The sequence below is a fragment of the Manihot esculenta genome, chromosome 7 (genome assembly GCF_001659605.2).
Source record: "Manihot esculenta cultivar AM560-2 chromosome 7, M.esculenta_v8, whole genome shotgun sequence".
Taxonomy (NCBI): Eukaryota; Viridiplantae; Streptophyta; class Magnoliopsida; order Malpighiales; family Euphorbiaceae; genus Manihot; species Manihot esculenta.
This window is the reverse complement of record NC_035167.2, coordinates 28,266,156-28,338,244: the sequence shown is the minus strand read 5'-3', so window position 1 is coordinate 28,338,244 and position 72,089 is coordinate 28,266,156. Positions and strand designations below refer to the sequence as shown.

Here is a 72,089-nt window from a genome sequence, read left to right as displayed (position 1 = left end):
GGTTTTCAGAGAATACCTGGATCGCTTTGTGATTGTCTTCATAGATGATATTTTGGTGTATTCCAGGGATGCGGAGGAACATGCCCAGCATCTGAGAATAGTTTTACAAACCTTGAGGGAACATGGCTTGTATGCCAAGTTCTCCAAGTGTGAGTTCTGGCTGAGGAGTATTTCTTTCTTAGGGCATGTGGTGTCAGATGAAGGAATAGCAGTGGACCCTAAGAAAGTAGAGGCGGTAGCCAACTGGCCTAAACCCACCACAGTAACAGAGGTAAAGAGTTTTCTGGGTTTGGCAGGTTACTATAGGAGGTTCGTTCAGGACTTCTCGAAGATAGCTGCTCCTCTGACCAGACTGACCAGGAAGAGCCAGAGATTTGTGTGGTCAGATGAATGTGAAGAAAGCTTCGAAGAGTTGAAGAGACGGTTAACTTCAGCACCGGTGTTAGCTCTGCCTTTCAGTGATGAGGACTTCACAGTGTTCTGTGATGCATCTCGGGTGGGGTTAGGTTGTGTGTTGATGCAAAATGATAGAGTGATAGCCTATGCTTCTAGACAGCTGAAGAAGCACGAGCTGAACTACCCCACACATGACTTGGAAATGGCAGCAGTTATCTTTGCACTCAAGATGTGGAGGCATTACCTCTACGGGGTTAAATGTGAGATCTTCACGGATCATAAGAGCCTGCAACACATCTTGAGTCAGAGAGAGCTAAACTTGAGGCAGCGACGCTGGGTAGAGTTGCTTAGTGATTATGATTGTAAGATCCAGTATCATCCGGGAAAGGCTAATGTGGTAGCTGATGCCTTAAGCCGGAAATCACTAGGCAGTTTGTCCCATATATCAGCAGTGAGAAGGCCGGTGGTGAAGGAGTTTTACAGGCTCATAGATGAAGGGCTACAGTTGGAGTTATCTGGTACAGGTGCATTGATTGCACAGATGAGAGTTACACCCGTGTTTCTAGAGCAAGTGGCTTTGAAACAGCACGAAGACCCTGAATTAGTGAAGATTGCCAGGACTGTTCAGTCTGAAAATAGTACGGAGTTCAGATTTGACAGTGAGGGGATTCTTCAGCACGGGAAGAGGCTATGCGTACCAGATGACAGCAGTCTGAAGGAAGACATTATGAGGGAAGCTCATAATGCGAGGTATAGCATTCACCCTGGAGCCACCAAGATGTATCAGGATTTGAGAAGAGTGTATTGGTGCCCAGCGATGAAGAGAGAAGTGGCACAGTTTGTGTCAGCCTGCGAGGCATGTCAAAGGGTGAAGCTAGAGCATCAGAAGCCGGCTGGAATGCTGAACCCACTGCCGATTCCAGAGTGGAAATGGGAGAATATAGCTATGGATTTTGTAGTGGGATTACCGGCGACGTCCAACAGACTAGACTCCATCTGAGTGATTGTGGATAGACTTACTAAATCTGCCCACTTCATTCCAGTCAGGAGCAACTACTCTGTGGATAAGCTAGCACAGGTATATGTGGAAGAGATAGTGAAGTTGCATGGAGTTCCAGTGTCAATAGTATCAGATAGAGGACCACAGTTCACCTCCAGGTTTTGGCGGAGTCTGCAAGAGGCTATGGGTACAAGATTAGACTTTAGCACTGCTTTCCATCCACAGACGGACGGACAGTCAGAAAGGACCATCCAAACTATAGAGGATATGTTGAGGATGTGTGTGTTAGACTTTGGCGGTTCTTGGAGGCAGCATCTACCTCTGGTAGAGTTTGCCTACAATAACAGCCATCATGCTAGCATAGGGATGGCCCCTTATGAAGCTCTGTATGGAAGGAAGTGCAGAACGCCTGTTTGCTGGGAAGAGGTAGGAGAGAAGGCTCTTGCAGGGCCAGAGTTAGTAGAGATTACCAGCAGACTGGTACCTGTCATCAGAGAGAGAATCAGAACAGCTGTGAGCAGACAAAAGAGCTATGCAGACATCCGTAGGAAGCAGATAGAATTCCAGGAGGGGGATATGGTATTGCTGAAGGTGTCTCCAATGAAAAGAGTGGTTCGTTTTGGGAAGAAGGGTAAACTAGCTCCACGGTACATTAGTCCCTTTGAAATCTTACAGAAGATCGGGAATGTGTCGTACAAGCTAGATTTACCAGCTTCTATGGAAAGGATCCATCCGGTTTTCCATGTTTCTATGCTACGGAAGTTTGTGTCAGATCCAAGTAAGGTTCTCAATGAAACAGATGTGGAGATCCTAGGAGATCTCACATATGTAGAGCAGCCAGTGCGGATCATTGACACCCAGATTAGAAAGTTGAGAAACAAGGAGATCCCGATGGTGAAAGTCCTCTGGAACCACCATAATCTAGAAGAGTGCACCTGGGAGACACGAGAGTCCATGCTCTAGCAATACCCATATCTGTTTTGAGGTTAGTTTTCCCCTTTTCTATGTCTTTATGTGTTGTTTTGTTTGAGGACATTCGGGGACGAATGTTCTTAAGGGGGGGAGAATGTAATACCCGGCTAGAGTCTGGCATCGAAATTCTTGCCGTCCGGTGGAATTCCGGGTGTCGGAACCCTCTAGAAGGGTAGGGGTTATGTTTTTATAAGTGTTTTTAAGAGTTTTAATGTTTTAAAGCTTAAAGGAAATGTGTTTTTGAAAGGAAATCATGAAGGGGGAAAATGGCAAGTTCGGCCGCCGAAGGTGACTTTCGGCCGCCGAACCTTGCATGGTTTCGGATTCACGTTTGGCCGCAGAAGGTAGTCTGGCCAGCCACCTATAAAAGGCCCAAGGTCGGTGGGAGGATGATATTTTGCTTCCTTCCTCAGCCATAGGTGAGTCCAAAATCTTCCCAAGTTGACTTTCATGATCTCCTTCAAATCTTTCAAGGTTTTAAGAGTTTTGAAGAGTTTTGTGGTTGTTTTGAAGGTTTTTGAGCAAAGAAGCTAAGATTTGAAGTTTGGAGCTTTGAGGAGTGTTTTCTCCATAACTCCACGTTAAGATCCTTCATTCTCTTGTTTTCTAGAGGTAAGTAAAGTTTCTTGACATCTTTTAATGTTTTAAGTAAGTTTTATGGAAGTTTTATGGGTAGTATGCATGTTTAGGTTTGGTTGTGTTTTTAAGGGTTTTTGGGTGAAGATATGTATATGTGATGTGTTGAGATGTTTGTTGGGGTTTTAAGTTAGTTTTAGACCTCTTTGTGCATATACATGAGTATATGCTTGTTGATGTGTTGAGGTTTGCATGATAGAGGGGTGTTTGGTAAGGTTGTGCATGAGTTGAGCTGGGTTCTGCCCTGTTGCAGAAACCAGGTTCGGCCGCCGAAAGTAGGTTCGGCCGCCGAACGTGCTAAGGAGGTGGTTTCGGCTGCCTAAGCTTGCCTCCGAAAGTTGGGACTTTCGTCTCTGGAGGGAAGGTTCGGCCGCCGAAAGTACCCGAGTTTCGTCTCTGGACGAGACTTTCGGCCGCCGAAGGTGCCGCCGAACATGCATGAGTTTCGTCTCTGGAGGGGGTTTCAGCCGCCGAACCTGCCACCGAAAGTGCCCTGTCCAACCTTCTTTTGCATGTTTAATGTGATTGTTTTAGGATGTTTTAGAGGGGTTTTGGGGAGTTTCTTAGGGTTGTCTTTGAGTTAGTTTGGTCCCTCATTTGAGTCCACCTGTGTAGGAACGGACCAGGGGAACCCCAGAGATCAGCAGTGAGCACTGCTCCTGAGCCTGCAGAGTCAGAGTCAGCCAGAGGTGAGTGGAACTAAACCTAACTATTTTAATATGAAAAATGAAATGTTTTTAGCATGTTTCATGCATCATGACAATGTATAGGTTGTATTGCATTAGAGGCCACGAATATGTTGCATTGCATATTTCTTTGTGGATGTGGGTGAAAGCTGAATGATCCAATAGTCCCTAACCCAGGAGCTTACCTCTACGCCCTGGGACAGGAAAGGTGTTATATACACGTATACATATAAATGGTAGGCCGGGAGCCTTTGACTACGCCCTGGCCCAATGGTAAGTGAAAGGTGTTATATACACAATATAGATATACGAGACAGGAAGTCCAGGAGCCTCTGACTACGCCCTGGCACGGACATGATGTTGGGACTAGTTGGTGACAGGTTTACCCTTGATGTGGCTTGTCTGTGATGTGATGCATTCCATGAGATCATGTTTTAATATCATGTTTTACGGTTCTACTCACTGGGCTTGTATAGCTCATCCCTCTCCCTTAACCCCAGTCTTGCAGGATCAGGGTCCAGAGGAAGTCTAGCAGGGTATGGAACGAAGAGAAGAGTTATGTAATAGTTAGTCTGGACATGTATATATAAAGAGATAGCTTATGTTGTATAGTGTATAGACTTGTGCTTGATCTATAGAAGTTGTAACCCTTGTGTACATGATCTTTTTATGTAAATGTTTTATGATATGTAAATGAAAATCCAGGCTTAACACAGTATGAGTTTGACCCGCCTAGAGGATCGATGTGAACTCTAGCAGGGGTTTTTATGGCACGGAGTTGATATATGTACAGGTTAAGCCTTGGAACAGGGAAAAGTTTTATGTTTTACTGAAAATGTGTGATCATGTATGGGTTTTCACAGGAATACAGACAGCATAGCAGGCTTGCTACGGGTCCCGGCAGCCTTAAGCCGATCTGGATCCTAGCGCTGGTAGCAGTTCGGTTTTCGGGCTGTTACAACTAGATCCCCTTCCTCAAACTCTATGTGCTTCCTGCGAACGTCTGCATAGCTCTTCTGCCGACTAATAGCAGTCTTGAGCCTCTCTCTGATGATGGGCACTACTCTGTTGGTGATCTCTACCAACTCAGGCCCTGCTAGGGACCTTTCTCCAACCTCTTCCCAACAAACTGGTGACCTGCACTTCCTCCCATACAGAGCTTCATATGGAGCCATCCCTATGCTAGCATGATGGCTGTTATTGTAGGCAAACTCCACTAAGGGTAGATGCTGCCTCCAAGAACTGCCAAAATCCAGCACACACATTTTGAGCATATCCTCTATGGTCTGGATGGTCCTCTCTGACTGTCCATCAGTCTGTGGATGGAAAGCAGTGTTGAAGTCCAACCTTGTGCCCATAGCCTCTTGCAGACTTCGCCAAAACCTAGAGGTGAACTGGGGTCCTCTGTCAGACACTATTGAAACAGGAGCCCCATGCAACCTCACAACTTCCTCAACATACACCTGCGCTAGCTTGTCCACAGAATAGCTGCTCCTGACAGGGATGAAATGAGCGGATTTAGTCAATCTGTCCACTATCACCCATATGGAGTCTAGTCTGTTGGACGTCGCCGGTAACCCTACTACAAAATCCATGGCTATGTTCTCCCATTTCCATTCTGGAATCGACAGTGGGTTAAGCATTCCAGCCGGCTTCTGATGTTCTAGCTTCACCCTTTGACATATCTCGCAGGCTGACACAAACTGTGCCACTTCTCTCTTCATCGCTGACCACCAATACACTTTCTTCAGATCTTGATACATCTTGGTGGCTCTAGGGTGAATGCTATATCTCGCATTATGAGCTTCTCTCATAATGTCTCCTTTCAAACTGATGTCATCTGGTACACATAGTCTGTTCCCGTAGCGGAGAATCCCTTGGTCGTCGAATCTGAACTCTTCGCTCTTGTCTGACTGAACAGTCCTGGCAATCTTGACCAACTCTGGATCCTCATGCTGTTTCTGAGCCACCTGCTCTAGAAACACGGGTGTAACTCTCATCTGTGCAATCAAAGCACCTGTACCAGCTAACTCTAACTGTAGCCCTCCATTCACTAACCTGTAGAAGTCCTTCACCACCGGCCTCCTCTCTGCTATAATGTGGGATAAACTGCCTAGTGATTTCCAGCTCAAGGCATCAGCTACAACATTTGCCTTTCCCGGATGATACTGGATCTTGCAATCATAGTCACTGAGCAGTTCTACCCACCGTCTCTGCCTCAAGTTTAACTCTCTCTGACTCAGGATGTGCTGTAGGCTCTTATGATCTGTAAAGATCTCACATTTCACCCCATAGAGGTAATGCCTCCACATCTTGAGTGCAAAGATAACAGCTGCCATCTCAAGATCGTGTGTAGGATAGTTCAGCTCGTGCTTCTTCAGCTGTCTAGAAGCATAAGCTATTACTCTGTCATTCTGCATTAACACACAACCTAATCCCACTCGGGATGCATCACAGAACACTGTTAAGTCTTCATCACTAGTAGGCAGAGCTAACACCGGTGCTGAAGTTAATCTTCTCTTTAACTCTTCAAAGCTCTCTTCACATTGGTCAGACCATGTGAATCTCTGGTTCTTTCTGGTTAATCTGGTCATAGGAGCCGCTATCTTAGAGAAGTCTTGAACGAACCTCCTATAGTAGCCTGCCAAACCCAAGAAACTCTTGACCTCTGTCACTGTGGTGGGTCTAGGCCAGTTGGCTACAGCTTCTATCTTCTTGAGGTCTACTGCTATACCTTGATCTGTCACTACATGCCCCAAGAATGAAATGCTCCTTAGCCAGAACTCACACTTGGAGAACTTGGCATACAAGCCATGCTCTCTCAAGGTTTGCAGAACTATCCTCAGATGCTGGGCATGCTCCTCTGCATTCCTGGAATACACCAAGATATCATCTATGAAGACAATAACAAAGTGATCCAGATACTCTCTGAAAACTCTGTTCATGAGATCCATGAATGCTGCAGGGGCGTTAGTCAACCCGAACGGTATCACTAAGAACTCATAATGCCCATATCTGGTCCTGAAAACTGTCTTAGGTACATCCTCTTCCCTGATTCTCAGCTGGTGATAACCCGATCTCATATCTATCTTAGAAAAACAACCTGCTCCTGCTAGCTGGTCGAATAGATCATCGATCCTGGGTAGAGGATACTTATTCTTGGTAGTGACTTTGTTCAACTGCCTGTAGTCGATACAAAGTCTAAGGGATCCATCTTTCTTTCTGACAAACAGCACTGGAGCACCCCAGGGTGAAGTACTCGGACGGATGAAACCCTTATCTACCAACTCCTGTAGCTGCTCTTTCAACTCCTTAAGCTCTGCTGGTGCCATCCTGTAGGGAGGAATAGAGATCGGTCTAGTACCAGGCACTAACTCTATCTCGAACTCTATTTCCCTATCAGGTGGTAGTCCTGGAAGCTCATCTGGAAACACATCTGGGAACTCTCTGACTACAGGCACTGAACTGGGGTCCCTAACCTGACTGTCTAGCTCTCTCACATGAGCCAGATACCCCTGACATCCCCTCCTGAGCAACCTACGAGCCTGTAGGGCTGATATCAGACCTCTAGGCGTGCCCCTCCTGTCTCCTCTGAAGACAAACTCATATCCATCCTCATCTCTGAATCTGACTACCTTGTCTCTGCAGTCCAAGGTAGCACCATATGCAGATAGCCAATCCATCCCTAGAATGACATCAAAATCTGTCAACTCTAGAACCACAAGGTCAGCTGGAAGGCATCTGCCATCTATAAACACTGGACTATGTCGACAGACTGTCTCTGCCAACGATGGAGCACACTTAGGTCCACTGACCCATAGGGGACACTCTAACCCAGACGTCATCAAACCCACTCTCTCTATGGCTCTGGGAGAAACAAAGGAATGCGAAGCACCAGGGTCTAACAAAGCATACACCTCGGAACACCCAATGAGGAGATTACCTGACACCACGGTGTTAGAAGTGTTTGCCTCCTGCTGTGTCATCGTGAAAATCCGCGCTGGAGCTGACGGACCTCCACCTCGGGGACCTGTTGATGAAGAGGCTGACCCTCTCCCTCTACCTCTGCCCTGTGTCATAACTGAAACTGGTGGCTGTGGCATACTAGCTGGAGCTGTCTGATGGGATGGTGCCGTGAAAGATGCCTGAGGGCTTTCACGAGCCATGTATCCCTCCTGGCCGCACCTGTAACATCCTGTAATCCCAAAGCGACAAACTCCTCTGTGCGCCTTACCGCACCTACTACACACTGGAACCTCTGAACCTGAACTCATGCCACTGCCTAATCCCAGACCTGCTTTAATCTTGTTCCAGAACTTATTCTTCCTCGACTTCTGAGTGGAACCACTCCACTTCTTACCACTGGAAGCTGTTGCACCCTGTGAAGAGGGATCTGACTTACCCCGGCCTGGGGTCTGTTTCACTGTACCCTGTATAATGGCACTAGCCTCCATTCTCGGCTGCATGGATCAAGGAGGAATACCTAGAATGAAGTTTCATAGCATACCTCCTAGCCTTTTTCTGATCAGTATCATAGGCCTGTCCTGCATACCGCAGCAACTCCATAAATCTGTCAGTAAACTCATCTATACTCATATCCTCTGTCTGCTTGAGCTGCTCAAACTCTATCATCTTTAGCTCTCTCGAGCTATCTGGAAACGCCCATCCGGCAAACTCGTTTGCAAACTCCTCCCATGACATGTTATCCAACCGGGGGTCCACATATCTCTAAACCATTCCTTTACCTTCTTACATTTTAAAGTGAACCCTGCCATCTGAATGGCTCTGGTATCATCTGCCCCTAGCTCATCTGCTATCATCTTTACTGCTTTGATGTACTCAAACGGATCATCTCCTGTTTGGTACTTAGGAGCATCTAGCTTTAGGTAATCAGTCATCTTTACCTTGCTCCTCTTAGATGGGCCAGGTTGAGGTGTTTGAATAACTGGGGCTACTGGTTCTTCCACTGGTGGTGGTGGAGGAGGTGCAGAACTCCCTGGTGTAGGGTGTGCTGGACTGGGGGTAAAAAGGTGAGGGTGGATACATGGGATATGGTGGATATGGTGGGTAATAAGGTGGATAAGGCATATATGTGGGATATGGGTGAAAACTAGGATACTCCGATGTGCCTCCCATCAAATATCCTGGGCCCTGTGGGTAGGGCTGATAATGGGGTGGATAACCATACCCCGAGGCCTGACCGCCTCCCTGTGATGATCCCACATCCTCCTCTGTAGTGCCAACACCTAACCCTCCATCCCTTCTTGGATCCACATCCATCTCTTTCCTTGTATCACTAGATCTTCTTCTCTGTTCTGTTTCCCTCCTGCCTTCATCAAAAGACCTTCTAGGGTCCCTTGATGATCTTTCTCTGCCTGCCCTTTGGGACATAGCTCTTGGCAAAGCAGGGGAACGCCCTTCCATACCCTCATTCTTGGGCGGAGCTCCAGTCAATCTAGCTGATCGACGGGTTCCTCTCATCTTAACTTCTGGAAACATAACATAAACTTTAGTATCATATGATCCATGTAAAACATGAACCCTCAACTCATAGCATAGCATATCATAACATATCATTAAATGCACATGCATAAAATCATGGCATTACACATCATCAAGACAGGACTCAACATCCTATCCTAGTGGACATGATCTTTCCTATTGTGCTTGCCCTCTAAGACAACCTCTTTCCGATGTGAGATATCTCTAATCCCTGAGCATCTTAGCTCAGCACACCGTACTCTAGAGGCCCTATGCTCTGATACCAATCTGTAACAGCCCGCTTACCGGACCGCCACCGGCACTAGGATCCAGATCGGCTTAAGGCCGCCGGGACCCGTAGTAAGCCTACTGTAAACTCTGTGTACCTGATAAACCCCATACATGATCATACTTAAGCATAAAACTGATACTTACTTTTTTTTTCTTACTTTCTTTGCTTTTCTAATCTTTTCTTTCTATAAAACTTTGAAACTTTTTTCTGGTATACTAAGCTTGGACTATGCATGCCCTGTCTGTATGCACTCAGAGAGTGATACCGGCTGTGGTACCATACAGAACTACAGAGATAGCAACCCCTCACTAGAGTCCTCATAAATGCTCTAGATGGCTATACTACCATGCACCAAGCCTAGCTCTCATCATAACAACATCATCTCAAACATAAAACTCAAACATAAAATGATCATGGGCAAAGGGATAAACATACACTAGGGCCAAGCACAATTCTATAACTCAGTACATAACTTGCTATTACATCATTTCTATACATAACATAAACTCTGTACTGTACATCATCATCATGTCCACTATTCTATGCTATTACATATACTTTTACCCTTGCTTTCTCTTTCTCTTTCTCTTCTCTGAGGCCCTGAAAAATGGGGTTAAGGAGGGGGATGAGCTACTAGAGCCCAGTGAGCGGAAACCATAAAAACATTTAAAATATGCTATCATGAAATGCGTCACAGCACAAACATTTCACACCTCAGATTGGACATGACCCCAAAACTCCCTCTGTCGGTGCCCGGCCCCCAAAGGAGCTCACACAGGTCTTTCACTAATCTACTCATGGTGCCCGACCCTAGAAGGGCTCTCACAGGACTTATCCAAGTTAAATGCCCGGCCCCAAAGGAGCTCACACAGGACTTACAATAATGACAGACTTATGGGCTATTGGAGTCGCCTCGGTCCAATCCATATAGACAAGTAATAATGCAATGCATCAACTTCGTGTATACTAGTGCAATGCAAAGCATCCTATATATCATGGCATTAATGATGCATGAATCATGCTAAACCATTCATTAACTTAAAAATAAAGTTATGTTCCACTCACCTCAGTCAACTGCTGAGCAGTCTCTGTAACTCTAACTCTGTGGGCCTTCTGGGTTCCTCAGGTCCGCACCTACATAGGTGGACTCAAATGAGGACCAAACTTACTTAAACATAACTCTTAACATCTCCCCGAAACCCCCTTAAAACATCATAAGCATGCATGGAAAAATGGGCAAAAGAAGGCTGGACAGGGCACCTTCGGCGGCACTTTCGGCGGCCGAAAGTCGGCTCCAGAGACGCAACTCAGGCACTTTCGGCAGCACCTTCGGCTGCCGAAAGTCCTTCTCCAGAGACGAAACTCACCCTCCTTCGGCGGCATGTTCGGCGGCCGAACCCCCCTCCAGAGACGAAAGTCCAATCTTTCGGGGGCAAGGTTTGGCAGCCGAAACTGCCTCCACAAGGGGTTCGGCGGCCGAACCTGGGTTCTCCAGAAAGGTGGAACCCGAGCACAACTCATGCTCACAGCCTCCAAAAACCTATAAAATACCCATAACATGCATACCAACACTTCTCAACTAGCACATAACATATCTCATGCATATAGGGGCCTATAAACTAGCTCAAACCCCATAAACAACCTCAAAACTCATCAAAGCTCATATGATCAACATATGCTCAAACTCATGGTTACACCCCAAACCATGCTATAAAACTCTCTAAAAACTCTTAAAACATACTTTAAACATAAGGGGAGGTGAGGATCCATGCTTACCTCTTGAAGAACGAGAGGATTGATGGTCCAAGCTTGGAGATGGGTGTAAAACTCAATCCAAGTCTCCAAGTTGCTGAACTTGCTTCTTTTTGCTCAAAACTCTAAAACAAAGCTCAAAACATGTTAAAACATGCAAGATTTGATGAAAACATGAGAAATCATGCCAAGGAGAACTTGAACATACCTTTGACCCAAAAACAGAGTATCCAACACCCCTATTTTCGGTCAAAGGCCTTTTGTAGTGGCCAACCGCCTCTCCTTCGGCGGCCTAACGTGCATGCGAAACCATGCAACTTTCGGCGGCCGAACTTCACCTTCGGTGGCCGAACCTGGCTTTTGTCCCCTTGGCCTTTTCATTTCAAAACTCAATTCTCTTAACTCAAAAACATTCAAACATGATAAAAACATCTCTAAAAACATCTTAAAAACCTTTCTTATACCCTTAGGGCAAACTCCCACATCCTCGAATCCCGGATTCCAACGGAAAAACCGCCGGAACGTAGAAATTCTGATACCGGGGTCTAGCCGGGTATTACAGACGGCCGAACCTGGATTCTCCTGAATGGCAAAATCCAAGCCTCACATGCACATCCAGCCACCGTAAAACTTCTCAACACACACCAACTCACACAAAAGCATGCATAAACACATTTTCAAGCATATGGGGCTTAAAACTAGCCTATACCCCAACAAACAACAACATAGTATCACATTTAACATACATTTATCATTAACCCTAACATTTTAGATCTATCTTAAACATGCATTAACTCTCTTAAAACCCCTCAAAACTTACTTAAAACATAAGAGGAGGTGAGGATCCATGCTTATCTCTTGAAAATTGAGAGAAGAAGCGATCCAAACTCGGAGATTGGGAGAAATCGAGCTCCGGGGTCTCCAAGCTTCAAAACTTGCTCTTAACTCAAAAATCTTCAAAACCAAGGTAAAAACTTATTAAAAACTTGAAGAGATTGAAGAAAAATACAAAATCAACCGACAGAGGGCGAAATCTCACCTATGCCCGAAAAGAGAGAGAAAACTCGTCCATTTTCGAACAAGGGACCTTTTATAGGTGGCTGGTCAGACCACCTTCGGCGGCCAAATGAGCTTTCGCAAGCTCCCCATGTTCGGCTGCCGAACTTGAGGTTCGACGGCCGAACCTGGGTTTTCCTTCCTTGGTTTTTTCTTTCAAAACTCAATTTCTTTCTTCATTAAAACCATAAAAACATAGAAAAACATTTTAGAAAACCTTTATTTTACCCTTCTAGAAGGTTCCGACATCCGAGGATTTCAGATTCCAACGGAGATTCCGCCGGAAGGTAGGAATTCCGATGCCGGGGTCTAGCCGGGTATTACAAAGATGGTTTTGAGGCTTGGTTCCTCAAGTTCACTTGTTTTCTCAAACTCTTGGCAGTATGTTTCAATTTCTAGATCGTAAAGAAGAGTCTCTTTACGGCCAACCCTGGTCATGAAAGGAAAATTCATTAGTTAAATCAAATCTCTGGCAAAGGCGTCAATTTTTGATAGCGGTTGTCGAAACCGTAAAAAATAAACCTATTAGTCATCAACAATTAAGAATTGCAGATAGTGACAATAGGGTCAAATCCACAGTGATTTGATACTAAGGACTTTCCTAACAATGACTTGAGCAAATCAACAATAAAAGTAAAATAAAAAGAATATGGTTTTTGATGTTGATAAACTTAAGATTAAAGCTAAAGTAGTAAAAGAAAGCAATGATTAAAAGATAAGTAAATCAATAATAAAAAGACTCTAGTTGAAACTTAGGATCCATTTCAGTTTGGAATTGATTAGTGATACTTTGATTTTTCTATTTATTTCAATAAATTAGTTTAGGTTGTGGAAGACGCTCCTTACAACCAAATTCCTCCTTAAGTTTAGTTTGATTGGAAAACATTTGCTAATCTAATACTAGTTAACAAGTTGCTAAGGAACATCATTGGGATTCTTCACTTTTCAACTGTTAACTATTTTAAGAAATAGAGAAACATAATTCTAACTTTGCCAACCGTGTGGTTTAGTTAGATCATGCAACCAGTTGTTACTTATGTTCAAATAATCCAAGCAATTACAGACCTAGATCATTCAAAATAACAATATATTACTATGCAATTAAAAGCAATGGGCCCTTATTAATTCTAAAAGTAAGGCAATAATAACATGAAGAACAAGTTGCATAAATATTGAAAAATAGAAGTTTGACAATGGAGTTTCAGATCTCTCAATTCATAATCAAACTGAAATTTCTCATACTTCAACTAGAAGAAAAAGTTTTTAGCCATTCATGATGGATAAAGAATACATAAAAGAGAAAAGGAAGAAGAAAGGGAGAGAGAAGCGCTGCTGGTGTTGCTACCGAAAAGTGATGCCCTCTATTGCTGATTGTTGCGCTTTTTATAAGTGAAAACCCTAGATTAATCCTTCTTGGAGTTGAAATCTTAATTTGACTTGATCTTTTATTTATTCTTTGCTTGTATTTTATCATAAATAGATCTCCTTGGGTGAAAGACCTCTTTTTGCATGGTTTGAAAGTATCTTGGATGAGTTTTGGCGTGTTTGAGGTTGAATAGAACTCTTAAACTCTTAGAATTTTAAATTTCTACAATTTTCCGTGCTTCAATACTTTCTTGCTGGAGACAGTTTGATTTGGGCAGTGATTTGGGCAAATCACTTGCCCCAATCATTTCTTCCAGACACTTCCGGATTTCAGTTGCCACTGTCTTCAGGTGATTTGGCCAGCGATCCGGACAAATCAACTTGGGCATATCAAGGCTTGAATTTTGGCTTTTTCTTCCTGTAGCTTCCTTAGTCATTCTTTGAGACTGATTTGGCCAAATCACTTCGACCAAATTAATTCTTTAGCATTTTAAGCTACTTTTCACCAAGTTTTCATTTTTCACCTATTCTGCAAAAAGTATCATAAAAACATAAATTAAGGTATGAAAATACATAATCTAATAGTAATTATAATAATGAAAATGTGGCTAAATTATGCTTGATTAGCTGTAATTAACATAAACCTGCAAGAAAGAAGACATGAGACAGTGGTGGGTGTTCACGGCAGCTACTCCTACACTCAAGTTAATACTTTGAAGAAAAAAGAGAATACAATAGATGATTTAGAGCTTTAGTAGTATTAGAGATAACATATCTTTACCTCTGTGATCGTACCTCTTTTATATTGTAAGAAGAGAGAGATGAATATAGCATTTTCTGAAAATCTGACAATGATGTGGCCGGTTGCTTGATAAGGGATATCAACGGTATATTGGAGTGTGTCTGATAATGGTAATTCTGTGTCAAGACTTGACCTATCAAAGGAGGGCGAGTCTTGTCAATAAACTAATTATTAAATTGTCTAGGTCTCTATGTTTTAAGTGGAACCGCTTTTTCCGCTTGTTAAATCCTTAACGTGGCTCCTATTTTGTATTGCTAACTCATAATTTATTATTTTGTAATGCTAACTTATAATTTATTTTGAATGTATGTTATATAACATTCAATGTTAAATTTTTATTAATATATTATTTATTAATTAATTTATAGTGTGGTATTATAATCTATATATATTTATATTATATATTAAATTTTATAATAACATATTAATTTTATTTTAATTAATAAAAACTAATATATAACATATTTTTATTGTCAAAAGGAAAAATTTATTATATTATAATATATAATATAATTATAATATTTTTTCTCATATATATATATATAATTTTTTATCTATTTAATTTTTATTTTAATTAAAGTTAGATCACATTTTTTTACAAATAATATTTTTTTAGTTCATTAAATAAAATATAATTTAAATTTTTTAAAATTTTTTACTTGATTATTGAAAATTAGTATAAAATTATATATATATTTAAAAAATAAAATATAATAACGAAATAAAAGTGATAAAGAGACGAGAATAAATAATATATATATATATATATATATATATATATATATATTTATTTATTTATTTATTTATTTTTTAATTATTAATAAATTTATCATTTAAATTAATTTGAAATATATAAAAAATTGACTTTTAAGAAAAAAAATTCAAATTTATGAGATAATATTATTAAAATAATATATTTAAATATTAAATAATTATGAAAAATAATAAAAAATAAAAATTTTATTAATATTAAATATTCGATAATAAGTGATTCTTCTAATTATTAATAATTATATAAAAAATATAATTAATTATTAATTAATTATAAAAAAGAATATAAAAATAATATTTTTATAATAAAAAATTATTATATAATGGATTTATCTTTTAATTACAACGATTATATTTTATTTTTAAAGTAAAAATAATAATAATAATTATTAAAGTTAATTTAAAGTTGGTAAATAAGTATGTAAATTTTAGGATATACTAGTAACAAAATTTAAATCTAGATACAAGAAATTATAGGATAATAAATGATAATATAGCTCGAATAATAATAAATTAATTTTTAATTAAAAATTTTAAAATAATTATAATAATATTAAATTATTAGATAATTAGTCTAAATTTATAAAATTAAAATTATAAAATAATAATTAAATGGATTATAATAATTTTAAGAATCAACTATTAGCTATATATATAAAAAAATCTAATAATTTTAATATAATTTAAAATTTTTTTATGTATTTATAAAAGATTAATAATTTTAATTATATAAAGTTATCATATAATAAGTTGTTTTAATTATTTATAATTATATTTAAATTTTAAAGCGGATAATAATTTTTTATCTCAATTTATTTAAATTAATTAAATAAATATTTAAATTATGATATAGATATTAAAAAAATTAAAATTTTGACATAAAGTTATTAAAATAATACATTTAAATATTGATGAATTTTAAAAATTAATAAAAATTAATTCTAAAGTATAAAAAATGTAAATCATTAAAATGATATATTATAGTTTTAAGAATTAATTTAATATTAAATGTTAAATATTTTAATATTTTTTATACTCACAAATTTAGTCCGATGAAAATGTGCATTCGAATAAATTTAAGAGATTTCACACTCAATCTTTAATTTTTATTTTAAAAAAAATATATTTTAATATTTTTTAAAATTAATTATATGTAAATTAATTATATGTATATATTGATAATTATAAAACATTAATAAATCTAGTAATATTGTGTTACAAGATAATAAGTTGTTATTTATATTATTAATCATTATATTAAAAATTTAAAATAAATAATAATTTTATTATTTAAATTAATTTAAAATTAATAAATAATTATTTAATTTTAAAATATACATAAATAAAATAGGTATTTTGAGATAAGATTTTTAAAATAAATTTTGGTTTTAATAATATTAAATTTATAAATAAGAGTTTTAATTTAAAATATTAATTACAGATAAAAAAGAGATAATCTAATTTATTTAAAAATTTAAAATATTAAAATAATAATTATACATTAAATTATAAGATAATAAATTTAAATTTATAAAATGATAATTATAAAATAATAAAGTGAATCTTAATATATATATTAAAATTAATAAATTTGATATTATTAATTTTTTTAAAAAATAGGATAATAAAATAATTATTTTAATATATTTAAAAGAGTCATAAAAAATATAGTTTATGTCATTATTTTAAATGTGTTAAATTAAATTTCAAAGACAATCAGAATAATTTATTTATTATTTTTATTATTTTCTGTATATCTCTTTATTCTAAAAATTTTTAATATAATATTTTAATTTATAAATATTAATTATTTCCAACATAATTTCATTTTATTTATATTTTTATAATTAATTTTTAGATGATATTATTAATATGGAAGAAATAATACTAATCAATGTATAAATTATTTTTACCGATAATTTATACTTTTAATAAAAAAAATATAAAATTATTAAATTTTATTGTTGATTAGTTACATAATTTAAAAATAAATTCAGCTAATTAAAAAATTAATATTAAATAATTTCAAAATAAATATTATATTTTGGTATAAATTATATTTTCATATATTTTATATTTATTTTATTATTATAAATTTTATAACAATTTATTTTTATAAAGAATGAAAATTGAAACTATTATATTTAAAGTTGATATATCTATGAACAATACTATAATTTATTTTAATATTTGTTGAATCCCACATCGGTTGTGAAAAGGTTTAACGTGCCTCTTGTATGAGTTATAGGTACTCCTCCCCTTGACCTAGTTTTTGGAGTGAGTTAGGCCTAGTCTAAATTTAACATGATATCAAAGTCTTTCCATTCGATATTGAGTCTCCCATAAATGTGTCACACACCAGTAAAAATTCTGAGCGTGATGGGGTGTGTTAAATTTCATATCGGTTGCGAAAAGGGTAACGTGCCCCTTATATGAGTCATAGACACTCCTCCCCTTGAGCTAGTTTTTAGAGTGAGCTAGACTTGACCCAAATTTAATAATATTCACAAAAAAGTTAAAATTAATTATGATCTGATGTTATTTTATATTAATGCTTATATTTTATCAATTATATTCTTTTATTTTATTCTGTATAATATCAATAATTATTTAAAAATTATTTTATATAAAAAATATAAAAATATATAAAATTACGAATACATATAAAAAATATTAATAACGTGTAAAATACGTTAATCGATACTAATATTTATAAATGTGTAAAGGGCGGAAGAACACACAAAATTTCTTTTAAATATTTTTATAATTTTATTTATGAAACTGTTTTAATTTTACTGATATATTTAAAATAATATCCGAAGAAGATTATTTTGATTTTAAAAATTATTCTAATTTAATCAAATATTAATTTAATTGAATTTAATCAAATATTAATTTAATTTAATTTTTTTATTATTTTTTAATTTACATATAATTTAGAGAATAACAAATAATAAAATTTTCTAATATATTTATATTTATTATAAATTACTTTTATTTTAATTAATTAAAAAATAATAAATAAATATACAATAAATTTTATTATCATCTTCTTCTTCTTTTCCTTTTTTTTCTTCTTTCTCCTTCTTTTACTTTTTCTTCCTTTTTTATTTTTTCTATTTCATTAACAAAAAAAATAATAAAAATATTTTAATAAATATAAAAAAATAATATTATTTTAATAAATATAAATAAAAATAAAAATATTTTAATAAATTTTTAAAAATATAAAAACTGACTTATTAATAATAACAATATCTAATAATTAAATAAAATATTTTATTTTAGAATAAAATTAAATTTTAAAAATTTTTTTTATATTTTATTTGTTTTTAAATGAAAAAAAAATTATTAAAAAAATATTATAATAAATTTTTAAAAATATAAAAATTAATTTATTAATAATAATAATATTTAAATAATAAATTATAAATCTCCCTGTTATTGAAATTGTATCCGCTTCACTCTCCTCCCGTGATAGACAAGTGGTATCTTCACCATCATTGCCATGTTCCTTCGTCCATTTGTTTAATTGACCACAAAAAGTGGACCATCATTCTGATTTTTTTTTTCTTCTTTTTTTTTTTTCTATTAATTTTGTTGATTTTATAGAAAGATTAGATTGCTCATCCAGATTTTATTCCCCAGTTGTTGTCATAAAGCTTTGGCCGTACCTTCCTAATCAAATCAACCATGTGAGGCACACTCACCACCATAATTCTTCAAATATTTTTTAACTCAAAATTATTATTTATTTTTTATAATAAAAAAAATATTAATACATTAGAATTTTCAAAAAAATAATATTAAAATAAATTAATATAAAATAAAAGTGAATTAAAAATCATATTAAATTTCTATAATTTCCTTTAAATTATTTATTTTACATGTTAGAGTCCTAAAATTAAAAAAAAAAAACTCTATTATTAAAAAATTATAATTTTGGTCCTTTAAATTCTAAGACCCTAACACATTCCCTTCCCCACTTATCTTTATTGAGATGATGAGACGTTGAAAACCTAAACAAATTGCTATCCTTCTCAAAATAGTAATGATTTCATTTAGATAAATATCACTAAAACGGCATCAAATACTCAAATTCATTCACCAACGACATTGATGAAGGTTTTCTTTTCTCTCTCTTTGGTCCCTTTTCTTACCTTAAATATTGCTTTTGCAAAATATCTAAGCAAAGCTTTATCTCCTTCAAACAGAATAATCCCATTAAGGGATAGTTGAGACAGAAAAACAGCTTTGCCCATCATGGATCCATTCATGGGGGACAGAACAGGACACGACCTTTCTATTATTTATTCCACTTCTGCAGACAAGAAAAGAAAGAGAGGAATGAGAGCAGAAAGTGACATCCAAGGAAAATGCAGATAAAGGAAAATATTGTCTATACCTGCACTTCAACATAATGCCATCTGATCAAGTATCACAAAAGCAAGATCAGGCCGTTTGCAGCCGAACCAGCAGTTTTGGTAAAAGGATTATCAATATACCTGCTTTATCAGGAATCTAGACATACTAAAATACATAAAATAAAAGCACTTTATAGAGGAAATGGCAGTTTCTCAACCCACCAAGATTTGCATCATTTCGACAATCTTATAAAAGATGCATTGTATGGAACAGCTGTTGATTCTACCGTACGTGCCTTTGCATGTTGGTAGATGGATATGGCAGAGAGAGAAAGATAGAGGGATGAGTAGATATAACTGCTAACTCATTCAACCATTTTAAAGCTGATTCGAGTTTTACAACAGAAACTAACAAAACTGCCCATAAACCATCCAATGTTTTAAGGCGAAGACTACAAATTAAATCGCTTGCATAATATTTACAGTAGGAAACAGAGATAAGAAATGGACGTTCTGCAGTATTCCAGGGGAATGAAACCAACCTTCGGCACTCTTACATGAGTATATGAACTCTGCGAAACTGGTTGTGTCAATGAATGCAGCTTAGCTTTCAACTCTAGGATTTAGATACTGGATGGGCTTTCCACATGCTTGTTTCTGGAGTCTTTTGCATTCTGATTACCCTCGGTTGTGGGAAATAAATTTTCCCCAGCAGCCGCTTCAGGACCTTCAGATGCACAGTGACTCTCTTGAATGGGGTCTATCACCCGATTGTCATGAGTTATTGATGAAAGCCCATGCCCAGCAAACAGGCAGTTGAAAGCATGGGTATCAAAGGACTCGGGGCCATATGGATTGCGGATAGCTGAGCTGAACAAGGGTTGCATCATGCGCTTTTTCTCAGGAATTTCACGCAATGATATTCGACAAACAGGACAAGTTGAGTGCTGTTGCAACCATATGTCTATGCAGGTCATATGGAAGGAGTGCCCACAGTAGGGAAGAATTCGCAAGATATCTTCACGATGGTACTCTGCAAGGCAAACTGCACATCTGCCACATACAATAACTCACTGCTTTACTAACAAGAATTTGAGAAATAAAAAAATAATATATTTCATGAGAAGACAAAACCAGTCTCAAACGAATTCTCTTAACACTATTTGTATCTCCATAGAGGAGTTCTTTAATAGAAAATGCTAATGTTGAAGAATTCAATAAAGCAAATGCAAAAGAATGAATGCAAAAATCGCAAGTAAATACATTTATAACTACATATATGTTTTATTCTTTTCTCATTCTTCCAAGACCGGGGTTAAAGATCTCTTTCATTTGATAAACTTACAGAGATTAATATGACTAAGAAGAGACTAGAAAGAAAGATTAAGAAAACAACGAAAGGATGAGACAATTCTTGTCATAATACAATGCCAACAAATCAGTCCAGCCAGAGTGCCAAGCACCTTCAAAGGTGCATTCATCACATTCAGAGAGATCAAAATATAGGCACACTTAAACTTCAAGTTTTAGAGCTTCTTTGACATTAAGGTTGGAAGGCAGAGAATCACTTCTCCAGAAAAGCATCGTTTCAGATGCTATTGAGAAAAGTAGTTTGGAAAAAGTTGTTTTTTCATTTCTTATGATTAAATTATGTCAAAAATAATTTTAGATCAAATTTTAATATTTTCTAATTAATATATTTAAGAAAGTACTTCTGCTCTTACAGCAAGGCAAAACAGACCCTCACTTGTTTCAAAACCACAATATACAATACTCGCATTTTAAACACCACCACAACATGGATGAGTTCATTATTTTCGAAACTCGTGCTATCTCTTTATGGTTATTCAAAGTCACTTAAACAACTAATTTCTAATTTCAGATTTTTACAGGCAAGCAGTTTGTACAGGTTATTTTAGCATCATATGCAATAGAAACATAACAGAAATAAACACTGTACAAAGGCTTCTGAAACTGATACTAATAATTAGTCATACCAAGAAGTATTGTTACTGAATCCAAATAAATAGATGAATCACAATCATTCTATGACCCTTGAAAAGTCAAAATGATGTTGCATAACTGATTTGTGGATTTTGAACAAGATGTTTGACCAAAAGAAAGCATAAGACCCCGTATTGATAAATACAAGGGACAAGGCTTCTACAGTAAAGTTGCTTAAGAATTAATGCATAAATGCTTGATGCTTTGTGACTTTGCTAATCTTTTCCATATCTGGACCTGTTTTCTCTTAAAAGCGATAATTGAGGACTACTCTCTATTTTTATCCCTAGTCATATTGGCCAAAAGAAAATAGATAATTAGACCAAGTTGAAATGATAAACAGTACATTAAGAAGATCAAAATTAAACAGAGAGTGGGTAAGAGAGAACTAAGATTGTCTTTACACTTGTTACCATAAATACCCTGTTTTATGAATAGGTTAAAGTGACATCTATCATGGCTTATTTCTTGGCAATTCCACTAACCAGAAAACATTTTCTTGCGGATAAAAGAACAACCAGAGTATCCAAGTTCCAGCTTCTACCACCATATTGCTATTTGCAACCAACTAAGTAATCACACTCGTATGCTCAAGTTTAATTCTAAAGGCCTTGTAGACGCTTGGTAGATGAGTATCAGTAAATCAATCATATACTGAACATTTATTCAGTCATTGGACAATTGAAACATTGGGTTAGAAAATGTAGATTACCAGTTACCCCACTAAATGTGCCATATGAAGACAGCATTACTTAATAAACATCAATCAAGCAATACCGACCAGACTTTGAATGGCACAAATTTGGGTCCAACACTAACAAAGACTTGACCAATTTCTTAATATTCCAAACCTTTGTACCTTGGAAGGTTTTAGAAGTCTGAATTTATGCTCAAGAAATAAGAAGAGGGCTATAATATAATGGCTCTACAGGAAGTCAGATATCCTTTGCAATCAAATCATTTTAACTTGTCCTTGACAAGCATTTTGAACTTGGATTCAACTTGGCATCTCTTTTTTTGTGGGGGTGTGGGTGTTATATGCACGGTGTGCGCACATGAGAGCGAGAGACAGGGAGAGAGAGAGAGAGAGAATATATCTAGTATCTACCTGCTCATACATCCCCCCATAAACACTTCTCTGACCTCAAATTTTAGAAGCAGCGTAAAAATATTAGAAAACAAACAGGTGTATATAGATCCTTTAATACTAAAAAAAATTATACAAAAAAATGGAACTGTTCTGTAAGCTAAGGTAAGTGTCAGATGTTGTTACGTAAGTATGACTAAAATGGATAACATCATAACAACATGATATGGATCCACCTAACTCCACCTGAAAAGCTAACTTGCTAGGGAAGGTTTCCAAACCCATCAATTCAATACCCAAGATCACCCTCTATAACAGATTGGAATGCATCATTCCCTATGCCTTTAAACTATATGTCCTCATACGGATGACCTTCATACATGGCCAATCAATACTAATCCAAATCATACAGTAAAAAAGAGGGAATAAAGTAGGAAGAACAGAACATACTGAGCATCTTCTGAAGTCAAGAAAAGTTCATCACTGTACTTCTTTGTCGGGAAGTTGGCTACAACTACAGGTTCAAGGCCATGTAACCCTCGTTCCAGCTACATAACATATGTTAACAACACTAGTCAAGCTCTTAGGCAAAAATATGTATTCTTTCAAATTTTGCAGAAAATTTAATTTGTGAGAAAAATTATTCTCACAGCGCAGTAAATAACACAAAAACCAAATTTGAAATCAAATGCTATACAAAACGAAAATGGATAGAAAAAAAAAAAAAAAAGTGGACCATACTTTGTTTGCAACAGCAATGAAAATGGAACAAAATTCCTAGAATAGGATTCATATTATTGATCGGTATATTTGAATAATTTGAATTTAAAGTGCAAAGAGAATCCAATTCTGGAATTGATTGTTTCTTAAGATTGCAAAATCATATTTAATTATCTGAAAACATGGAATAAGAATCAAGTAATATGAGAAAATAACTTTACAATAAAAAAATCAAAGCTAAATCTACCCATATAATTACTGAAGTAGAAATCTAGAATATAATTAGAAAAACAAAAAATCATCAAAACCCAATTTCAATCTCCATAAACCTGTAGATCGCCACCCAAGATTCATTTGAAAATGTAGACAACACCAAAAACAAGGAAGAAGAAGAAGTGAGAAACATCAACAATAGGCACCCAGTTCAAATTCCACCAACCCAGAAGAAAGAAAAGAAAATAAATACAAAAATTAAACAAAATTGTGAATTGAGAAACTTTAAATAGAAATGAGTACTTACAATGCTAAGATCAGATCTGGAAGAGATAGGAAATGAGCGTCTTGCTGTATTTAGCTGAATCCGAGCACAAACGAGACGAGTGCAGACGAAAACTATAAACATAGTACTCACAGCAAATCCTATCACTGTCATCACCAAATTTATCCCTGACCCTATCATTTTCCTTTTCTTCTCACTACTGCTTCTACTCTTGTCACTGCTAAAAACAGAAAACTAAAAAATACAAGAGCCCCAAAATTCAAGAACTCAAGAAACAAATATCTGATCCCATATTCTTGATTCAATTCTACAATAAACAGCAGCTTAAAACAAACAAGCACCTCTCATTCTCAAATGGGAAATGAATAGAAACAGTGTTTGCATGAGGAAAGCATTAATGACTGTTTCATTTTCCCAGAAACCCATCAAGCAAAGAATGCAAAGAATACTCCAAAATAAACTGCAAAGAAAGCAAAGCAGAAATCTCTGTGGAGATTAAAGCAGAAAAGGTGGCGGAATTGCGCCGACCAAGAGAGTGAGAAAACAACACATGTTTTTGCTTTTTTTCTTTTAGTTTTTTTGGAAACAGAGTGAGAGAAAGAAGGAAATGGATGTGAGAAGAGGAGTAAGCAGGAAGCGAGATTTAAAGGGTTGATGAAAGGATTTAAGAGATTTAAGGGTGATTGAATGTGGAAGGGAAGGAATTCCAAGAAAATCCAAATGGATTAAGACGAAATTTTTGTTATTCCAATTTTTATTTTATTTTAAGTTTTTAATATTTTTATATTATGTATTTTCAAAGAGAGATTTTTTTTCTTTTAAGAGCTTGTTACTTGCTAGGGAGTAGGGCCTACGGAGGTAAAATTTCCATGGTTTTGAAATCTTAAGAACTCCTTATCTTTGGGTAAACTACAGAAATCATCCCTGACTTTTAGGAATTGTAACAATATGGCCCTGAATTTAAAAATGTAGTATAAAATCCCCTCAACCTTGATTTTATGCACAATAAAATCCCGATTACCCTCAGATACCATGACGATGTGGCGTTTCAGTGTGGCATATTCTCTCTCCTACCACAAGCCACACTTGAAAATTAATTTCTCTCCTCTTTCTCTCTTCTTTTTTTCTCTTTCTCTCTTTGGTCCCTTCTCATCTTCCACTCCTTTCATTTTCCTTCTTTCTCTTTATTTCTTTGGAAACTTGTCACTCTTATTCACTTTCTGTAAGATATATGTTTTTTAGAAACAGAGAAAAAGGTGTTAAGAGGAAATTTATGAAGGCTAATATATTATTGATGCAAGATTACAGAGAAATATATAGGCATATAAAATAACAGAACCTCAACAAAATAAGCAAAATAATTATGCATATCGGATATGATTGATAGCATATTTGATTATTCCTAGAAAATAACAACTGAATAACAAATAATGATCTAATCTTCAAATAGCCTTCAAAGCAGTTCTTAAGTCAACATTCAACACTCCTCCTTGAGTTAAGAGCAGCAAAGGCCAAGCCTCTCTCTTAAGAGCCTCTCTCTTAAGTACTCAAATCTAGCCTTGGAAAGGGATTTAGTCAAAATATCAGCATTTTGAAATTCTGAATTGCAGTGCACCAAACTTACTTCACCATTCTTTTAAACTTCCCTAAGAAAATACAACTTAATCTTGAACTTTTTTAGAATCTCCTTGGCATATTTTTGTTGGCAAATAAAAGCTTCATTTTCTTTTTGAAGCACCTCAATTCCAAGGAAATATGACATTTCTCCAAGATCTATCATTTCAAACACCTCCATCATCTCTGCCTTGAATTGATGTATCAATCTTCCATTGTTACCTATTATTAATAGATCATCAACATACAAAGATATTATAAGTATATCTGTTTCTGTTTTCTTAACATATAGAGTGAATTCACTCAAGCTTTTCTCAAAGCCTAAACTTAGAAGATGAGAATCAATACGGCTGTACCAAGCCCTAAGGGCTTGCTTCAAGCCATATAAGGCTTTTCTCAAACGATATACTTTATCTTCATCTCCATTAACCAGAAATCCTTCAGGCTGCTCCACAAAAATTTCTTCTTCCAAGTAGCCATTTAGAAAGGCTGACTTTACATCAAGTTGATGAACTTTCCATCCCTTTTATGCAACTATAGCTAATAGCATTCTGATTGTATCAAGACGGGCCACAGGAGCGAAAGTTTCTGAGAAATCAATTCCAAACATCTTGGCATAGCCTTTGACTACTAGTCTTGCTTTATGTTTGTTGATAGATCCATCAGAATTCAGCTTTGTCCGATATACCCATTTTACTCCAATGGCCTTCTTATGAGTTGGTCTGATTACAAGCTCCCATGTGTCACTTTTCTCAATCATTCTCAGCTCCTCCTCCATTGCTGAAACCCATTTTTTGTCTAAAACAGCATCGGCAAATTTTTCTGGTTCCATGATAGCCACATTGCACCTGTGATAAATGTCTTCAAGTGATCTTGTGCCCTTTACTGGTTCATCATCAATAACATCATCATGATTTTCAATGTTCTTTGGAATTTCATTTTTTTCAGTATCATTCTAATTCCATTTTTCGTCTTCTAGAAATCTCACATCTCTGCTAGTTATGACTTTATCTGCTTGGGGTAGATAAACTCTATAGGCTTTTGATGTGTTGCTATAGCCTACAAAGATTCCTGCTTCTGCCTTTCTATCAAGCTTATCTCTTTTCACCTGAGGCACATAAGAAAAACACAGGCATCCAAATATTTTTAAATTTAACAGAAACGGTTTATAACCAAACAAAGCCTCAAAAGGAGTTTTATTCTTCAAAGCTTTAGTGGAAAGCCTATTGAGTAAAAATACTGCAGTACTTGCAGCTTCTGCCCAAAATTTCTTCGGTAATTCTATCTTATGCAGCAAGCATCTTGTCATCTCCATTATCACTCTATTCTTTCTTTCGCTTACTCCTTTTTGTTGCGGAGTGTATGGTGTCGTCAATTGGTGTTCAATTCCTGCTTCTTTACAAAATTTGTTGAATTTGTCAGATGTGTATTCTGTGCCGTTATCGGATCTTATGACATGTAATTCACATCCACTTTGATTTTCAGCCCATGTTTTGAACTCCCAAAAAATACCAGCAACATCAGATTTGGATTTTAAAAAATATATCCAACAGAATCTTGTACAATCATTAATGAATGTAATATAATACTTACTACCATTCAAGGATGATATTTTAAGTGGACCTCCAACATCTGTATGTACAAGTTCCAGCTTTTGAGTTGCTCTCCATTCTGTTCTTTTTGGAAAAGGCAATCTGGTCTGTTTTCTATATTGACAGGCTGCACACATCGGCAAATCTTTCTCTAAATCTGGTAAACCTCTCACCATTTGAGTTTTCTTCATGAAGAGTACGGCATTATGATGAAAGTGCCCCAATCTTTTATGCCAAAGCATAGTATTGCTGTCTCTTTGTGCAACAAAGGTTTGTTCTTGTTCCAGCATGTCAAGAACAAAACTTTTACCTTTCATTTTGATCCTAAACACCTCTCTTCCTTTAAGATCAATAATTGTGCAGCATTTTTTTTTTCTAAAAAACACTTCATAATCTTTTTCTAGCAGTTGCTCAACACTCAACAAGTTTATATCAATATCTGGTACAAATAAAACTTCAAAAATGAGTTTCTGACCTGATAGGCTTTCTATGGACACGGTTCCTTTGCCTCTTGCAGCAATACGTTCACCATTTCCAATTTTGACTTTGGTGATGATGTTTGTGTCAAGCTTCTTAAATAACTCCCGATCATATGTCATATGATTTGTGCAGCCGCTGTCTATAAGCCATCCTTCAGAGTTGTCTGTAGCAACACATGACGCTACAAATAAGTGCTCCTCTTGATTTTCATCAACGACAGCCTTAGCCTCAACCTCTTCTTGTAGTTTGCCCTTGCATACTCTTTCAATATGTCCTAATTGACCACATTTATTGCATTGGACATCTGGTCTCCACCAACACCTTTGTTGAGGGTGATTTATTTTTTTATAGTGAGGACATTGTCCTCTGTGTTAGTTTCCCATCTCCAGTTCGAGAATGTGCTTGATAAGCACCTTCTACAGAAACTTCATTCCTCATAAGCCTCCTTTGCTCCAAAGCCTGTAAAGGATTTAAAAGTTCTGCCAAGGTAATACTTGATAGATCTTTAGAATTCTCCAAAGATGAGATTGTTGCTTCATATTTCTCAGGTAATGTAACTAGGATTTTCTAAATAATTCGTTCGTCAGAAAAATCCTTGCCAAAAAGTCTCACTGTATTGGCAACATCGAGAAGTCTATCAGCGTATTCCTTTGCCGTTTCTGATTCTTTCATCCTTTGCGTTTCAAATTCACGAATTAAATTCATGACTTGCATATTGTCTAACCTTTCATTTCCTCGATACTCCTTTTCAAGATATTTCCATATTTCTGCAGCAGACTTCTTTTGCATAATTCTATTAAGAATCGAGGGCGAAACAATGGAAAATAGGCAATTCATAGCTTTAGCTTTTCTTGTCACCTTCTCTTTATGAATCTTGATTTGAGCCATTGTTGGGTTATTTCGAAGTGGTGGAACATCATAATCTTCTTCTACAGCCTCCCATAGATCATAAGCTTTGAGGTAAGTGTCCATCCTAACAGCCCAAGCTTTGTAATTAACTCCATCAAATATTGGTGGAGTAATTGCACCAAAACTGGACTCTCCCTCCATCTCATGGGTTAGTGTTTGGGTTTGATTTTGGTTCACCCAATCTCACAGGTCCTTTAAGATAAGAGCTCTGATATCACTATGTAAGATATATGTTTTTCAGAAATAGAGGCAAAGATGTTAAGAGGAAATTTATAAAGGCTAATATATTATTGATGCAAGATTATAGAGAAATATATAGGCATGCAAAATAACAGAACCTCAACAAAATAAGCAAAATAATTATGCATATCAAATATGATTGATAGCATATTTGATTATTCCTAGAAAATAGCAACTGAATAACAAATAATGATCTAATTTTCAAACAGCCTTCAAAGCAGTTCTTAAGTCAACATTCAATATTTTCTCTAGACCTATAGAAAATATCTTACATTTCCTACTTTTCTTATTTTATCTTTCATAAACATGATTTCCCATCTATAAAAAATCTAAACTTCATGATGCTATGGATGTTAGAGATATAAGCCGATAAAAGCTCATCTGGATGAAGGTGAGAGCTTGCAATCTCGGTGCAATAGCCTCACGCAATTGAAGGAGATTCTCTCGTTAAAGTTAAAGGTAAAAGGATGCCACATAGAAGACTCTCACCAAATGGAATTCTATTGTGTTGTTCTTGATGAAAAAGCCAAATTAATAATGTCTTGGACAAATGCTCATTTGAGAAAGAGGTTTTATGGACGCAGAAACTATATGAGATAGTTATATAATAGCTGTATTTTTTTTATTTGAGAGTAGATTTAATTTTATCTTAATGGTATATTTAGAGAGGTGATTGTTATAATTTCGGTGATCAGACTAATCCAACATTTCCAAGCTATGGTTTACTTAATAGAATAAGACGAATAAATCAAGAAAGAGAAGTAGAAAAATTGCAGGAGAAAAATGCAATGCATAGAAATGGTTATTTATTTTTCTACTTGTTTAGATATTGTACTTGTCACATTAGACCTAAGTTGAGTTTTTTGTAGTTAGGATAAATGCTTTTTATGGAGTGCTAGCTTAAATTCGAGCTACTTGGTACATAATTTATCTATAAATAAAGTGTTCAAAGTTGTACTTAGCAGTACTACTTGTATTATATATAAAGTTAAACATATTGAGATAGAACTAAAATAAAAATAATTTATAATAATATTTTAATAATTTTAAGTGCCGATAAGAAAACTATAGGAAGCTTAAATAAAGAAACAAATGTATCTTAAAATGAAAGAAGTAATGTAGAGCGCAAGTTGATGCAAGTTACTTTCGAGAAGTGCTTAGGGATTTTTCGACGTGCCAGTTTGAGGTGCTTGTCGAATCCAACGTATTTACCTATATGAAATGGACTTCTAAAGTTAAAAAATGTAAGTTTAGCAGGTCAATTTATAGATATTAAAAGTTTAAAAATAAAAATAAAAAATGCTTAAATCTTTAGTAGAATAATGTTTAAAATAATGGAACTCTAAATGTAAGAATGAATCTAAACTATTAGATTAAAGGTTGCTTTCATCTTAACCTTCCATATGTCAAGTAAATGGGTTAAAAGACGAATAAATAAGCAAAAACAAAAGCATTCTTCTTCCTTACCATAGGTTGGTGAAAAGTTTTATAGTGGAAGAGTAAGGTTTGCTTTCTTCATTTTCTTCCATTTCGACATCAAATTCTTCATGAAATCCAAAACTTTCTTCAATCAATGAGGAGTTAGGTATGTTAGGCGTGGGCACAAATATGTTAAGCATAGGCACGGATAAGGTAGGCGTGGGTATTGGTAAAGGCAAACTGATTGTTAATGAGGAGTCAGCCATGTATTTGAGAGTGGAAGTCGCATTACCTTGTGCCTGAAAAGGGAAAACAATCTCATTAAAAAGAAAATGACAGGAGATAAAAAAAAATTATTTAAGGAAGGATCAAAACACTTATAACCCTTATGAATACGACTATAACCTAAGAAAATACATGGTTTTGACCGAGGTTTCAACTTACTCTTTGAATATGGATGCAACCAAGGATAATATAAACAACAAAAAATACGAAGAATGCTATAATCAGGCTTGGTAGTAAACAAAATCTCACTGGGAGTGCGATGATTCAACCGCGAAGTGGGTAAGCAGTTAATGAGATAGACAGCAGTGTCAAAGGCATTGGTCCAAAAGAGAGTAGGAATAGAAGAATGATATAATAATGCACAACCAGTTTCAGAAATATTGCGATATTTTCGTTCAGCACAACCATTTTGTTCTGGTGTGAGGGCAGGAAATGCATTGAGTAATGCCATGTGTACGCAAATAAGAAGTTAAGGCTTTAAATTTCCCACACCAATCAGCCTGAAATTGTTTAATTAACCGACCAAAATAGGTTTCAACTAAAGTACGAAATTGATGAAAGATATCCAACACATCATATTTTTGTTTGAGAAAATAAATCCAAGTATACTTACTAAAATGATCAAAGAACACCACATAATAATAAAAGCTATCAGTAAATATAATAGGAGCAGGGTTCCAAACATCTGAATAAATTAATTCCAAATGACTAATAGCATGAAAAATTGAAAAATTGAAAAATTGAAAAAGGTAAATTATGAATTTTGTTGATAGCACAAGCATGATATAGACTTTTATCAGACTTATAAACAATACTAGAAGATATTATTTTCCTAACAGTAGCAAATGAGGCATGTCCCCAATGTGCATGCCATGTTTCTAAAGAAACAATTTTAGAATAGAAAGAAGACTTCGAAAAAACACTATAAGACATTGAAGAGAAGGTTGCATCCAAGCAAGAGACGACTCCTTGGCAGCAGGGAGAACATAGAGACTAGCTTCTTTCTGCCCTTGATAGAGTATGGCCATCATTGCCAATTCCTTCATAAGAAATAAATCAGGAAAGAATTCCACATAAACATTGTTAGATTTCACAAAAGAACTGAGTGATAATAAATTCTGTGTAGTGGTGGGCACATGTAAGATATTATCTAAAAGAAAATAATGATTAGAAAGGGACAAATTAGACTTTCCAATATGAGAGATAGTTAAACGAGAGCCATTATCAAGTGTCACTTCTTCAGGTCCTTGAATAGCAAGGTTATCAAGATTGGTAGTAAGTTGGTGCGAGATTCTACTATCCATAATCCATGATTGATTTTGTTGAGGAGTGGTGCAAGCTAAATTGAAAATAGATGAGTGAGTAACACGGTTGCAATTACTTGCCTTTGGAGAAGGACACACGCGCGACACATGACCCAAACCTCTATAATTATAATATGTTATATTTGAGACATCCACTAAACTTGGTTGGGTTGCAGTGGTATATACTGGCGGAGCAGGTAAAAGTGGTGGAGTAGAGGAAGAAAAACAAGGTCCAAAAATAGAAGAAGAAACTGAACCTCTACTGCGCCCTTGATTCTGTCTACGATCTCTGCCACGCTCACGGGTAAAGGTCTGAGGTTAACTGTAATGAGCTGTAGGAGCGATAATAGTAGGCTCATCCAATTGTAATTGGCATTCCTCATTAAGGAGCATACCATACAGTGTGTCATACAAAATATCCTCTTGTCGAGCTTCAAAAGCTCGTGTAAGGGGTCGATATATAGGTCCAAGACCAACTATAATGAATTCGACCAAATCATCATCTGAAACAGAATGTTGTAACTCAATAAGTTTATCAACAATCCCTTTTGTTTTTTACACATATGTTTCAATAGAATCAACTCCACGCTTCAAAGTATAAAGCTGCATCTTGAATTCTCGAATTTTGGGTTTAGAGGCAGTAGCATAGGAGACGACCAACTTGTTCCAAGCTTCCTTAGCTGTTTTGATACCCACAATCTGTGAAAGAATAAACTCTGAAATAGAGGCAACAATCCAACTAAGAACCATCTGACCTTGATGAACTCGTAGAGAATAGGCGGAATTAGATTGATTATAGAACAAGAACTTCACAGGAGCAGATTGTGAGCCATTAATATGATGCTCACGTGCACATCCACGCATCATAGGTAAGAACTATAATTTCTACAAGAGAAAATTGGTAAAAGTTAATTTTAAAGAAATTTGATTGGGAAGATTGGACATAGGAGAGAAATTCATTGATGACGCTGAAGCAATCGCCACAAGAGCAAAAGAAAAAAAAAAAAAAAAAATAAGTGTAGATTCAGTCCTACTCATAGTAAAACGAAGAGAAGAAGAAGAAGAAAGGGTTTTAGGCTGTTAGGACTTTGATATCATGAAAGGTTTTGATTAACCGTATATTTCATTAGTTACAAAAGTGGATTTATATAAAAAATTTTAAAGACAAAGTAGGAAAAGAATTATAACACTAATAAATGACTGATATAATTATATATAGAATATATTTATTCCTCTTTAAATTTGAAATTTTAATTTTTTTTTAAAAAAAATATATTTTTTAAATAAATAGAGTTCAAATCATAAGTTTTAATAAAAAAATTATAATCACAAAATATAATAAAATTAAATAAGATAAGAAAAAAAAAAGAAGAGCGGCTATTATCAATGAGAAAATCTCATAAATTAATTGTAGAAAATAGAGAATAAAGGGAAAAAGTGTAGGAGGGAAAAAATTTTAGAGAAGAAGAAAGCCCTAGATTCCTTCAAGTAAGATTAAATATATAATATTTTACTTTATATATGTTTTGATGGTTTTTTTTTTTTTTTTTGAAAGCAATGTTTTGATGGTTAAAAGTTTTTAAATTAATAAATTTTATGTGTTAAATTTATTAATTTATTTTAATTGTAACATTTTAAGTGTTAAATAATATTTTTAATTTAAATTAATTAATTAATATTACTAATAATATTATTTAACTTTCTTATCATTATACTTTTATTGCATATTAAAATAATATATTGTTAGTATTTTTTAAATCTCTGCATATTTATTAATATTTAATTTTTAATTATATCATATTAATTTTTCAAATTTAATTTCATAATAAAAAGATATAATAAATGAAATAACTTGATCGTATGAATTAATTAATTAATTATAAATAATTTAAGAGTATTTTAGTCCATTTAAAAGTTTACTCTCTCTTTCATAGTTTTATATATAACTTAGAATTAGGATTGATTATTAAAATTCAATTTAAATAGTTTTAAACTAATCAAAATTCATTCATGAGATTACTTCCTGAGTAATAAATAGTATTAGTTGAAAATAAAAATAAAAATAAATTAATTCAAATTAATAATAGAATAAAGATTTAAGTATAGAAATATTTATAAATAGAAACTACAATTTTATTTAGGATTCAAATTAGCCAATTAAAAAAGGTAGAATTACTTTCTTCGAGTTGTGAATAATGATATTTAAATATTGATTTAATGCTATATTTATATTAAAATAATAGTGAAAATAATAAAAATTATTTTTTTAATATAAACACAGTAGTAAAATCTAATTTCAATTAGGATTGATTTATTGAATTTCATGGGTTTTATTTTATTTATGATGTGAATTTATTAAAAATTAAATTTAAAAAATAATAAAATAATAAAATTCAAAGTTAAAATAATATACATTTAATTTATGAGTGAATTAATTCTTTTTTATTGTAAATTATTTTTTTTCTTCAATTTATTTTATAAAATCAACAAATGAATTTGTATGAATAAATAGTTAATAATAATAATAAAATTAATAATAATAATATTTATTTACGATAAATAGAAAAAACATTATTTTAGTTAGATATGCAATAAATTTATTAATTAAATATTTTATTAAAATTTCACTAACATCAAAATAGCTATTTCATCTCCATATGAAACATTTAATTTAAATAAGTATCTGTATATTTATCAAAATAACTATTAAAAAATTTTATAATTAAAAAAAATATTTATTATAAAAAAATAAAATTCATATATATCTTGAAAAAATATTCAATAATTATTAGATTATATATAAATTTATGGAAATTTTAGAAATTAAACATTTTAATTTTTTATTTAAGTTAAGAAATTAAAATTCTAAATAATAAATTTTAATTACCAAATAACATTGAGATTAAATAGAAACTAGTAAATATATTTATACAAAAAAGTTAAAAATAAATTAAAATGAAAATCTAATAAGTTTAGGGGTAAAAATAGAAATATAGGGTAATTTGAATGGTTAATAGAAACATGTGCACATTTTACTTTTTCTCATAGGGCTGCTCGCAGCTAATATCCTTAGTGGAAAAGCCAGCAAGGCCAACCACATTATTTCTTGCATAAATTATAATATCACTATCATGTAAGACCTCACATCTCACTAATTTATTTTTCCATTATCATTACTTATGAAAAAATAAAATTAAAAAAAAAAATCACAATCATCCTTTTAAAAGTTATATTATTGCAATTGTTATGCCATACCCATAGCTTAAAAAAAATGTGCTTTTTTCCCATTATAAAAAATATTGTAATTTATAATAAAAATAATTTATAGCAGTATTAATTTTTTAAATTAATTATAATTAAAATATGGGAAAATTACTTTTTAATCCCTGAGGTTTAACGTAATTAACACTTCTGTCCCTCTATTTTGGCGACCCAACACTTAAGTCCCTCACTTTATTTTCTGTCCAAATTTGCAGTCCTTCCGTCCAAAATAACCGTTTGGGACACGTGAATTGACAAAATGAACCCTCACTAAACCCAAATGCCCCTTCTCCTTCTCCTTCTTCTTCTTCTTCTTCTCCTTCTTCTTCCTACCCTCTTTTCTGCTTCTTCTGCAACTCAAAAAAACATGAAAGAGAAAAAAAAAAGGAATTTCACATTAAGAGAAGGGTATTTCTGGAAAAAATTATCATCTCTCACTTTTGACTCTTTGACCAAACGGTTTAAATGGACGGAAGGACTACGAATTTGGACACAAGAGAAAGTGAGGGATTTAAGTGTTGGGTCGCCAAAATAGAGGGACAGAAGTGTTAATTACGTTAAACCTCAGGGACTAAGAAGTAATTTTCCCTTAAAATATTTATTTTTTTTTATTCAATAGCCATAATAATAACATTTAAAAAACTATTGAGAGGAAGCATACCAAAAGACTCAGAATCTTTTGGATTTACGATTCTTATCAGAGAAAAGCCAAATTTCTCATCAACCGCAGTTTCTTCGAGCCTTTTTGCAGGAAATTATTTATAAAAGCTTTAAAATTTCTAAATTCTTAACATTTTTATTGTTTAAAAATCAATTTAAGTACAGCTAATAAATTAGTTTTAACAGTAATATTTATTATTATTATTAATTATTTTTAATAATTATTATAAGTTTTTATTTTATTAATAAAATAGTCTTATTATTAATTTTATCGTTAATCAATAGTTAATTAAAAAATTAACTCAAATTAAAAATATTAAATTGTTATAAATATTAAAATTTTATAAATTATTAAAATTAAAAGCACTAAACTATCATAAAAAAAGTGAATTCAAAACATTAAATTATTATATTTTAACAATAATTTTTAATAAAATAATTATTTTATTAACAAAAAAATTTTAAAGAATATATTATTTATTATTAAAATAATAAAAATTAAATCATAAATTTTACTAAATCTCAGACATTTTATTATAAATTACCCTTTCTAAAATTGCAAAAATTCCTCATTTTCTTCGATCTATTTAACCGAAAACTATTTTATTATAATTAAAAAATTAAATAACATAAATTTCACTTATTTTTATTAAGAAAATAAATATTACTTATTTATAACTGAAAATTAAATAAAATCAATTAAATTTGATTATTTTTTGAAAAAATTTAATTTAATTATGAATTCAGTTAGGTTGATCAATTTTTATAAATTTGTACTCAAATATCAATTTAATTATTTTCATATACTAAAGCTCTGAAAAAAAATTTTAGGAGAATATTTTTTATATTTTTTGATGTTTAAAACACTTAAAAAATTTAGGTAATAAAAAATATTTTTTTAATTAAAAAAATTATTTTTAAATTAATATATGAAATAAACCTTTTTATTTATTACTCCATGAGTCCAATAAGAATGCACTTATTTTATTTTTATATAAATTAAGAAGCATTACACAGTTAATATAATTAATATAGCAAAACTTATTTACTCTTTACTAATATTTCCTTCAACTCATATTGTTTTATTAAAAATTTAATAATTAATATTTCTATATTATTCATAAAATCAATAAATTTTATTTTTTGTGCATATTAAATAAATAAATATAAAACGAGTAAATAACTACTCATTTAAAACAAATGTGACATATAATATTATTTATATTTTATTATTAATATGAATTATTTATAATATTTTAATGATTTAATTACACTCATAATGTTATATTTCATAATTATTCTTATATTTTTTTCAGATAAATTCTAAATTAAAAATTTACTATTACTTTAAATATTACAAGTGAAAGAAGAAATATCTTCATTTCTTTTTTTCAGAAAAAGGGGAGAAAAATTTTGCATTGACACAGATCAAGATAGATACATTTCTTAAAATTATGTCAAGTTGTAAGAGAAGTCTCATCAACACATGACGATTTCAAACCTACCATGCACGTAAAATGAAAGTTCCACCATATTAGTCTAATTTACATTATTATTTTTAATTTTAAATATAATTACTAAAATAATTCCAACTTTTTCATGTAGTTTTCCACCAAAATTTTTAATTTTTTTAAATGATTTGATCCTTAATCTTTGAAATTTATTTTAAGATTAAATATAGTTACATTCCTATACTAAATTAACCCATTAAATGTTTAAACTAATTAAATTATTTATTCAATATTTGAATTTATAAAAAATATAACAGTCAAATAAATTATTTATTCAATATTTGAATTTATAAAAAATATTCATATTATTGATAATTTATCTAATAAAATGTTAAAAAATAATGATAACTCTAAATTTTACTAAACATGGTAATTTTACCATTTCATGTAATTTTAAAATTCAATCAGTAAAATTTCAAGGGTATACATATAGCAATAAAATGAAATATTTTTAAATTCTTTTGATAAATAATAAATGATCTATTAATTTATATTTGATTGTTATGTTATTTTTTAAATTTAAATATTTATCAGATCTGCAGTAAGACATGGGTAGGTCTAAAACCATCAGAACACTTCCCACAAATCAGAATATAATCTTACAAAAAATTCAGTATAAAAATATAACAGAATTATAATGCAACAATATAAAACTAATAAATTTAAAAAAAAATACTACATAAAATACTATAACATTATCTCTTCTCACTCATATTTTTTAAATTTCTTAGTTTCTCATAAAACTACTACGTACGAAGCTTTGTAAAGATTGATTGGGTCAATATTCGGATAATAACCGAGACAAATAAAAAAGAATGTCGTTGGCGACTTTATTTCTAGTAGAAGTCCAATATCCTTCATAATCCCTAAATCTATTTTAGCATATATTCGAGATAACAAGTGCGAAGAAAGGAAGGTTTTAAGAATTTTTCTCTATATGGATTTCTCTAAAAATGAGTACTAGTCCTTATAAGCCATTCTTATAGTTTGTTCTATTATATTTAATTTGGTAGTTTTTCCTATATTACAATATAAAAAAGATACGTAACGAATGAGCTTTATAAGTTGGTAAATAAGGGGTTATAATTGGAGCTTTGCAATAAGGATTCTCTAATGGCATAAATGAAGGTAACACTTATTTTTTTAGAAGAAATAACATAAAAACAACAGAAAGACCTAGAATTAGTCAATACAGTTGGAGTAGTACAATAAGAAAGAACAGTGATTTCACATTTTACAATAGAGGAATTCTTATTATAGTTTATATGTACCAGATGATATAGGGCTGAATGAAAACATTATGATAAGAATTTATACCAGATGTGGCAATAAGATAATAGTTAATAAATGTACTAAGTTAACTCACTTCATCCCTATCAAGGCTAGTTTTTATGCACATACAAGTTAGTATAGAACTATATTAAGGACATTATTGGACTTTAAAGAGCTCTAATCTTATTGTTTCAGATAGAGGACTACAATTTACATCTAGGTTCTAGGATAGCCTATAGAGTGCTTTGGATAATAGGTTAGAGTTCAGTACTACATTCTACTCCTTAAGTAGACGGAAAGTCACAATGATACATTATAAAGTTTTGTATAAAAGAAAATATAAATTATGAATATGTTGAAAGTACGTGAATAAAATCTGGTAGAAATAGAAGTAGTAGAAATTAGCAACCGAGCTAAGCTTATAATAAGATAATGACTTTGTATAATAACTGGTAAATAAAAAAGTTATGCGAATCTGCGTAGAAAAGAAGTGGTTTTCAAGAGAGGGCTTTAATTCTGCTTGGAGTGTCTCCTATTCATTTTAAAAAAAGAAAAGACAAAATATTTCTAAGGTACATTGCACTCTTTGAGATCCTGCAAAATGTTGAAATTATATTTGACATGGGAGATTTGATAGCATCTAAAGAGCGAATACATTCATTATTCTATTTTTCTATATGAGAAAGCTTGTGTCTGATTCAAGTAAGATTCTAAGTGAATCCGATATATAAAAAATCTTAACAAATCTCAACTATATTGAGCAATCAGTGCGAGTTATTCATGCTTAGATTAGAAAGTTAAAAAACAAAGAAATATTGATAGTAAAAATTTTATAAAATCACCATAATATAGAACAGTGCACTTGGGAGACTATAGAGTCACTACTTAACCAATATTCTTATCTTTTATAAGGTTTGTGCAAACGATATATTTCTAAGTTTTGATTATTATATGGATGATTGTGACACCCATGAGTCTCTTGCTATATCATGTTATGAATATTTATGTGTGTTTTTTGCTTTATTTTATGTTGAGGTTGAATAGTTGAGAACAAATGTTTTTTTGGGAGATCATAATACCAAATAATTTTCTGGTGCTAGATTCACAAATTTTGATAAAATTTTCATTAGAATTTGAAATCTCGGACAAAAGAAACTAGGAAAAGATAATAGGTCTTTTCTAAATGTCTATATATTTAAAATAAGGCCTATTAGTCAGAAAAGGCTACAACTTTGTGTTTAATTACAATTATAGCTAAAATTTTCAATTTTAAATGACAAAATTCTAACTTTTAAATTTGTTGCAATTATAGCCAATCTCTAAGATAATTTATCAAATAGAAAAGTCTAAAACTTTACGTTTAATCACGATTATAGTCATAATTTTCAATATCATATCTAAATTTTTTTAATCTTTTTTGTAATTATAGCTAAATCTTAAAATAATTTTGATTAATTTTAAATTAGTAAAAATCTCATGTCATGTATTATTTATTTACTTTGTAAATATTTGGTTAAATATATATAATAATTTTTTAACTCTAATTAATCACATAACTTAAAAATATTTAACTCTTATTATTCCAATTCCTAATCTGAAATATGAATCTCCATTTTGAATGAAACTCTAAGTCTAACTACTTTTAAATTAGGAATTTTAAAGTTTAAATTAAAAATTAATACAACAAAGTTTAATATTTTTAAAGGTATATAGTTAATTAGATGCTAAGAATTATTTTAATTGAATCTCTAAGTTTAACTAGTTTTAAATTAAAGATTTTAAAGTTTAAATTAGGGATTAGGGGAATAAAAGTTAAATATTTTTTAAAGTATATAGTTAATTAGTTGATATGAATTAGAAATTAGAATAATAAGAGTTAAAGAATTAGCTATATATATTTAATTAAATATTTAAAAAGATGAATAAATAATTAGTCTACTAATTAGTTTTTTCGTTGATCATAGTCGAATATTATATATAAAAAAATCTACAATACCCTCGATATAGAGAGAATAATTAATAGATTTCTTATAAAACTAAGAAACTAATTAATAAGTGTTTTTTCAAATTATAGAAACTAAATAATAAAACATTTAATGACTAAAAACAATAAAAGAAATGATTAGTATTTTTTTTAACTTTAAAATATTTTAATATATTTTTTTAAAATCGATGGATCAATTAATAAATTTCCTCGTAAACTAAAAAATAAATTTTATTTAAATTATAATATTATTGTATTTTTGTTCTTTTTATTTTTAATTATTTTATAAAACTTTATTTTGTCATTCACTCATAAAAAATAAAAATAAGATAATAATAAAGAAAATAATTTTACATTTGAATTAGTTATTTTTTATTTTCTCTTTTTATATTCGTTTCTTTCCAATATATCCCTCTTCTTTAAGATATTTTTTTTAAAAAAATTAAAAGATTTTACTTTTAATTTTACAAAAAAATTTTACTTATAAATATTCAGTAAATTTCTATATTATTACTGTTCTCAAAAAATTTAATTATAAAAGAATAAACGTTATATTATTATTTTTAAAATATCTATTATTAATGAAACTATAACAATTTTAATGTCAAAAATTAAAATTTCATTTTATTTTAAAACTAAAATGAATGATGGAGTAAAAAACATATATTTTTTAATTGTAAAAATAATAAAAATTAATTTCCTTATAAAAAAATTAAAAATAAAAAGAATAAAAAATTAAATATACAATTTTAGAAAAATAGTAAAAAAATCTTAAACTTTACTCATTTTTACAATTATACCCTAAAGTTTTATTTTTAACAATTCTACCTTGCCATTAACAGAGTGATAAATTGCCGTTAAGATTAACAACAATTGATAATGACAGGGCACAATAAATTCAACGAGTATAGTTTAGAGTGTAATTATTGTGAAAAAAAAAAAACCTAAAGTGCAATTGTAAAAATGAGTAAAGTTTAATATTTGTTTCATTGTTTCTCCAAAGTTCATAGGAAAAAAGGGGAAAAAAAGAGCTAAAGGAAGTATTTGAATTTTTTGAAAGAATCTTGAGTTAAAGGTTTGGTATTCAATGTTTTTTTATTTTCTTTGATTATGTCAAGTTAGTGTTTGCTTATAATGTGAATAATTGAACTAAATGAATGTAACACCCGGCTAGACCCTGATATCGAAATTCCTATTTTCTGGTGGAATCTCGGATGTCGGAAACCTCTAAAAGGGTAAAATATGTTTTTCTAAAATGTTTTCATGTGTTTTAAGGTTTTAAGTAAGAAACAAATCAAGTTTTTGAAAGAAAAGCACCAAGGAAGGAAAGCCAGGTTCGGCCGCCGAACCTCATGTTCGGCTGCCGAACATGGTGCAGTTTAGGGAGCACCTTTGGCCCTCGAAGGTGGTCTGGCCAGCCACCTATAAAAGGCCCCATGTCCGAAAATGGGTGAGTTTTCTTCTTCATTTTCGGGCAAAGGTGAGTCCATGCCCTTCCATGGTTAGTTTTGATGCTTTCCTTCAAATCGTTCATGTTTTTAATGAGTTTTAACTTGGTTTTGAAGATTTTTGAGCAAAGAACGAAGTTTTGAAGCTTGGAGATCCCGGAGCTCGATTTCCCCCATCTCCGAGTTTGGATCGCCTCTCCTCTCGAGTTTTCAAGAGGTAAGAGTAGATCCTACTCTTCTTTCATGTTTTTAGTAAGTTTCGAGGGGGTTTGAAGGGTGTTGGATGCATGATTAGGTTAGTTGTAAATGTTAGGGTTTATGTGAGTTTAAGTATGAAATGCATGTTAAATGTGTTGCTATGTGATGTTTGTTGGGATATAGGATAGTTTGAGACCCCTATATGCTTGTGTACATGTTTATGCATGTTTGGGAGTGTTGTGCATGAGTTTGGAAGGTTTGGGAGGTAAATGTGTGAGTGAGGCTTGAGTTCTGCCATTCTGGAAGAACTCAGGTTCGGCAGCCGAAGTCATGTTCGGCCGCCGAACCTGCCTGGGGAGGCAGTTCTGGCTGCCGAACCCTGCCCCCGAAAGTTGGGACTTTCGGCTCTGGAAGGGAGTTTCGGCCGCCGAACCTGCCCCCGAAGGTCGGCGAGTTTTGGCTTTGGAACCACTTTCGGCCGCCGAACCTGCCGCCGAAAGTGGCTGAGTTTCAACTCTGGAGGGACTTTCGGCCGCCGAACCTGCCGCCGAAAGTGCCCTGTTCAGCCTTCCTTTGCATGTTTTCTATGATTATTTTAAGGTATTTTAAGGGGGATTTTTGGGGAGTTGTTTAGAGTTATGTTAGTGTATATTTGGTCCCTCATTTGAGTCCACCTGTGTAGGTTCGGACCCGAGGAACGAGGACCCCAGCAGTGAGGTAGCTGCTTCAGAGTCTGTTCAGAGTCAGCCCGAGGTGAGTAGAATGGATTTTTATGTTTCAAAGCAAATAAATTTTTAGCATGTTCATGCATCATGAATGCCATGATATATACTAGGTTGTTGCATTAGAATTCACGAATATGTTGCATTGCATACTATGATGTTGATGTGGATGGATGTTGGATGACCCATTAGTCCTCGATATGATATGATGACGATGATACGGTACGAAGTCCAGTGAGGCCCATTCTACTCCCCTAACACTATGTAAGAGAAAGACTAGTGGGGCTCATTCTACGCCCCCTGGCATATTGGATATGTTATGTTATGTTATGTTTAAGAGAAAGACCAGTGGGGCCCATTCTACGCCCCCTGGCACTATTGGAATGTGTAGAGGGCTATTGGTGACAAGTTCATCCTTGATGTGAATTGATTGTGATGTGATGCATTCCATGAAAGCATGTGTTTTAGTATATTGTTTACTATTATGCTCACTGGGCTCTAGTAGCTCACTCCTTTCCCTTAATCCCCTAGGCTTGCAGGTTCGGGATAGACCAGGAAGTCAGCAAGAGTAAATGCATAGTGTATGTAATAGTTAGTTGTGGACATGAAAGATAATGTAATGCAATGTAATGTAAGATATTGTATAAAATTGTATGGAGGATTAGTATTGTGATTAACCCTAGAATGTTTGATTAATCCCTTTTGTTCATGATCATTATGAAATGTTCTAATGTTGAGAAATGTAAACCAAGCTTGATGTATGTAATGTTGATCCAACTAGAGCATTTGATGAGGGCTCTAGTGTGGGGTTTTTATGTATTCAGTTTAGTGCATGCACAGGTCGAGCTTGGTAGATGTAAAAGTTTAAAGTTTTTATATAAATGTTTGATCATGTATGTGATTTATCAGGTATGGCAGGATGTATGTTAGGCTTGCTACGGGTCCAGGCGACCTTAAATCGATCTGGATCCTAGCGCCGGTAGCGGTTCGATTTCGGGTCGTTACAATGAATGTCTTATTGTATTAACGAAATGATTTGATGAATCTGTGATGGATAAAATGTATGTTTGGTATAAAGAACCTCTATTGGCCGCATATGTTCAACGTTTTTTAACGTGTATATTTGATCCTTTACTGCTAAAATTTTATTGAACATGATGTTGAACATGATGAATGCTGAACGTATAGTAATTTGCTAAATTGAAAAGAATAGTTGGGTTAGTTGCTATGAACTAGCCAAATATGCATATGCAAGTTTTGTAAGGTGTATGCTTATTCTTTTAAGATGAAATCTTCTAGTTGTGATGAATTCTTTTTATATATGTAATACAGAACAATTAGTTTTAGATTTTACGGCAGATTTGGACCGGATCTAACTTTTACTGTCGACGTCCGATGGAGACCCACGATAGCTTTTTGAAAAGGGAATCTCAAGACGCACGACTTTCAAAAGTGTGACAGGTCGACAACCTAGTCACAAAGTTCGAGGTGAAAATTCCACCATTTAGGGGGTCAATTTTGCATTTTAATTATTTTTTTGGATATTTTTATAATTTTGCATATTAAGATTTTTTTTTCTATTATAAATAGTTTTTCCTTGACTATTTAAGACTCACTTTTCAATCTTTTAAGAATTTCAACAAGACTTTTCGGCTTTTAGTCTCTTGTTTCTATTATTTCATTTTAGCCAAACGTTATTGATTAAAACTCATGACGGATTGTAATAAGTACTATATCAATATGACCTGCTAAATTGAAAAAAAAAATTATAAGGTTAATTTACATATCCTAACTGAATGTATAGAGTTAAGGAAATTAAAATATGTGTTTGCTTTATTTATGCTAAAATACAATAAAAATAATAAATTCTTGTTAGATGGTGATGTAATGAGTTGGAAAGAATTGTCGTGTTAATTATAGTAGTTTGGCCGAATATGCAAGATATTAAATTTCTTAGAACATGATCGAGTGATGATATATAAAATGAAAAGAGTTGTTATGGCTTAGTATAGAACTAGTGTTTTACACAAAATAAAATGTCTACATAACCAAAGACTTATGATAAAAGCATATGCTACATGAATTATTGCTGAGACATTTGCTAATGTGAATTTTGTTAAGGCATACTTCTAATACTTTATGTTATGTGTAACTTTTATTAGCTCTTTATATTGATTTTAGGAACTATATTGTAATTTACAATTAACTTCTCCACATTCAATTTAGTTTTTTTTTGTTTTAATTATGACAAATTCAAAATATTTGGTTTTATTTTTCAAAATATGAAGTTTTGGATATAAATATGAATTAACATAAATATTTGAATTTTTTTTATCTAATAGATCTAAAAAATAATATCTATATAGCATGATATGTGGATTAAAAAAATTAATCAAAATTGATTGAGACTAATAATTAAAATTGAGGCAAACCTGAAAAAAATTAGTTTTATTATTTAAGGTTTTAAGACTATGATATAAATATGAATATTCGTAAAGTTTTAGATTTTTATTTTTCACTGAGCCTTTTATAAATCCTTGTTTATAAAAATAAATAATAAATTATTTTTAAAAATATTTGATATTATAATAAGAAAAATTACTATTATGATATAGGCAAAGTGATTTGTTAGTATCTTGATTTTGAAAAATACATTACAATGCTTCTGAGGTTTTAAAAAGGTTTATTAGTTAGTTCTATTAATTTTAGTTGTTACATATTGGAAAAAGTCTAAAATACTCTCAACACGAATAGACTAATTAATAGTTATTTTTACAAAATTGACGAACCAACGAATGAATTTTTTCATATTAAGGGACTAAGTAATAAAACAATTTTTTCATATTAAGGGACTAAGTAATAAAACAATTAATAAATAAAACTAACAGGAAGATGAATTAGTAGATTTAGGGATATTTTAATGTGATTTTCAAAATTAAGAGAATAATTAATAAGTTTTTCTACATTATATAGATTAAATAGTAAATTTTTTTATAATAATAAAATAAAAATATATTTGAATTTGATGATAGGGAGATAAAATCTTAAAATAGTTAATTATAATCTAATAAAATATGCAAATAAAAATAATAATTTAATAAGATTTATAATAAGAAAATCAATATTTGTAGTATTTCTGATGCTACACAATAGTCGCCCAAAGTAAAACCTAAACTGTTATTACAAGACAGAGTCACGTGGTAAGAATATGATAAGTGAAAAATACGGTCCCATCCAAGAAAAGAAAGATCCATATACCTTGACACCCGGTTCATCACCAAGACTCGTCCTCCCCTGAATAGGTCGAGACTTGGCACAAAGTTACTGTTATCAAGTAGCCGACCATATCATTATCGGATTATTAGAAAATACTATATTTATCTCCATCTTCTTCTAGTATAAAAGGAGAAGGATCACAGAGGTAAAAGTATGTTATTCTTTTACACAACTACTCAAGTTCTAAGCAATTCATTATCTTCCTATTCTCCAGTTTACTGATTTGAGCGTCAGAGTGTTTGCCATGGAACCCAACACCTCACATTCTCTTTCTTACAGGTCTAGCTAATCACATCACAGCTTTATTTTCTGCCTATATCATTTGGTTCTGTTGCTAAAAAATTCTATTGAATCCTCTCTGGTCATTTGGATTAAAACAGTCTCTTATTCTTTTTCTCTTAAAAAAGAAATCTCTCTCTCTTCTCTCTTAAAATGGTCGGTAGTTCACAAGCTGCTGCTAAGGTTGCTACGAATGAGGGAGTCATCATCCCTTCCGCCCCTAGCAGTGGGCAAAACACGCCCTCAATGGTCAATGAAGTATATCTCAACAACTTTACCAACGAGCAGATGCTTTAATACATCTAGAAGTTGCAAGCTACTCTTGAGCAGTACAAGGCTTAGGGGGAGGCATTAGTCATGACTCCAAGAGAAAGGGAAGAAGCTCCCGTCGACACCCTGAAGACTGGTACAGAGGCAAAAAAGAGACAGTCCAAAGGAAAGGCTGAGGTCGAAAAAGATGAAGCAGATGATGCATCGAAAGGTGTAGACTGAAAACTGGTATGGGCTATTCAAAGTTACAAGAAGGAATAAGAGGAGGACTTTGGTATGGAGGATGCCTTGCCTCTTTTAAAAGAAATTTTCGCAGAAACTTTTCCAACTAAGTTAAAGCTGCTTAGCTTGGACAAATATGACAGAACAATAGATCCTAGAAGCCACCTGACGACCTTTAGGATGATCATGCAGCTTCAGAATGTCAATGACTTTGTGTTGTTCCTAGTGTTTCCATCAACACTCATAGGTTTGGCTCAAAAATAGTACCAACATCTGAGCTCAGATTTGATTCAAAACTTTAAGTAGTTTGCTATATTATTTAAATCTCAATTTATTACTCATATGCCTCCCAAAAAACTTTCCTCTGACTTGTGGAAGATCCGCCAAAGAGAGGGTGAGTCTCTAAGGAACTTTATCTCACTGTTCAATGCTTCGAGGCTATACAACTAGAAGAGTTAAATCATAAAATAGTGTGTGAAGCACTGAAGAAAGGAACACGCAATGTCATGTTCATGGATTCCTTAATAAAAAAATCCACCCGCAACATATTAGTAGTTGATAGATAAAGCCTAGAAGTATATCAGGCTAGATGACAAAGTCCAAGCATTGAGATAGTACAAGAGGGCGAACCAAAAGCAAAGCCAAATGCCGGAGAGGCGAGGACATGGAGGAGAATACAGGAGTTACCTTATCTCTCGAAGGAGGGATGACCAGAGTAAGTATAAGAATTATACTCCATTAAATGACTCACTGACATGAATTTTAATGTGAATCAGGAAAATGATAAGGAAGTCAGGTGGCCGCTCAAACTCAACCCTGAGAAAGTAAAAAGATGAGATAAAACCAAGTATTATCATTTCCATGAAGATCACGGTCATATGATGGAGGAGTGTCAACAACTGAAGGACGAGATCGAAAGGCTAGTAAGGGATGAAACTTTTCGAAAGTTTTCCAAGAAGGGTAGGGAAGAAAGGAGACCCGAACCCGAGGCAAAAACTCTAGAAACCACCCCTGACCGAGAACTTGTGGGGATTATTCATGTAATTGTAAAAGGACCTAATGATGATAAGGAAAATAAGCAAACCACAAATAAAATAGCCAATCTGGTAAGCATGGCGAAGACTAGGAGGGATTATTTATGGTCCCAAAGGTTATTCACTCTGAGTCTCATAGGCAAGCTAAATAGTTGAGTCACGAAATATTTGTAAATCTGAGAAAATTTTATTAATAACAGTTAACGAGGCACTTTTTTATGTGCTGTGCTCTTTAGTAAAAAGGAATATTGGGATTGCCTTCCTTAAAAAGATTAAAAAGAAGAAAAGGCCACAAGACGGGTTTCGCCAAGCTAGGTCACAAGGAGAGTTCCGCCAGGCCATAATTCGGGCATTGGTCCCACCAATCAAAGCCACAAGACTATTTTCGCTAGGTCAGGTCACAATGCGGATTCTGCCAGACCACAATCTGGGCAATGGTCCCATTAATCAAGGCTATAACGCGGGTTCCGCTAGGTTAGGTCACAAGGCAATTTCCGCAAAATCACAATCCTAGCATTGGTCCCACTAATCAAGGCCACAAGGTGAGTTTCACCAGGCTAGGTCACAAGGCGGGTTCCGCCAGACTATAATCTGGGCAATGGTCCCACTAATCAAGGCATTCGTGCCCAACCACGAGGCAGGTTTCGCCATGCTCAACTACTGGATGTTAGTCCCCTATAAAAATTCTAAGGCATTGATGCCCAAAGCCACCGAGTATAAGTCAGACCAAAAGATCGGGCGGTGATTCCACTAGTTAAGGCATTCATGCCAGGCCACAAGGTGAGTATAAGCCAAGCCAAAAGATCAGGTGATGATTCCACTAATCAAGACATTTATGCCAGGCGATAAGGCGAGCGCAGGCCAAGCCGAAAGATCAGGCATTGATCTCGCTAATTAGGCCCAAGATAAGTATCCGTAGGTGATGATTTCACTAATCAAGACATTTATGCCAGGCCATGAGGCGAGTGTAGGCCAGGCCGAAAGATCAGGCATTGATCTAGCTAATTAGGCCCAAGACAAGTATCCATCGGGCCATATGTTTGGGTGTTAACCCCGCTGCTCAAAAGTCTTCAAGTTAGTTTATCACCACTATGATGGTCAGGTGTTAATCCCATGGCAATTTTTATCAATTATTTCTAGATTGACAGGTAAATGGAAGAGGATTATGGATGAATACTGATCATACAATACACACAAAGATAATAAAGACATGACAAAAAGTATTTTTCCATTAAAAGCCTCGGAGGATTACAAAGAGGGAGGGATGACTTCAGGAATCTCTGTTACATTGGCATTCCCTACATCTATTATATTATCAGTGGAGGCATGGTCAACATCATCAATCCTCCCCTCCTCATGCTCGTCCATAGCCTCTTCCTCCTCTAGAAGGATGTTGTCTATCCAAGAGAAGTTTTCAGAAGGAAATCATTTTACTAGCTCTTTCTTCACAGAATCTTGGCCCTCGACGAACATCTATCCTCCCAAGGCCACTGTCTCTTAAAGCTCAGCCTCTAATTCAACAATTTTGTTCGAGGTGGCCTAGTTCTCCTCCATCTAAGATTGTAGTTCTAGACTTGGTGCTAAAAAATGGCCACTTGATCCTCAGCACTTTTAGCCCGATTTTGAAAGGCAAGACGGCAAATGTTGGCCTTACCCAGGTCTGCCTGGAGTTTGTCCACTGATTCCAGAGTCTCTTTTATAGTGCCTTCCACTTCATCAACCTGAGTCTTTAGCCTCAAACGTTCCTCCACCAGGAGCCTCATGTCTATTTCCTGAGCACCAAACTCTTATCTCAGGACTTTGTTGTGCTCTTTGGCCATATAGACACAAAGGACACTCTCTAGGGCAGAGTGTATGGCATTGTCAAAAAATCGTCCGCCTCGAGCTCATGCAGGTAGCGATGGTCCCTAGGCCTTAGGGCATTCTTAGTTAACAGGTCGGCCAGGATAGGATCATCAAGGAGAGAAGGTGTTCGGGTTACTGCCAAGGCCAGGCACTGTATACTAGGAGGTCATAAGGAGTCAACACCCACGTTCACAGGAGCGGGCTTGGTAGGAGTGGGGACAAAAGCATAAGGCTCGAAAACGGGGCCAGACTCAGAGTCGACCATGGTAGAAGACTCAGATTGCAAGTGGGTCGACTCTTCTACTGTAGGTGGGGGAGAAGGAGGAAGCATGATCACTTCTGCTTGGTGAGCACGCTTAGCAAGGGGACCAGTTGCCCCAGCGACAACCTTGCCTTTGCGGGTAGCACATGCTGCTTCAGCACCCAACCATATCTGCAAAATTTATAAAGTAAATAGGTAAGATAGATTGAAATCTAAAAGAAGGCAGATAGAAAGATACTCTAATCTCTGGCCAGGGAAGTGCTCTCCCCAAGGCTGGACAGATGAGGATCCCGAGTCTAGCCCGCTTGGATATAACTCTACCAAGAAAAAATGATGTTCCTCATCACCTTGGTGATGTCCATTTTCTTTAAAGACTTAGCCATTGTCTAAGAGAAAGGCTAATACCTCATCCTCATCCCTCCTCGGTGGAACCTCATCCTTTCTCAGTTTCACCCATAGATTTCTGTTTGTTTAGAGGCACCTAAAACCCTTAGACGTCAGGACAAAAAACTTTTTTTTTCCACCTCTTTAATGACGAAGGGATCTGGTCGAACATTGTCTAACGTTTTCGCCCACTAAAAAACCAGAATTCTTCATTTTTGCGGGTACCCAGCTGGTACAACTGAGAAAAGAGGGTTACGCTTGGCTCGATATTGTTGTTACGACAAATGAACTGAAAGACCACCAAAATTTTCCAACTGTTGGGATGCAATTGGGTGATCAAAAGCTTATAGAATCGAAGGATATCAATAAAAAATAGATCCAGGGAGAAGCGAAGACCCGCCTTGAGTTGCTCCTTGAAGACTATAATAGTATTCTTTGCAGGGATCAGGTCATTTACGCAAACCCTTGAGAAAGGGGTAAAGACACGAAAGTATCTTGAGGAATTTGGTATGTATCATAAAGGCAGCCTACATCTTTTCTGATAGAACGGACGAGATGTCACTAATCAATCTACCTTCGCTTTCTGGAGCCTCCCTCAATGGAATGATAAGTAGGGGAGAGCATAAATCGGTCTGAACCGAAAAACCGAACTGAACCGATCAATTTCGGTTTAATGGTTCAGTTAATCAGAAGGTTCGGTTCGGTTCGATTAGTATTTTTCAATTTATTCGGTTTTCGGTTCGGTTCGGTTTAAACGTGTTAAATAACCGAAAAACCAATTTTATACATAGAAATACTGATTTTATATATATTTTTAAATTTTATATGGATTTTTATGGATTTTTTAAGTATTATTATTATGTATTGAAACAATATTTATTGATAAATTTATGTGAAATATTTATTAAATTATTCTACTGAAATTAAAATCAGAAAATTAAAAAAAATTACAGATTTCGGTTTGAATCGAACCGAACCGAACCGATTTTCATCGGTTCGGTTATATTTTTATAATCAGTTTTTTCAGTTTTTAATATTTTTATACTTTGATTTTCGGTTTTTTCAGTTCGGTTCGGTTTGGAATCGAACCGACCGATTGCACAGCCCTAACGATAAGAGTCGGGGCATGGATGGGATCATCGGAGGATGAGTTTGAGGTCGGACCTTCATTAGGGGTAAGAGAAGAGAAAGTATTCCTCTTTATTCTAAAAGGAAAAAGAAAACAGAAATTACTGTGAAAATAAGGAAATATAATCGAAAAAGGAGTGATGGAGTCTTTTTGAAAGCAAAGATTATAGTTCAGAGCAAAAGTGATATTTGAAGAAGAAGAAGGGTTCATATAAGACGATTTTGGCATTAAGCTTTAAATGCTGCTCAAGAAACGGGATAACCATTATTAAAGAGTTAGATAGGCAAAACGGCATGAGCAGGAAGAAACTAATCTCAATGAGCCACGTACCCCAGTTCACGAGAATAGTTATCACATTCAAAACAGAAGAATCGAAGACCAGCGGAGGGACCTTTTATGCTACACAAGAGTCATCCAAAGTAAGTCATGAGCTGTCACCATAAAATAGGGCCATATGGTAAAGATCCGATAATTGGAAACGCAGTCCCACTTGAGGAAAAGAAGACCATGACACATTGACACCCGATTCATCACCAAGACTCGTTCTCACCTGGATAGGTCGAATCTCAACACCAAGTTATCATTATCAGGCACCATCCAGTGTATCCCTATTACGCCTATAATCACGGGATCACCGACCTATTAGCTGGCGATATCTCTTGTCAAACAGTCGACTATATTACTATTGGATTATAAAAAAATGCTATATTTATCTCTATCTTCTTAAGTATAAAAAGAGAATGATCACAGAAGTAAAAGTACGGTATTATTTTATACAGCTACTCATATTCTAAGCAATTTATTATCTTCGTCTTATTTTCTAATTTATTGACTTCAGTATCAGAATGACTGCCGTGATCACTCACCACCTCATATTCTCTTTCTTGTAGGTCTAATCAATCACAACACTACTCTATTTTCCAATTACAACAACAACTAAATAAATTACATATTTTTTAAAAAAAAATATATTTTAATAAATAGTAATAATATAAAACGCAACAACAACAGCCAAATAAATTACATATTTTTTTATTAAATAAAAAATAAAAATAAAAAACTCACAATATAAATCAACACGCCCTTAACTTTTTAATTACTCATTTAATTTAAAAAATTAAAAAAATTTGCTTAGAAATTATAATTTTTAGATTAGATTGAACTTAAATCAGAAAATTTTAAATTAATTTAAAAAAATGAAGTAAATGTAACATCTACAAGAAATTAAATATTTAGCATATGTTAAAGAGTCATGTTCCAAGTTTATTAAATGTTTTAGTGCAATCGATGTTCTGAGACAAGGATACATAGTTTCCTTTTCCCTTATCTATTGACAAGTAAATTATTCCTTAATTAAATCCCACTTGTACTATAATGGAGTTCACTTTCCCTTTCTCTTTAATGATTGATGTTTACCCTAATCCATTTCAATTAAAACACATTTTCTTATATAAAGTTATCGTATTCAATTTAAATTGAAAAAATTGATAAAATTGAATTAATTTAAAATTTTAATTTAATTTTTTATGTATTTCAATTCGTTTCAATTTTTAATTTTAAAAAATTTAATTATTTTAATTTGATTTGATTTTAATAACAAAAATTTTAAAAATACGAACTAAACCCATTAATGATAATAATATATTATTTTTAAAAATATAAAAATTAAATTATAATTAAAATTAAAATATTTTAATTAAATTTTAAAATATTAAAAATAAAGTATAAAAAATAAAAATTATATTAAAAAGTCAAATTGATTATATCGAATTAAATCAAACTGAATCAAATCTATTTAATTTAATTTTTATTTAAAATTAATTCGATTTAATTTTTAATTTAAACAACTCAGTTTGGTTTTAACCAAGTGCTTACTTTCACTGTCCATTGTTATTTATAATTAATTATTAACTAAGCTGCTTTTTAATTTTTTATTTAAATAAATTCATTGGTAGATTTTTGTTTTGTCTTTCAAAAGTTGTCCAATAGACAGACACATGAGATTTTAATTCAATGTTAGTTTATTTTTGTTCAACACCTGATTAGGTGTACTTTCTATTTATTAGGTATCTCTTGTTTAATTTTTTTATTATTATTTCTTATTTAAAAGTTGATTTTTGCCAAAGGCCATCATGACTGCGAAGATATTTATTTTATAAGTTGATCAGATAAACTTATAAATGGATAAGTTCTAAAAGTAAATTTACCAATTTATTTATAATATTTTTTAATTTTTTAAATTTCACAAGTTAAAAAAATAAGTTTAGAACTATTTTTTTTATTTTCATATTTATAAACATAACATTTATAAATTAATTTAATAAAATAAATTAATATATTACTCCTGTTTAATTTTAAAATTTCATCGTAATTTATTTAGTATTTGTTTAAATTTTAATAATAAATATATTTATTTTTAAATTTTATAAAATATAACTATTACCTCTTTAAATTTTATTATCAGTAATTATCTAATCACGTGTATTAAGGGTGAGCATTCGATCGGTTTGGTTTAAAATCGAATTGAACTGAATAAATCAAAAATTGAAATTTCAGTATTTATGAAAATCGAACCGAATTAATTTTGATCAGAAATCAAATTGAACTAAACCGGTCTGATTCGATTTGATTCGGTTTGATCAGTTTCAATTTTTAATAATTTTTTATTATTTATACTTTATTTTTAATATTTTAAAATTTAATTAAAATATTTTAATTTTAATATAATTTAATTTCTCTATATTATTAAAAATAATATATTATTATCACTAATCGGTTCAATTTTTTTGATTTTTTTTATTAAAATTGAACCGAATCGAAATAATTAAAATTTTTAAAATTAAAAATCGAATCGAATTGAATAAAAAATCAAACTAAATTTTAAAATTAATTCGATTTGATTGATTTTTTCAATTTGAATCGAATAGTGCCGTTAGTTACGTAGGGATAAAGGTTAAATATTATTTTTATAAAAATTAAATGTAAAAAATAACGATAAAAAATATAAATTATTATTTGTTTATTATTATAAATATAAGAATAAATTATAAATTAAATGTGTATTTAATTTAATCATTAAAAATAATTGATAATTAATAATTAGTAAATGTTATTATTAGTCGATAGTGGTTGGTGATAGGAGCTTACGTGTGTTAAGTGATGGGTGAGTTACCCTAAAATAAGATTGGATTGGATAATTGATTGATGAGTTACCCTAAAATAAGATTAGATTTTCAGTTGATTATGAATGAAATCAATGCGGCGCATGCTGGCGTACAATAGAAATAAAGTCTATGGAATCTATAATTATGTTTGTGCAGGTCAATCATGCACCCATGGGCTGCCACACTAGCTATTCAGTTATGCCACGTGCCAATAGGACCCAGCACGTGTCAAGAGGAGGTGTTAAAGTTGAAGATCTTAAAAGGGAGCAAATATTTTTTTTTAAATTGAAAAAATTAATTAAATTAAATTAATTTAATATTTTGATTTAATATTTTATTTATTTTAATTTAATTTAATTTTAAAATTTTTAATTATTTTAATTTGATTTTAATTAAAAAATAATTTAAAAAATTAAATTAAATCGATTAATAATAATAATGTATTATTTTTTATAATATAAAAAAATAAATTAATTTATTTAAATTAAATTTTAAAATATTAAAAATAAAATATAAAAAAATATTAAAAGTTCAATCAATTAAATTAAATCAAACAAATTGAATTGAATTTAATTTCTATTTAAAATTAATTTAATTTAATTTTTATAAATACTAAAATTTTAATTTTTAATTTATTCGATTCGATTTTAAATCGAACCGATCAAATACCCATCTCTACATATAATATATAATTTAACCGATCGAATACTTATCTCTATATATAATATATAATTTAATACTAGTCGAGCATAATATTTTTTAATAATATAATTTAATATTTATTTTATATTTTTATTTTTAAATTATATTATAAAATTTTATTAATTAATAACAAAATTCTTAAATAGTTATTAATTTGAGTTTAAGCATTAGCTTACAAAATTTAATAATAATAATTAATATGTTTACAATTTAATACTGTATTATAGAGTTTATCGCGAACCATCTCACTATTTTGTATTATTATCAATTACAATATAGTTTTATTTTATAAAATAATCATAATCATAATATAATTTTATTTTTCGAACACGAATATAAATTTAATTTAAGTTAGACTTTCTTGTATCATTATCAATTACAATATAGTTTTATTTTATAAAATAATCACAATCATAATATAATTTTATTTTTTGAACACCAATATAAATTTAATTTAAGTTCGTAAAGTCTAAGTACTAGCAAGATTAACTTAAATCTATTCAATCCATACCATCATGTAGCTTATTCATATGGGTGCACCCGCTCGTAAACCTATAACTATCTCCAAGTGGATTTCCATACAATAAGATAAATTAAATATGCAATAATTAAATTCTACTAATATATTTAATTATACATGTATAAATAAAGTTAAGTATGTTCATAGATGGGATCTATCCATTAAATCCGCCCAATCTAACTTAATAAATTTAATTAAATAATTATATTTGATTAGTTTATAATTTTATTTAATTTTTATAATTTTTTATTGATTAACTAATAAATAACTATTTTATATCTAATTATACATTTTAATCTTAATTTTATCTTGTCTTCCTTAGTTTTTAATTGATTTAGATATAATATTAATTAGATTTTTTTCTATTATTATTAAAAATATAATATTTTAATTTAATTATTTTTATTTTTATTTTTTAATTTCTGAAAATTAAAGTTAGCTATATTCTTCCGATATACTTTATAAATACATTATTTTATCTTTCTATAATTATTTCAAGTGTGATAATTTTTTTGTAAACTTAAAATTACCTACATTCATAAAAAAGGTTAAAATAATATACAAAAATTATTTTTTAATGTCTAAAAAATTAAAATTAGTCACATTTTAAAAAAATTATAATAATATGCAGAAATTATTTTAATTTTTTAATTCGTATAAATTAAAATTAGTAATATTTCTTTAAAAAGAAGAGTTGAAATAATGTATAATTTTTTTTATTTTTTAATTTCTGCAAAGATTAGTCATATTAGTTACATTTATGAAAAAGTAAAAATAATATTCAGAAATTATTTAAACTTTATTTTTTATTTTTTTTATTTCTAGAAAATTATAATTAAAATTTTTAATTTAAAGTTAACTCTTTTTGTGAGTTTATAAGATTTAATAGTGTATAATTTATAAAATTAATTAGATATTTTTTTGCTTTTTTATTATTTGAAATATAATATCTAACTTAATTATTTTATTTAACTTTTATGATACTTTCTAATTTATATTTTCAGTTATGTTTTTATTATTTTAATAAATGTAATATTAAAACTTGAATGAATAATTTTTTATTGTATTTCATAATTAGTATGACATTAATTAGGTAAATTTTATTTTAATAGTTCATGGGATATGGAACTGTTAAATGTTTTGAATGGTTAACCAATAACAATATGTATCGGATTGGATTGGATTGGATTATGGTCATAGATCCAAATAAATAGTTTTATGATCGACGGAAATAGTTTGGATTCAAATTTGATTCAAACCAATCATTGAACAACCTAGAGAGAACTATAATCTATAAGCATGCCATGATTTATAATTATAAAGTAAAATTAAATTTATAAAAATATTCGATATACATTTCACAAATTAATTAACAGTTAAATAGAGTCTATCTGACTATGCAAAATTAGAAAGATGTCTTATATCACCTAAAATAAATAATACAATTCCATAAAAATAAGCAAACAAAAGAGCATAACAAAATAAAGACATGACGAATGTAAAGTTAAATTCTTCTGTCTTATCGAAAATTTGATAGAGTTTTTCTAGATATAAAACGTGCTATAAATCTCTTTTATATTTTAAAAATTCTAAATCCCACATCGATTAGGAATAAGAGTATCACCTTATTTATAAGTAAAGTCATATGTAGGTCTTGTAAAGAGGAAGAAAAAAGGGTTAGAATTGTGTGCATTATTATTGAAGATACCAATAGGAAAGAATTCAAAACTGCCAGAGGAAACCAAGCCATCATGCACCTTAATATAAAAAGAGAATGGGAAGAAATGATAATACTGCCAGGCCAAAAGCAAACTTGATTTTAGATTTATTGGGAATGGTTGGAGTTAAAGTATTATTTGAATCTAACAAAGTTGTATTGACAAAAAACAGTGTGTTTCTGGGGAAGGGCTACTGTAACTAAGGTTTATTTATGCTTAACATTTCTGAAATCATGAATGAGAATGTTAGTTCTTCTATTTAATTGATTGATTCTTTTAATTTATGGCATGATAGACTAGACATGTTATTATGTCTTATATTAAGAAAATGTAATTTATTGGTTTTATTTCTAATATTTACTATACAAATATGCAAAAGTGTGAAGTATGTTCTAAATCTTAACAAACTAAAAAAAGTTGTGCATCAATTGTTAGAGAATTAGAGTTATTAGCTTTAATTCATACTAATCTAGGAGACCTAAAATAGAGTTTAATTAGAGATGGTAAGAAATATTATGTGACTTTTATAGATAATTTTTCCAGATATACTAAAATCTACTTGTTAAGAAATAGTCTTTAATATGTTCTTATATATAAACTTGAAGTAAAAAATCAATTTAAAAAGATTAAAAGGGTTAAATCAGATAGAGGAGATGAATATATTTTGTTTTATGACTTTTGTGAAGAACAATGAGTAATTTTATAAATTACTCCTCCTTATTCACCACTTGAATCAAACGGTGTAGCTAAAAGAAAAAATAAGACTCTAAAAGAAATGATTTTTGTGAAGAACAATGAGTAATTTTATAAATTACTCCTCCTTATTCACCACTTGAATCAAACGGTGTAGCTAAAAGAAAAAATAAGACTCTAAAAGAAATGATGAATTGCATGTTTATTAGTTCAGGTGCACCTGATAATGTGTAGGGTGAAGCTATATTTTCTGTATACCATCTATAAAATAAAATACTTAACAAAAAGAAAAATAGAAAAGACTCCATATGAATCATGAAACAAACTTAAAATATTTAAAAGTTTGGGAGTGTCTTGCTAAAGCACCTGATAATCTTTAAGGTGAAACTATATTATCTGTATACCATCTACAAAATAGAATACTTAACAAAAAGAGAAAAAAAAAAGACTCCATATGAGTTATGGAACTAACTTAAAATATTTAAAAGTTTGGGAGTGTCTTGCTAAATTTATATTAACTGATCCGATAAAAGAAAAATAGATTAAAAAATCTTTGGTTGCATGTTTATTGATTATATTGAATATAGTACTGCTTACAGATTTTTTATTATGAAAAGGAATGTGCTTGATCGTAATATTATAATTAAAACAAAAAAAACGAATTTTTTAAATTGTTTTTCCTTTAAAATCTGAAAAAATTTCTCATGCACATGAACATTATGTTTTTAAAAATCAAAATGATTTTGAACAGAAAGTTTTAAGAAGAATTAGAAGACAAAGAAAAAAGACTTATTTTGAAAATGATTTTATACATATTTTGTTAATAATGAACCCAGAAATTTTTCGGATGTTATTTCTTCTTCTTAGACTCATTTTTTAAAATAAGTCATTAAGATATAAATTAATTATATTATGTAAAATAAAACTTGAATTCTAGCATATTTACCTTTAGAGGTTAAACCCATTGGTTGTAAATGAATTTTTGAAAGAAAATATAATCTTGATAGATCAATAGGAAAATATTTTACATTTTCCTTTGTAGCTATAATTTTTTCTATTCGAGTTTTAATTATTTTGCCTTCGATAAATAAATTTTTTTATTCATCAAATGGATACTAAAACAACACTTTTAAATGGTAATTTAGAATAAAAGGTTTATATGGTGCAATTCGAGGGTTGTGTTATTTCTGGCAAAAAAAAAAAAAATTTACAGACTTCTTAAATCTTTATATAGTCTAAAATAAGTACCCAAATAATTGCATGAGAAATTTAATCAAGTTCTAATTTATAATGATTTTTCATCTGCTGAAATTGATAAGTGTATATATACAAAATTTGTAAATAGTGAATGTGTAATTATTTATTTATACGTGGATGACATGCTCATTTTTAGTACCAATTATGGTATAGTAGTTTGTAAAACAAAAAATTTTATTGCTTCTAAATTTGATATGAAAGATATGAGTAAAACACGTATGATATTTAGTATTAAAATCATAAGTAATAATGATGGCATATAACGTTGTCACAAGAGCATTGCATACAGAAATTTCTAAAGAAGTTTGGACATTTTATATTAAACCAGTGAGTACTCCTTATGATATTAAATCTTAATTAAAGAAAAGTAGAGGTGATCCTATTGCTCAAAATGAGTATGCACAAATCATTAAGAGTTCATTACATTTGATGAATTTATCTCGACCTAATATAACTTATGTTGTATGTAAGTTGAATAAATAAACTCACAATCCCAACCACAATCATCAGGTTGCATTAATCAAACTTATGAAATATTTAAGAGGTACCATGAATTACGATATTTTATATAGTAGATTTTTTACTGTACTAGAAGGATACAACTAATTGGACTTTTAATTCAGATGAGATAAAATTCACTAATGGTTATGTATTTCCTGTTGATGGTGGTGCAATTACTTGAAAATCAGTCAACCAAACTACTATTACTAAGTCAGAATTTATAGCTCTGGAATTGATAGGTAATAAGGTTGAAAGGTTAAAAAACTTCTTCATAAACATTGTCTATTGGGTGTAAAATTAATACATTCTGTATCTCTGCCTTGTGATTGCCAAACAACAATAGTCATTGTAAAGAATAATACTTCCAATAGTAAAAATAGACATTATATTCGTTTAAGACATAATGTGTGAAGTAGCTACTAAAAGATAAAATAATCTCCATTGATTATATGAAGTCAAAAGTGATTTTGATTGATCATCTGACTAAACTTTTTAGGAAGAAAATTAATACATGAAACATTAAGGGGGAATGGGACTTAGGCCAATTTGAGAATTTAACAGTGGTAGAAATCGACTTTTGTGATTGGAGATCCCATTGATAAGGTTCATATGAAATTTTAAAGAACCAAAGATACGTATGTAAGCCAACGATTTTATGAGCTAAAATATACCAAAATCCTAGCAAGAATTGGCTTCACAAACTTGAAAAATCACCTCAAAATTCATGAATCATCCAAAAGTGTTCTATAAAAAAGATTGCATGGAAGGTACCAAATCAAATTACTCAAAAGTGTAGAATCTAAATATAGTCTGGAACACCAAAAAAGAGGTCAAAATCGGCAGAAAAATGGCCTAGAATGTGGCTAGGCACTAATATTGTTAGAATATATATACAATAATTTACCTATGTTAATTATTGGTGAGAAGGTTGTGACAGAACTGACAGTGGCATGACAATGAGAATGAGGGTGGTCTAGCAGTTGGTAGGTTAATTTATGGGTGCGATTCTGCCTTGATAGAATCACCAAGCTTAAAATGGGGGCATATTCGACAATATTTTCTATATTTAGCAATAAAGGAGTCGCTTATCGGTGAAGATAGGAGAGAAGGTAAGGGCATTGGAAAGGGAAAAGAGAGAAAGAGAGAGACTAGGAGAGAGGAAGAGAGAAAGAGCATCGCTCTTTTAAAAACCTAAATGGACATTTTTGTTATTTTGCCACTAACTAAGAAAATTAAAATTAGAAGAAATCTCATATTTGTTCTCAAATAACGGTAGTATTTTCAAATTTGTCTAAAATTAAAAATTAACCCCAATTAAATCAAACATTTACAATTCAGTTCATAAATATCCACTTTCTGACAAATCGATCTCATGTGAGAGAAACACACTGAGAAAGTGCATTAACTCCAATTAGAAATAATAATAAAAAAGGATGTGAAAGAAACAAAAGAAAGAATACTCTATTGGCTCCATTCCAGAAATTCAATTTTCAACATAGATTTTCAAAGTTATTCATAACAAAAACATCAAATTTAATTCAATTTTAGTATCGCTATAATCTTCTGTGTTTGAAGCTCTATATTTATTAAATTCTTTTATCTCCAATGAAATCCTTTTCACTTTTCTAGAATCCAACTATAATTTTTTCTCATTCTTTACATTCTCGATGTTTTTCAATCCGTACAAAGAAACCACATCAAAAGGAATAACTTTATCTTCATGAACACAACTCACATTTAATTTGCATTACCCATACAAATCCATGTAGAATCTTGATACATGTAAATTGGAGATGCAAATCGATTTAAAATCTATGAGATATAAGAGATTTGAGATTATAAAAAAAGATGAGTAAGAAGAAAAATAAGAACAGGGAGATAATGATTTGGGTTTTGTAATTTTACTGGGTAAGACGAAGAAGGAGATGGTAGTGGTGATTTGAGTTCTATATTTTGTTGGGTGAGGAAGAAGGAGATGGTGGTGGTAATTTGGGTTTTGTATTTTTATTGGGTGAAGAAAAAGGAGGCGGTGGTGGTGATTTAAATTTTGTATTTTTATTGGTGATTTGGGTTTATTAATTTTGGTTAATGATTTTTCTGCACGTTTCTCACTCGCATTCACTCGTTAAAAAATAGCCATTTATAAGCTGAATTGCAAAAGTTTGATTCAATTGAGTCTAATTCTTGATTTTAGACAAACTTGAGTCCACCCCCATAATTTAAGGGTGAATTTGAGATTTCTCCCATTAAAATTTAGTCCTTTCACTTAAAAGCATTTTCAAAGGGGTCCAAAATTTTACACATTGCATCCGAATTTTATTAATTTCTTCCTTAAATTTGCCCAAATATTTGTTAAAGGATTTTGTTTAATCTATTTTTAAATTCAGATGGCTTATTTAACATAGTTTAAAATTTAAGGGATTTGTTTAATAATTTTAATAATTTAATGTGGTTGATTCTGGAAATCTTTATTACTCTTGCTTCCAGACCATAATAGGCTTTTTTTTGTTTTGTCATTCTTTAAACATAATTATTATTTGTCATTAATCTCAGAAAAAATGTCTCCAAAGATATTTTACTACTTTCCAATCAAATATTTAAATGATAAAGATCTAACTAAAAATTTAAACATGAGTATACAACATTTATCCAATATAGGGCAAATCACAGCCAAATATTATATTCCTCCTAAATTAAAAAAAAAAAAAGAAAATATTATTCAATCTTAGTTTAATTTAGTTAAATAGATAAAAAACAAATATCACTCGTGTAAATTTATTACTTTTAATTCTCTAACAAATATATTAATCAATTATTTTTTGATCATTGTATCACGTGAATAAAATTTAGAATAAAATTAATAATAATTTAAAAGTTCAAGATTTAGTTGGTAAATTTTTGAAATTGATAAATTTTTAAAGTTTACTTCAATTAAAATTTTTTAAAATTTAAGATTTTTTTTGCAATTAACTCTAAAAATTAAATTTTATAAGTTTTTTTTATATGAAAAATGCAATTTTATAATTTTAAAAATGTTAAAGTTTCATTATTAGTTATATTTAAAAATTAATTTTATATTTTGAATCATGAACCTTTTATAAATTATAATAATAATTAGAGTAAATTTTAGAAAAAAATAATTTAAAAAGTGAGTTAATTCGGAATTGAATTAAGATAATAACTTATTGATAAAACTAAAAAATTATAATAATAATAATATAAAATTATTTTTAATACAATTAATAATAAAGTTTATAAAACTATAAAAAAATCTTATAAATTTTAATTTTAGTGGAAATAATGAGAAAAATTATAAATTTTAAAAATTTTAGAATTGCATCTTAAATTTTTAAAATTTATTAATTAAATTCTAAACTTTAAATTATTACTAATTCTATCTTATTTCACTAATATAATAGAATGATATTAGTATAATGTGGTAGATAATGTGATAATTTTATTAATATTTATGGTAGAAATAATAGTAAGATATATTTAAAAAATAAATATAAATTTAAATTTTTAATTAATAGTAAAAAAATTAATATGGGATGGAATTAATATATATATATATAAAGGATAATTTTTTATTAACTCATAAATAAATATATGTTTAAATTAATTGTAAATATATTTAAATAAATATGAGAAATTTTAGATTTTATTTTTTTAATTTTCAGTTTTTTTTTTTAAATAAAAAAATATATATATAAAAGGATGGATAAGATATTTTGATGACTTTATCTCTATGAAAATGAAAAATCTGACAAGTTGATGATGCTCAAAAATATCTTAATCATTTTACCATGCAAGTTGAAGGCCACGAAAATAGTTTGATGATGGCTTAAGAACTTATGATCAGTGATATCATCATCATGTTTTTCCTTTAGACATCATCATTATTTTATGATTACTTTACACAAATCATAATAATGTCCAAAATGTTTGTTTTTTAAAATATTAAAAATTATTTAAAATAATATTGTAACTTTAATACAAAATAGTATAGCCTATAAATACTGCTTAATTATTAAAGAAAATATAAAAAAATTAATTAAGTCTAATCCATAAATCATGCATATCCTTAAGAATTCTATCTCCATTTATTTTATATAATTTAGATATTAATCGCATATTATTTACATAAATTAAAATTATAATTTACGTTCTAAGTGTATTTTTTATTACGAAAATATATTTTGAGAGTAAGAAGTGACGAAGAGTTTGCATCAAAAACTTCTCTTTCTTATTTTCTTTATACTTATTCTGGTTTTTGACTTTATATATATAGAATTCAAAGAGATTATCCCATTATTTTTCTTAATCACTGAAAAGCTTCTTTTATATGTTAGATATTTTCATGACTTTATAGCTATCAAAATGAAAAATCATGACAAGTTGATAATGGCTCAAAAATATCTTAATTTTACACTGCAAGTTGAAGCTCATGAAAATCATTCATGATGTCATCTTGATGTTTTTTTTAGACATTCATGATTATTTTATGATTATTTGAGCCAAGTCATAACGATGTCCAAAATTTTTGTTAAACGTGATACTTCAAAATCAAATGAAATAATCATAATGTATTTGTTGAAAGTAGCTGTCAATCAAACGTTCTCATAATTTGGTTTATCGATCAATATTTTTAATAACTTATAAATGTATTTAATATTTTAATGATTTATCGATTTATATCGATTTATTTAATATTTTAATAACAGTCAATATATATCGATTTATCTAAATAATTTATTGATTTATATCGATTTTTTTTATTTTATAATTTTTATTTATCTTAAAATATTATTTATTTTTTTACATTATAGTAAATATATATAAATTGACTTTCTTATTTTTAATATAATCTCTCATTAATGGTTTTTTTTTTATGAGAATTTAAACAATCAATTAGTATTAATTCAAACTATTTATTATTGATAATGATTTTACTATATCAATAAAATTTAATATCTTTATTTTATATTAAAAATAAACATAATTAAAAATCCGTAAAAAAATTATTTTTCAACTAAAATAACTATTATAATTTTTAACAATAAAAAAATAATTAATTTTATATTTACATTATTAATGGTATATAAATAATAACCAATAATATCATTGGTAATTATTATGTTAAATTTTAATTATTATTATGAAATATCTTTGTTTAAAATAAGAGCGTTGATTATTATAATTATCTTTTTCAAATCCCATATCGACTGGAAAAAGAATGAAAATCACTCAAAATCACTATAAAATTGACAAGTATATGGTTTATGGGTCATACATCCGTACAATGAGTATAAGTTAAACTTTTCTTTTTCAAGGAAAGTATTGTGTACTTCATTATTATCATTCATTCATTATTTTTAATTATTATTATTATTATTTAATAATTATTTTTTTAAAGTAAGATTACCGATTCAATTAATAAAATTTTATTAAATAAAAATGAAATATAATTTTAAAATCTAACAAAGATTTACAATCATTTAAAATTAAATCATTGCATAAAATAATTTCATAAAAATATTTTTTAAATATTTATCTAAATATAAGATAATTTGATAAAAATACTCACCATTCTTTCTCATTTCTCGAGCAATCATTCAAGTCTTTCGAATAAAATCATGAAAAAAAGATTATATGAGATAAAACTCGAATAAGATTTCAAAACTGATATTGTCGTAATTTTAGAAACTCATAATAACTAGTAAACTTTTATTAAATATTACATTTCAAAACAACCGAATTAATAAAATTTAAAGAAAAGTCAACTGCAAATCCATAATTCTTCCACATGAACGAAAGATCTCCTCCCAATAACTAAGAAATAATTATTAAAATATAAAAAATTACGAAAAAATTCTATACAATAATTAAGAAATTTTGTTTTCATTTAATAATTATTATATTACAAAATAAAAAAATAATTTAAATTTAACGACAATTTGCATTGTTATTAATTTTTTTTAATGGAGAAAAATACTGCACTCTCACTTTCTTCTGTTCGGAAAATTATTGTATAGTCCCCGACCAATGAAATGGCAACATGTGTATGCTAAGTTTTTAGCACTTATATTTATAAAGTTTTAATTATTTTATTTGAAATAAAATTTTTAATTCATTGCAAAATATGATGCGTTAACGTTTCATTGGTCCGATGCGCCATACCATGAAGGTCACATGGTGCACCGGAACTACGCTTATTGGCCTAAAACCATGACATGCACGTAACTAGTTGCAGTTATGTAAGGCGGTTATGCAGTTACTTCTCCTGGGAAAAAAAAAAAAAAAAAGGCAAATGAGAAATCATGGATTCGGTTGATTTATGGGGATGATCTCAACTGCATTTTCTTTATAACTGAATTTTTGTACAAGTCCAGTAATTTAAAGCAAGAAGCCGGTCCACCCAAGACGGGGTGAAGAGCAAGCCCATTGATCCTGAGATTAAAAATATATTAAAATATTTATGAGATTTTAAAAAATTTATTATTTAATTTAAATCATAAGTATTACAGTAAAAAATTTAAAATACTCTCAATATCAACAAACTAATTAATAATTTTTTTAAAAAATTTTAAAAATATTTTAATATACTTTTTAAAATTAAAAAATTAACTAATAATGAATTTTTTTTATTATAAAAATTAAATAATAAATATTTAATAGTTAAAACTAACAAAAAATTAATTAATAGATTTATTTTAAAATTTAAATACGAAAATATATTTTTTAAAATATAAAAAATAATTAATAAATTTTTTCAGTAATATATTTTAGAGTATGAATGTAAAAGGAATAAATATTTATTATTAATAACATTTTTTATTTTTTAATGCTTATAATTAATTTTATTTATTTGATTAAATATTTTAAACAGATAATAAAGTTTTTGGTATTTAAAAATATAATATAGAGAAAATTATAAAAAGTTCGCGAGGTTAGATTTGTATTACATGTAAATGTGTTAATATTTAAATTATCTCTGATTATAGAAATTTTGATCCTTTTCAGAAAAATATATAATACAAAGATTATATTAAATAGAGATTGATGTAGTATTGTGAAAGAAATTTATTGTATGATAACGAAATATGAAAGGGTGATTTTATAGCGCTTTGATAATTATGATGCATGGTTAGATTCCTCATGTAATGAGCTTATAATATAAATAAAAAATATTAATTATAATTTAAAGAGTTTGATTTATAAATTAATTATTAATTAATATTGATAATCGCTGAATTTCACTATTTCGGACCAAGACCAGGTCCACAATGACAGCCCATGACTTGAAAATTTTTAAATCTCCCACGTGAGTCAGGTCCAGTCCGCCCAGTCTTAAGACCGGGCACCATTCAGATTTTTCAACCAGGCCGGCCCTGCCTTTTCCGGCCCAAAGATCCGACCTCCTCTAATCTCAGCCTTAATCTCCTCTTTCAGTCCAGTCCATCAGAAGAAATGTGGTCAGTCCATCCGCCTGGTGGGTCCTTCAACATGCATGCTAGAGGAAAATTAAATGATCGTTACGCATGAAGCATAGATCTGATATTCTAGTATGTCCGTATCCGTATGGTAGAGACAGGTGGCCCAATGGCAATGAGGCCGTTACACGTCACTGACAGACAAATGAAAAGAATAAAAGGGGAGAAACATTCTCCTCTCAGACTAAACTTACAGAATGATTTGTAAACCCTATTTTCTGAATTTCAGATCATCAAATATTATATGCAATCAAAATGTTTCAAAAATCCAGAAGTTTAATGACAAATTAAGATAAAATAACAATTTAAATATTGACATAATAAATAACCAACCTAGAAATTCTTCCTCTTTTGACAGAATTCCTCACCGTCTCAACGGAGATTTTCGGTCATTGTTATCATCAATAATGGTATTGATTTAATAAAAAATCAAAATCAATAATGGCATTAGAGCCTGGTTATCCATCAAAGATTTAATGAAAAATTATTTATTGATATTCAACCAAGCTAGATTTTTTGAAATTGTTTAACTTGATTGAGATAATTTCTGATATGAATAACCTAACCTAAATTATTCTTAAAAGTTTCAGATTTAATTATAATTAATTAAAATTTAAAAAAATCCAAAAAAATTACAAAATTTAACTTTTATCAGTTTTTCAGGTAAATATCAATTTTTCAGATAAGAATCTGGTAGGGACTAATTTGAACAAAGCTTTTTGTTTATTTATGAGATGAATGATATGATATAAATTAATTCTAAATATTTCAGAATTAATTTGAAATAGTCAAAATTTGAAAAAAGCTTTTATGAATTTTTTGGATAAGAATCTGATAAAGACTGCTTTGTGCAAATCTTTTTGTTAACTTATCTAAATTAATTCTAAACATAATGAGAATTGATTAAAATCTTATTTGATCCAAGATTGAGATTAAGATTAGGCCAAAAAGGTATTTTCAACCAAGGCATGCAATTTTCAAAATTCTTGAAATTGTTGGTGTTGTTTAGGAAGCTTCATGAAAACTCATATCTGAATAAACACCAAAGAATTTAAATTTTATTGAAATTAGATCATTATTTAATTGGAATTTAATGTAATTAAAATTGAGAATTTTGGTCAAATTAAAATTCTAGTCAAAATAAAATTGTGGTGTGAATTAAATTCATTACAAGAGTTTTTTATAACTAAAAATTCTCAAAACTTCCAAATCTGATTTTTATATAATATATTATATTATTAAAATTATTTTGATGAATTTTGATAGAAAAATTAGTTCGCACATAATTTTATCGAGTGACCGAATAACGAGGAAATTTTTTTTTCTTTCCAATAAATTTTGAATTTAAGGGTGTATGATGACTCGATTTTAGTTATGAACAAAAATGACCAATAAGATTGATCATGTATGGTTTTATTTTGAAAAAATAAGGTTTTTATGTCCTGCCTTTCTTTGTTATTTTTTGTTGTATTTCTCTTCTCATCTTACTCTCTTGAGATATAATTTGAGTTTTCTTTACAAAATTATATAATTAGATTATGTAAGATTAGTTTAGAATTAAAGAACAATGTATGGAGTTGTATATGGAGGTATAGAGAAGGCAATTCCAAGGAGATCCAAAGAAGAAAAATTAGATATGATTTAATTTTTTTTTTAGTTGTAAGATCATGCACTCTACCTAGGTGAGACCTATTGGATGAGACTTTTTTTTTTAACAGAAAATGATGAGATTTAAAAATAAGAAATCTCTTAATATTATTAAGATATTAAGCCTTCCATTAATAAAGTAAAAAATCTGAGTTCTATTTAGAATTGAGTTGTTGAACATATTTAAGCCGGTTCTATATCGAATATATTTAAACTTTATTAATAGATCAGTCTTGACTAATCTTCTTAATTTGTTGAGTATACTCAAAACTATAGAAATCAGAGACGAGATAGGGAATATATATATGTGATCTATATGGATACATCCATTTGTAAAATATAAAATTTCGTTTGTAATTTAATTTATAAACGGATTACATACCAACTTTTTTTTCGTTTGAAAATAACCCGTTTACATTACAAATGGGTTCATAAATGAAATATTCATTTGTGATACAAGCAGATTTGGTATCAGTTAGTATTTTTTATTTTTATATTCTCTCTTATTTATAAATCCGTTTATAAATATGTTTATAATGCAAACTGCTAGTCTATTTATAAATTCATTTATAATTTAAATGATTTATCCGTTTGTAAATCTATTAAAGTTGATCTTTTAGTAAACTCATTTGTAATTCAAGTGGCTATGGGTGTAATCGAACTGAGTCGATTTTTTTAAAATTCAATCTTTTTGATTAAAAAGTATATATGTTTAAGCTCAATTCATGAAATATTTAATGAATTTGAACTTGATTTGAGCTTAACATATGGGGCTCGATTATTAGCTAAAGTTTAAAAATAATTTAAAGATGAAATTAAATAAAAATATTTTAAAATTAAAATATTTAAACTCCTATAATATGATAAAAATCATATACTAACGTTGAAGGGAGAAGGAGGCCTTCCTTTTTATAGGGAATGAGAACTCATTTTTTATAATTTACTGACGTTGAATTAAACTTAAATGAATACAAATGGACATATAATATGTCCGTAAAATTAAATGAATACAAAAGAATTTATAACCGGACATATAATCTGTTTATAAACTTAAATAGATATAAATATATTTGCAAGCTGACATTAATCCGTTTGCGAAATTAAATGTATATAAACAGATTTGCAAACCAACATAAAATTAGTCTATAAAGAAATTTATTTTTCAACATCTATTTGTAAAATTATTACAGCTACAAACAAATTTATATATGATATTACATAACATCCATCTAAAGTAAACTAGAAGTTGTCACCACAAAATAGGAGCCACGTAGCGAGGATCTGACAAGTGGAAAACGCGGCCCCGCCCGATAAAAGGGAGATTCAGACACTTTAACACTCGGTTTTTAATCAAGACTCGCCCTTCCTTGATAGACACAGTCTTGGTGCAGAGTTACCGTCATCAAGCATATTTCTATTTCGCTTGTAATCACGGGATTAGCAATATATTAGCTAGCGATCTCCCTTATCGAGTAGTCGGCTACATCATCGTCGGATTTTTAAAAAGCGCTATATTTATCTCCTTCTTCTTATAGTATAAAATAGGAACGATTATAAAGATAAATGTACGCTATCTCTAATACTACTAAAACTCTGAATCATCTATTGTATTCTTTCCATTCTTCAAAATATTGACTCGAACGTCGAAGTGGCTTCATGAGCACCCATCACTGCCTCATGTTTCCTTTCTTGCAGGTTTCCGCCAACCACAATACAATATCATTCCAGCCATATCATCAGTCTAGTCTCATCAACATCATTTGGTTCCGCTATCGAAAAACCCATTGGATTCTCTCTGATCATTTGGGTTTACACCAGGCTCTTGTTCTCTTTTTCTTTCTAAAGAAGGAACTTTTCTTCCTTATTCTTGGAAATAGTCGAAATTGTATATGTTATCACTAGAGGACCTGACAAGGGTAAAGGGAAAAATAAGCGGGTAGCAAAGTATGTCCTATCTGTCCATCAAGAACCATGGACTAGGTAAGAGGTAAGGTTTGGCCCGCAAAAAAGGCAACTGGATTCTTTCAAAACGACCCACTAGTTGTTAAGATTCTCCTAAACTGATATGAAGTAAGGACAGTACTGGTGGATACAGATAGTTTTGTTAACCTTCTTATCCTAAATGTTTTTAATAAGTTAGGCTTGGGTAAAAACAGCCTTGTCAGAGCCTCCTATGTAACGACTCGGAAACCGGACCGCTATCGGCGCTAGGATTCAGATCGACTTAAGGTCGCCGGAACCCGTAGCAAGCCTACTATACCTCCTGTGTACCTAATAAAATCCTAAACATGATCATACATTTCCATAAAAATTTAAACTTTTCATATACCAAGCTCAACCTGTGCATGCACCATAAACTGTATACATAAAACCCACACTAGAGCCCTCATCAAATGCTCTAGTATGGTAAACATCACATGCCTCAAGCTTGGTTCAACATAACTTATCATTAAAACTTTTACATAAAGATCATGATAAACAGGGATATACAAAACATAAACTAGGGCAAAGCACAAATCTAATCCATTACATAGTACATGTCCACTACTATTCTATTACATGAGCTTATACCAGCCTTTAGCTGACTTCCCGCTCTATCTCTGATCCTGCAAACCTGGGGTTAGGGGAAAGGGATAAGCTACAAGAGCCTAGTGAGCAGAACATAAAAACAGTTTAATAAACATATGCTCTCATGGAATGCGTCACAACACAAACAATACACATCAAGGATAGACTTGTCACCAGTAACCCCTACATATTCCAAATCAATGCCCGGCCCTCGATGGAACTCCTCAGGACTTCCTCTTAAACATAACATAACATATCCAACTGTGCCAGGGGCGTAGAATGGGCAGCCTTGGTCTTTCCCTTACATAGTGCCAGGGCACGTAGAATGGGCCATGGTCTTCCG

At 31.1% G+C, this 72,089-nt stretch overlaps 1 protein-coding gene across 1 annotated transcript; it reads right to left on the bottom strand.

Annotated features, from left to right (window-relative positions):
* Positions 1 to 19,923: 19,923 nt before the first annotated feature.
* Positions 19,924 to 24,596, bottom strand: LOC110618508 (RING-H2 finger protein ATL38). Its single transcript, XM_021761649.2, has 3 exons — positions 23,905 to 24,596; positions 23,115 to 23,212; positions 19,924 to 20,626 (listed from the first exon to the last, which is right to left on the bottom strand). The coding sequence occupies exons 1-3, from the start codon at positions 24,061 to 24,063 to the stop codon at positions 20,197 to 20,199; spliced, it is 687 nt and encodes a 228-aa protein (XP_021617341.1). The 5' UTR covers positions 24,064 to 24,596; the 3' UTR covers positions 19,924 to 20,196.
* Between the last annotated feature and the right edge of the window lie 47,493 nt (positions 24,597 to 72,089).

Bases quoted from the DNA above. Each gene is read 5' to 3' on its own strand.
- LOC110618508 (XM_021761649.2), bottom strand. From the start codon at position 24,063: ATGATAGGGTCAGGGATAAATTTGGTGATGACAGTGATAGGATTTGCT. The intron at 23,213-23,904 runs GTAAGTACTCAT...TATGTTATGTAG, and splicing joins CCAGATCTGATCTTAGCATT to CTGGAACGAGGGTTACATGG. The intron at 20,627-23,114 runs GTATGTTCTGTT...TGTATGTGGCAG, and splicing joins TTGACTTCAGAAGATGCTCA to ATGTGCAGTTTGCCTTGCAG.